This window comes from Lycium barbarum, chromosome 10, assembly GCF_019175385.1.
Source record: "Lycium barbarum isolate Lr01 chromosome 10, ASM1917538v2, whole genome shotgun sequence".
Classification (NCBI taxonomy): Eukaryota; Viridiplantae; Streptophyta; class Magnoliopsida; order Solanales; family Solanaceae; genus Lycium; species Lycium barbarum.
This window is the reverse complement of record NC_083346.1, coordinates 119288315-119358351: the sequence shown is the minus strand read 5'-3', so window position 1 is coordinate 119358351 and position 70037 is coordinate 119288315. Positions and strand designations below refer to the sequence as shown.

The window sequence follows — 70037 nt, the reverse complement described above, 5'->3', positions numbered from 1 at the left end:
TGTCACACTTTGTTGTTTTGCTGCATAAACAGGAAACACTTCCATTTACTGAAATAACTTCTTCTTCTTGTGTCTCTGCATATTCACCAACCCCATCTCAGGTGGCATTCAAGAAACAAGGAATTCTCATATTTGGTTGGAAATCAGTGGAAAATTTCTTGAGTTCTTTAACCTTCAATCCTATACACTCTAAAAGTAAGTTTGATATGTTTGAATACTCCAACTTATAAAATGATCATCTAAACTACTTCAAAATTTATGTGTCACGATGATGTGTCTAAACGTGCATTCTCAAAGTTAATGTATTTAGTTGTCAACTGAGGCTAAGTTAAGGTGTATCTATGTATTATGCCTTTCCCAAATGCTGATAGATATATTCTTGCAGATTATATGCTTGTTGGGACAATTTTTTTTTTTAAAAGGTATAAAGTAGTCTTGCAAGAACACATTTTTTTGTTACCCCACTAGCTAACTTAAGGTTTAGCTGCATTTAATTGAGTTTTGATATTTGAAGATTATCTAAGTTAGGTTAACTAGAATCAGATATTTAATGATAAGCTCTTGGAAATTAATTTTTCTGCATTTGAACATATTGAAGTAATTTGATTTGTCTCACTTATCAAGTTGTGATAATTATTTTCTAATTAAGGTTTAAGGCGTGGATCATGTTTCCTCCGTATTAGCCCTTTTGCATCATTTTAGCTTAGTAGTCTGAGGTTGAAGTGTGACTGTCTCATCTAAAATCTATACAGAAATTCTTTATGATAATGAGTGGCGGTGAGACTCGAACCTTGGATCTCTACCTGCTATAATTACCATGTTAGAATTGGTGATGAGTGGCGGTGAGACTCGAACCTTGACCTCTACATGCTCTAATTACCGTGTTGAAGTATGTGACAATCTCATGTAAAAGTTTAAGTTGTTAGAGAGAGAACACACTTTTATTTATTTAATTATGTCTTTCACCACTTTTTATAAGGTGATTTTAGTTTGTCATGAAGTTTCATTGGTAAGAAAACATCCCATTACAGACTAATTTGGCCTGCGTATTGAATAGTGCATCGAATTGCTATTTATAGAAGCTAAAATATTTTCGAGGTTTTGGAAAGGAAGTGTATCTTTGGGATGAAGAAACTTACTACCTCCCCATCCTAATCTTGACTTGTTTCTGTTTCAGGGTAACAAGATATTCTTGGACTGATACACATGAATGCATGCTTGATGGGATAATCTTTCTATGAGAAAGGGCAGTCTTGTAAATTTCTCAAATAAGCCTTGCTTCTCAGAATCCGCTAAACTATCAAGAAGTTTGAGCTATTTCACATTGATTTCTCACAAGCTCTGAAGTTGATGAGCATGTTCATTTGTTTCCTGTGAAGATAGAAACTGATGTAGTATCTATTCTTACTAATTATAGGATAGCACTAACTCTTTAGACACAGTCTTGTCCTTTCTCCTCAACCTCACAAAAATCACCATTGTCTTCCATAAAGTAAATTAACAGTTTACCGGAACAAGTGTAGATATAACAAAAGCAATGAGTCAATTTTCGTTTACCTCTTCTTCGAGCTCTAATTTCACTCTCTTCTATCATTCTCAGAACCACAATCCTTCAAAGTTTCATGTTTCCATCCCCTTTAGAACATCCCAACCATCGCCTTCACATCCTCTATTACCTCCCTTATGTTCCCGTGAGCCATCTTCCTCGTCACCACTTCTTGAAGAAAAGCCAGAAATATCACAATCTAAGCCAGAAACACCACAATCTTCTTCTAAGTTTAATCCCCAAGATAGTGATGGAGTTGCTGATGAGATCAGCACTACGAAGAAGTCTTTGGAAGAGTTACTTGTGGTTCGTAGGCCGGTGAAGGAGCCTTACAGGGAAGATGGTGATGTTAAAGGGGAAGAGATGAGTAAATTTGAGGATTCTCAAGAGAGAAATGATCTTTTGGAAGAGCAACCATCTTCCTCGTCATTTCCACTTGATGCTGGCCTTAAGAAATTTGCAAAAAAGATGCCAATTTTTGAGCCAAACAGGCTGGAATCTGGATCTGGAGAGAAGCCACTTAAAGTCAATTTAGACTTAGCTCTGTATAAGGCAAAGATTTTGGCTCGAAAGTTTCAGTACGCAGATGCAGAGAAAATTTTGCAACAGGTAGTCGTTCGTTGATCCAAGAAACATTACCATTATCCAGAGGAAACTCAATTATTTGTTAATAATGTTACTGATTTCTGGAGCTTTTTATGCATGGAGTGTATTGATGTCTGGCCTGAAGATGGGAGATCATACGTTGCTTTGGGAAAGATTTTGAGTAAGCAATCAAAACTAAACGAAGCCAGAACTGTTTATGAGAAAGGCTGCCAAGCAACACAAGGAGAAAATCCTTACATTTGGCAGGTTAGTGTTGTAACAATGTTTACGAGAACAATGTTTACGAGTGTATTTAGTCTTCTCGTATGCTTCCAAACTACACGCTAATCTTGAGCTTCCAAACTAGCATAGTGTAATGCATAATTTGGATTTCAAGTCTCTCGCATCTTTTGTTTAAGCACGCAGTATTTACTTGAGTTTGCTAGCAGATTTAGTACTAATAATGTGCGACCTAAAAAATGTCGTATTCTGAGATGGAGTAATGATCATTCATACGTTATGTTCAGTTTCATACTGATCTTTAACCTGAACATAAAAGAAATTTGGGCATGTGGAACAGCTGATTCATCTACAAGCATTACGATGTTTTGCAATTATTCACCTTGCTATTGGCAATAATCATGTCTAAGGTCATTGTATTGTACTTTCTCTGAATGAAGTTCAAATTCTCAGATATCCACTGATCGTCTCTTAACATGTACTAGTGGATTGGTCCTTGAGTCTTGTTGTAATGTGTGACCATCTCATTTAAAATCTTAAACTGTTAGAGAGAACAAACTTTTATTTAGTTAAATATATTCTCAACACGCTACTCACGTGTGGGCCTAATACTTTTTGATGGGCCAACCACGTGGTAATTCTTTTTTGAAAATGGTGGCGCTGAGACTCAATGTCAGGGCCTCTGCCTGCTCTAATACCATGTTGAAGTGTGTGGCCATCTCATCTAAAAGCTTTAACTGTTAGACAGACCACACTTTTATTTAGTTAATTATATTCTCAACAGGTCTGTTAGATATTTTTTAGTGGAAAGAAAGAATTAACTGTAAGGATTTCGGGTTCAAGGTCAGAATATGTGTTTAGATGACGTGCTGTCATTGAGAACACTATGACATACTACATGTCTTCTTGCAACTTATCTTTTTTGTATCAGAAGTTCATAAAACTTACTCCTTTGGACTAGTGCTGGGCTATTCTGGAAAATAGGATGGGTAATTTACGGAGAGCTAGAGAACTATTTGATGCTGCCACAGTTGCTGACAAGAAGCATATTGCAGCCTGGCACGGATGGGCAGTTTTAGAGCTAAAGCAAGGGAATATAAAGAAGGCAAGAAATCTTCTTGGCAAAGGCCTCAAGTTTTGTGGAGGTAATGAGTACGTATACCAAACTCTTGCACTCCTCGAAGCTAAAGCAAAACGATACGAAAGAGCACGTTTTTTGTTTAAGCAGGCGACAAGGTGTAACAGAAAAAGTTGTGCTAGTTGGCTGGTAAGAGTTATCCAAAACCTATAATCTGTCTCTGCTCTTTTCCATGCGCATGTCTTTGGTGAATTCCTTATAATGGTTTTGTGTTCTCTTGTGTAGGCATGGGCTCAACTAGAGGCTCAATTAGAGAATAACCGTGCTGCTAGGCAGCTGTTTGAGGTTTGTATTTTCTAAAGTTAGATATATTTCCTTTTTATTTCATGCCTTTGTTACATTAATTTCGATTTTACTTATATTTCTTGTATTTGATACTCCTGACAAAGCAGAAAGCAGTTCAGGCCAGTCCGAAAAATAGGTTTGCGTGGCATGTGTGGGGAGTTTTTGAAGGTAATCTCGGAAATATTGACCAAGGACGGAAACTTCTGACAATTGGCCACATGGTGAATCCTAGAGATCCTGTTCTCCTCCAATCACTTGCTTTGATAGAATACAAGAACTCCAGTGCAAACCTCGCACGAGTTTTATTCCGGAGGGCATCTCAACTGGATCCAAGACATCAACCAGTGTGGATTGTAAGACTTCTCTTTTAAATACCAAAATTTCTATAGTAGTTGGAAAAAAATCCTGCATTATTTTCCTACAGTATGTGCATGACCAAATGCTGACTAAACTTGGTACTGATAAGGCTTGGGGTTGGATGGAGTGGAAAGAAGGAAACATTTCCACTGCTCGGGAACTATACCAAAAAGCTCTGTCGATCAATTCAATAACTGAAAGTGCTGCACGCTGTCTTCAGGTAACGTGAATTTTTATTTGATAGAGTAACTTTCTAGTTTGCTTTTCTAAATATAAGTTTGATGCAAGTTGCGGAGGTTATAAAATTCTAGGTGACTGATGCACACTAATAAATCATTAGTCCAAGGTTAGTTAAAGATGACTTGGAACTCTTAAACGCATATTCCTAGCGCACATCTTATCTGCTGTTTTCTCCAATAAATAGTTAAATTTTATTTACATGTAATGTTTCCCGTGCGAAATGTACTGAAAAGTTGTTTACTATTTTAATTGTTTTTGTAGGCTTGGGGTGTTTTGGAGCAAAGAGCTGGAAATCTATCAGCTGCTCGAAGATTATTTAGATCGTCTCTGAACATAAACTCTCAGAGCTATATAACATGGATGACATGGGCAAATTTGGAGGAAGACCAAGGTAACTCCGTGCGTGCAGAGGAAATTCGTAACCTCTACTTTCAACAGGTAAATGAGAATTCTCCACGAATATAAGTGAGCGCATTTTTAGCAGTGTTTCAATATACATTACTACTGCTTAATTCAACCAATGCTCCATATAACTTCACTTCCCCTCTTTATAATCACTAGCTGTCCTTGTCCACACTTTGACACCGATTGTGGCATTGGTTACCTATCTTTGAAAGCAAAGGTGGATTTAGAATTTAATCTCTATGGGTTAAACCTTTATGGTTTTTAGCATTGAACCCATTATATTTTCAACTTGTGGGTTTATATGTTGCAATTTTAATTTTTACACAGATTCATGCTCCTTGTCGAAAGTACTGGGTTCAAACGAACCCCATAACTTAAAGCTGCATCCGCCTCTGCAGTAAATGGTTTTAGCTTCAGAATACTTGCACCTAGTCAATGTAATTTGTGAATAGGATCATAATAAATACTAATGAAGCAAGATAAATTTCAAATGATCAATTTTCCCCGTGTAACAGCGTACTGAAGTTGTCGATGATGAGTCGTGGATTATGGGTTTCTTAGACGTCATTGACCCGGCGATTGATAGCATAAAGAGGCTCTTGAATTTAGATCAAAACTCTTATTACAAGGTAAAGGAGTCTACTTCTAATACTATTGCTGGAGACGAGACCGATGGGAACACAGAAGAATCAGCTGGCTCCTCCTCGGGTAACATCAATGACAATAACATAGATACAGGAAGCGGCTTTGATTTAGATGATTTTATCCGCGTAATGTTGTCTTTGGACCCTTCAAAACTGGACGTTCAGCTTCAAACATCTCTAAAGGACCCTCCAAAGATTGCCAGAACTACTAGTGGGGTGTGGCGACCAGCGACGAAAACTAGTAGGACATCAACAAAACTTTGATTTTTATGAAGTGTTACTTTGTTCAATGTATCTTCTTTATCTCATAATTGGCATTGCAACATTCATTAATGTTGTCAAATGAAGAAGTCTTGAACCACATTTGTAAATTATTTAGGAAGATTGAGAAGAATTGTAATCAAATTACCTAGAAATACATCTACACATATTATGAGAAGCATTGTATAATATCATTGTGAAAAATGCAGTTCATCGTTTCTATCTATACATTTACACATTATCTTCTATGAGAATTTATATAATGCGTTTCTTGAAAATGCTAATCTGTTCAAATTTTACAAAGATAATTTCGAGTAATCAATTGAGGATTTATGTAGTGGATATTAATTAGTTTGGAATTGAGACGTAATTATTGTTTGTTGTACAAAAAGTCGAAGCCACGAGGGAAAGAGAGATCAGAGAGGATGAAAGAGATTATGGGAAGCTTCGTTGGTAATTTACGTCTCTTTAACTAGAGACACTTAATGTGGTTTATATTAGGTAATTAGTTATTTACCTTGTCTTCCAAGTAAATAATATATCAGATAATATCCTGGATTTATATATATCCGTAGTTTACTTGATGGAAGGAAAGTTTTATTAGAAGTCTGCAATATTATTTTATGCAGCAGTCCCTAGGTTAATTTTTCTTTTTCTTTTTTGGTCTAAGTGTCCCTAATCTAACCATATAAACGTCTTCAATTCCATCAGTCTAGCATGTTAGCCATAGGCGTAGGCTAGAAGGCTCTTAGCCGTTATGTTATAAGCTGAAGGTAGATCAAAGTCGATTTTCAAGTGTACTTGAACAATAATGGCTAAAGGTGAGTTTCAATTTAATTTTTTGCTGCGTGGCTCTGTGTATGTATTTGATTTCCTACATATGTCCATTGTTAATCTAGCCAATGTTTTGTTTGAATGTGCATTATTGCTACTGTTCCAGTAAAAACAGTGATTAGCTATTTGACTTGTTTAAAGTTTCAGCCATTCAAAATCTTAAGTTTTGTTGACATGTTTCCTAAGAATCAAATATTGTTATTTTCTCAAAGTTTCGTTAATTGTGGCGCTTTCTTTCGTGTACTTTTGCACAACATCTAATATTCTGGAGATTGATTTTTTTCTCTTTTTTAAAGTTAACTTTGGTTCGTGAGATTTAAGGGCTCGATTGGACATGATTTTTTCTTTTTCATTTTTTCGCAATGTAGATTTTGATCATACATTGGACTGATATTAATGAGTTTTCAGTTTGAAAAAGTAATTTTGACCAATTTTTCAAGTGTTTTTTTTTTAATCACAAAACTTCTAAATTTTTCAAGTTAAATGCATATCCAATTACAATCTCAACTTTCAAATACTCTTTATTAACTTTTTTTCAAATACTATTTTTTTCAAATATCATATTTTTTATGTCCAACGCCTACTTCGTTGCTGCTTTATAAAATAGAGATTGATACATATGTTTGCCAATATATTTGGGAAATTCTTATAATATATGCATTATGTTTGTATATATTTTGTGTGCCCATTTTAAAATTTGTTCAACATTTTATTTCAATTGACTATTTAGACAAATTACTGTAAGATGTCATTTTGAGTTTTTCTTTATATCATGTGTTTAGGATTAGCTATAACATCTTGAGTATTTGACAGAAAAGAAATTAATGTATTTGATTACATAAAGTTAAGTGATCGAATCTATATTGAGATTTATAAGTCCGATTATCTTATTTAAAAGAAATTAATGTATTTGATTACATAAAGTTAAGTGATCGAATCTATAGTGAGATTTATAAGTCCGATTATCTTATTTAAATGGTAACCCGATCCCATTAAAAGCTAATTATTTTGGTGAAATTAATTGAAGTCAACTTTGGATTCAAAAGTTTAAACTAAAAAATAAATTTTAGTTAAACTTTTAAATTGGAAGTTACCCGTAGTTTCTTAAGATAAAAGTAATTACAACTTCTCAATTTTATCCTTATCAATAAATATTAGTACCCGATGTAGGGTCAATATTAAAGAAAAAATCATAACAATTTTTTTTTATTTGCTCGAGCACATTAAATTGTCATTATTTAATCAACTATGAAAGTTAAATTATTTGATTCACGACTCTTGATAAGAAAGAAGGCCATCAGGGAAGGAAAAAAATCATTTCTTCCGTCTAAAATTGTCGTAAATCCTGTGATACGTACAATGAGATTCAGAGGTAGTTGAAGAATTCACAAAAAATTTCAAAAATTGTACACTGTGATTTTCTTTGAACCAACCACCAACCAATATTGGAGGAGAAGGAGTAGTCTATTTTAATGCCACCACAAAAGAAATATGGATCATTTGTCTCCTCCACACATGTCCTATGAGTAAACATTAGCTTCAATTTGTGTTTATTGGTCTTAAATTTCATGTTATTTGGTCCAACAACAAAATTCTCATGATATACAATCCAGTTTCTACATTTTCATTTTGAATTTATGAATAACAGATCGTTCAATAGTTGCATGAATTCGATCTCCCTATAAAGAAATAATTGATAATAATTTTTTTAGCTATTCACATATCATGGTTAATCATAACTACTCTAATAATTGACTAACTCAATTTTATATAGGGAGATCAGATTTATGCAACTAGTGGACGATTTGTTATTCATAAGTTCAAAATAAAAGTAAAAGAATTGAGATTGTATTTTATGAAGAACTTTGTTGTTGGATCAAACAACATGAAGTTTAAGACTAGTAAGTATAAATTGAAGTTGATGTTTATTCATAGGACGAGTATTAAGGAGACAAATGATTTATATTTGATTATGGTGGTATAACACTAGATTGTTCATTTTCCTCTACCTACGGAGAATACACCATATTGGTTGGTGATTGGTTCAAGCAAAATCACATTGTGATCAGTAGCTTATGAAATCAATTCTTGAGAAAATTTATGGATTCATCAACATTTTGCACGTATCACAGGATCTTACAACAATTTTAATTGTTAGATGGAGGAAATGATTTTTCCTTTATTGGCGATCTTCTTATCAACGATTGTGTATCAAATAGTTTAATTTTCCTAGTTGATCAAATAATAATAATCTAAGTTGGTCAAGCAAATAAGATAGTAATGTTTTCTCTTTATTTACATAGTATCAGAAAATAAATTAAAAAGCTATTTATTTTAAAAAAAATATATTTTCTAGAAATAAAAAACTCTTGTTGAAAATATTGTCCTTCATTCCAAAAAAAAAAGTCTATTGAAAAAGTTCAACTTTCCTTATTTCAGATCGGTTTTTGAGGTCGGGGAAATCTCTTTTTATTTTATTTTTTAGGAGTACTATGTATTCCAAATCCAAAGGATAAGGGTAGTAGATATCATGTAAAGGAATAAAAAATGTTGAAGCCACAAAATTTGCAATGGGGTTGATGTTTCTTTCAGTGTTAAAACAAGGTTGCTTTTGAAGTCCCCACAAAGATCAATTGGGTCCAAATGTGAAGAATAATATAAAGATGGATATGGACAAAGGATTTCTAGTCATTGGCTGTCCAATGGCAGGGAGTCTTAGTGACAAGGTGGCAATTTCTTATGGATAGCAATAACTGCCATTTGATCAATTTATAAAGACCTTTAATTACTAGAAGAAAAGAAAAATGAAATTGCTCATGAAATAACAAAAAGAACTCTTTGAAAAGAAATTAATAAGAATTTTGCTTTATTGAGATTACATTAAAATAGCGATGTGAAATTACTACCTTTTAACAACGTAGTCATCGCTTTGCCACAATGGTGAACTTACTACTGAATTTAAGGACGTATAGTTTGAACTTATTAAAGAAGTGTTAGTTTTGTAGTGAAATAAGTTTCCTTCGTACCAAACACACCCTTGGAGACCAAGTAAACTTCTTTTTTTTTTCTTTTGAAAGAATAATAAAAAATAAGAAAAAAAGTTTACTTGGTCTCCAAGGGTGTTTTTGGTACGAAGGAAAACATTTTTCTGAAAAATCAGTGATTTTCTTATGTTTAATAAATAAACAAAAAATATTATTTCAAGAATATTTATATAATTTAGGTAAATACTATGAGAATAGTGGTAGGGTGGGCGAGGAGGCTGGGGGAGACGATCAACATGAAAATTCATTTATGAAACTTATTTTCGCTACTTACGTCAGAACGTAACTTGACATGTTCTAACAAGTTATTTGCCTTGTTATATAAAATTACATATAGTTACATTTTATATGTCAGTACTGTAAAAGTTGTTTATGCTATTGGTGTTTAGCAGTTAAACTCACTATTTAAAAAAAGTAAAATGAACATATAATTGGATTCAAATTAATTGAACCAGTGAACTCTAGATGGAGTTACTTTCACTTGTTATATACAATTATGCGTAGTTATCTTTAACATAATAGTGTAAGTTGTTTACACACTATCGTTGTCTAGAAGTTAAAACTCATTAACTTAAAACAAAAAGAAGCGAATTCAGATTAGTCAAACCAATAAATTTCAAATAACAATTATTAAAAAAAAAAAGTTTTTTTTTTAAAAAAAGAGCAACATATGATGATAAAAAACAAAAAAATCTAGCAAACATATACACTGAATTAGGCAATCACAGCCATACAATGAGTGAGAGGCTATCTATCTAGTTATCATCCATAATCTCATCCATTTTCTTCCCTCCATTCATTCATAAACTTCCATACTAAAAACCACATTCTTCTTCATCACTACACATTACTGTTGCTGCATTTCTGAAAAAAAAAATGGCTTCGGCTTCGGCTGCTCTATCAGTAGCCAACTCTTCTCTCCAGGTCCCTCATTCATTAAAATTATCCTTTTCATTTCTTGTTATTAGCCTATCTCGACTTGTTTGGAACTGAGCCGTAGTTGTTGTTAAACAGTTTATTGAGTTGTTTGTATATTGTGTTAATGGGCAGGTCAGCAACAAAGGATTCTCTGAATTCTCTGGTCTGCGTACCTCATCAGCTGTTCCATTTGGAAGGAAAACTAATGATGACTTGCTCTCTCTTGTTGCCTTCCAGACCTCTGTTGTGAGTACTAATACTACTATTGCATTATAATCTCTTGAGTGATTGAGTCTAGTGAACAAGATTGTTAATTATGTGCACTGAGGATGTACGTAAAAAATAGATACACGATCAGATCACTTATAAGGTAAATATAGGTAATTCTCTGTTGTGAGTGCTACTATTGCATTCAAATCTCTTGAGTGATTGAGTACAAGATAGTTAAGTTCTGTGTACTGGTGGTGTAAACAATATATATACAATCAAATCACTTATAAGGTAAATTTAGGTAAATTTCTGTGATAGCCATTAATTAGTAACATGATCACGATCATTCATTAGTAACATGATCACAATGTTAGCTGACCTGTTCTAATAGGTCATATCATATTGATAGTGTAAGAAATCTACATACTGTTAGTATATATAACTTAAGTCCTTAAAAAATAAGAGAAAGAAGAATATGTATCCTTCACGTCTAGTTGTGACCAAGACTTGCTCTCTGTTGTTGCCTTCCAGTCCTCTGTTGTGAGTACTACTACTATTGCATTCAAGTCTATGAGCTTGATTGAGTCCAATGGATAAGATAGTTAAATTCTGTGTACTAACGGTGTAAGAAATATATACACGAGCAGGTCACTTAATCTCTCTGATAACCATTAATTAGTAACATAACAAGAATGTTAACTCCTATTATAATAGGTTAAATTATATTGATAGTGAAATCCAATGGCTAAAGTAAAGCTGATAGGTTTGAGGTTCTTCTAAATCTAGCTGATGTTCAAGTAAGTGCAATTGTTGTGCTTTAATATTACCACACAGAGTTAGAAAAAGATCTTTATATAAAAAAAAGAAAATGAAAAAGAAAAAGAAGTAGCCTCCAGACAAAGACATTGATGCAAAATTGGTAATTAAGTATGAAGGAAGATCAGATGCTCACTATTGCTTAAGCAGAATATAGACCACATTAAATAAATGGTAACATTGCATAACATCTAAGTTGTACTTTCAACAAGTATGGTCATTGTATAGCAAGATGTTTCTTGTGATAATTACATGGAATTGGATTTATAAAATGTAGATTGGAGGAGCGAAGAACAAGAGCGGGGTAGTGGAGGCAAAGTTGAAAGTGGCCATCAATGGATTTGGAAGAATTGGAAGGAACTTCTTGAGGTGCTGGCATGGTAGAAAAGACTCTCCCCTTGATGTCATTGCCATCAATGACACTGGTGGTGTCAAACAAGCCTCTCACCTTCTAAAATATGACTCCACCCTTGGCATCTTTGATGCTGACGTCAAGCCAGTTGGCACTGACGGCATCTCTGTCGACGGAAAAGTCATCCAAGTTGTCTCGGACCGCAATCCAAGCAACCTCCCCTGGGGGTAAGTTCTCTCATAGTAACATGTAACAAAAGGATTTAAGTTGTATACGTTCACATATAACGTAAAGAAATTTACATTATTAACTGCAGCTTAACCTATTATAGTAGGTTAGTTATCCTATTTTCTCAAGTTACAAATTCACCTTGCTATTTCTTGTTGTTTATACTCGGTTTTAAGGACGACTGGTGTAAAAATTCCTTTACACTTGCAAATTTTCAATGTATAAAAGCTTAGGTTATCACAAAATAGCTACCCACTTTAGTGCAATATGTGTGGTCCAAGCTCAACTTGGACCAGTAATTTTAGTTACTTGTAAGAAAAAGACTGATGGAAACTGTATTATGATACAGGAAACTCATATTATCAGTTGTCTAAACAGAAACAGTAGTTCTAAGTTTTAACATGTCTAGCCATGAATCATGGACAACATGCTTAATTTAGCTCATGTGGTGTCTAACATATAGTACTAGCTTGAGATACCTTATACGTTGTCAACGTCTAATTTCTACAATTGTTCCAACTTTTGTTTATAATTGTTCAGAGATCTTGGGATTGACTTGGTTATAGAAGGTACCGGAGTGTTTGTCGACAGAGACGGTGCTGGAAAACACATCCAGGCTGGAGCCAAGAAGGTGCTCATCACCGCTCCCGGAAAAGGTGACATCCCTACTTATGTTGTTGGTGTCAATGCTGACCTCTATAACCCTGATGAAACTATCATCAGCAATGCCTCTTGCACCACCAACTGCCTTGCTCCTTTTGTCAAGGTTCTTGACCAAAAATTTGGTAAGTCATCTTTATCTAGTAATGCACGAGCATAAGTATTCTTTACTGTCATTGTACATAACTTAAAGGGAAAAATTAATTACTGGCACTAGCCAAAATATACAAAAATTATACACTGATTATGTATATCCTATGTATATTGTATGTATATTGTATGTATATTGTATATATTGTACATATACTATATGTATATTTATATTTAATATACAAAACACACACACATTTACCGGCTATTACGTTTTAGAGCGGTCCAAAAATGTAACTCTCCCTTTCATGAATGAATATCTTTTTCAGAGCGGTCCAAAAATGTAACTCTCCCTTTCATGAATGAATATCTTTCCTTTAATAGGCATTATCAAGGGAACCATGACAACTACTCACTCTTACACCGGCGACCAAAGGCTTCTTGATGCAAGCCATAGGGACCTTAGACGCGCCCGAGCTGCAGCTCTCAACATAGTTCCAACCTCAACTGGTGCTGCTAAGGCTGTTTCCCTTGTCCTCCCGAACCTTAAGGGGAAGCTCAACGGCATAGCCCTCCGTGTGCCCACCCCTAACGTCTCGGTCGTGGACCTTGTTGTTCAAGTCTCCAAGAAGACATTTGCTGAGGAAGTGAATGCTGCATTCAGAGAGGCTGGTGACAATGAGCTCAAAGGCATTCTTGCTGTCTGCGACGAACCGCTCGTGTCGGTCGACTTCCGGTGCAGTGACGTGTCATCAACTGTTGATGCTTCACTCACTATGGTCATGGGAGATGACATGGTTAAGGTTATTGCTTGGTATGATAATGAATGGGGTTACTCACAGAGGGTGGTTGATCTTGCTGATATTGTTGCAAACCAGTGGAAATGAAATATGAAAAATAAAAGCAGTACTGCTAAATAGTGGCTTAATTTTTTTTGCCCCGTTTGTAGATTATTATTCCTTTTTGAAAATTGTAATGAGAGCCAAAACAATTTTCCACCTTGTGAAATCTCAGCTTCAATAAAAGTTCTCTTTCTTGTCTTTGTAGAGTCTGCCGTTGATATACAATTAAAAAAGTACTTTTTGAACGTTAAAGCTTATACTCCCTCCTTTTCAATCTAACTTGTCTTAGTTTGACTCGCACGAGGTTAAAGAAAATAAGAAAGACTTTTGAATCTTGTGGTCTCAAACTAAAAATGTGTGCAATTTACCAAAATGCTCTATGAGTTTTGTGGTCCTAAACAAACCATTTAGAATGTTGGAATTGGAGAGTTTCTTTTTGTAACAGAACTAAAAATGAAAGTATGACACTTAAATTGAAATGGAGGGAGTACTTATTACAAGATAGTCTGTAATTCTAACATCATGCAATCAGGTATTCAGGTGATGAATGACCTAAGTACTGAAGAAGAAACTTACTATACCCATCGGCAACTACAATGAAGACAGTTAAAGTATGACTAGAAAAGAAACGATATTTTCAACGTGTTCCTGAATTTTTTTCTGATTTCAGAAGAGCCTCTCTGATAGAGTACAATTCGGAAACAGTTTCAGTGATGTTCATTCTTTCAGCTCCAGAATATGCAGAGCAAGCAACCCCGACTCGAAGTACAGAAACCAGATACTCCATATTCTGGTAGATACTTGTGCTTTCACCATTATTGTCTTCTTTACTCCCATATATAAGGGACGGATTGATGACTTCCATAGCTCCATTAAGCAATGCATGCTTAGCCAAACTAGGAAGATCTAAACCATCCCTAAACATTCCATCTGTAGGCCTCTTTCCTGTGAACATTTCTAGCAAGAGGATCCCCGAGCTGTACACATCACCACAAGTTGATAGCTCGCTACCCATCCCATATTATACAATTCACAAACAAAAAAGACAAGGATCAATAATTTTCTTAATAGGAACATAACTTAGTAGGACTTGATTTTATAAAAGTAAATACTTGTCAGTATGTTGTTTGTTGTTAGAGTAAAACAACTCTATCAATGCAAATTATGGTTAATCAGTGTGGTTCAAGCATATGCGGAAATAAACATGATGAATAAGTTACTCTGGCAGGATGATTTCGCTATGATATCATTTTCAGAAAAAGATGGAAGAAATGAGGAAGAAAAACTGTTACCTGGAGCAGTGTAACCAATAGTTCCTCTAACAAGACTAGAGCTTCCTTCTGAAATAGAAGAATTTTGTGCAGTTGGTTGAAGGAACTTTGCCAAACCAAAATCACCAATGTGCCCGACCAATCTATTGTCTAGAAGAATGTTGCTTGGCTTGAGATCACAGTGAACGATTAGAGTCTCACAGTAATGATGAAGATAATCAATTGCAGAAGCAACATCGATAGCAATGTTGAGCTTTGAAGAATATTAAACTTGTTTTTTTCTTCACTTGGACTAGGATGCAACCAATCTTCGAGGCTTCCATTAACCATAAACTCGTAAACCAAAGTCTTGAACTCGTTCCCTTGATAGTCAATTCCTGAGCAAGCTGTGAGAACCTTGACCAAATTCCGATGTCTTGCGTTTCTCAAGACTTCACACTCAGCCATAAAGCTTTTGGAAGCTCCATGTCGCGAGAGGTTTAATACTTTCACCGCAACAATTATTCCTCCATCGAGAGTTCCTTTATAAATAGATCCATAGCTACCAGCACCGACCAAGTTGTCTTCAGAGAATCCATTAGTAGCTTGAAGCAAACTTTGATAAGTCTCATTTAAGAGAGACTCGCCAAATGAACTTGAAACAGGCAACCTTTTCGGTTTCTTTAACAAGAAACAAAATAGTAAAGTGACTAGCATACCAAGTCCTAGTATATCAAAAACAACGGAGATAACAATCTTGAGGATAAATCTCGAACCAATTCTTTTTCGTTCTTTTGATGTCACATCCTGGAAGATGTATGTTAGGCACACCACCACAAAGTTTTGGATTTCCAATTACTGATATTGCACTTGCATTCTTAAATACACCCTCATTTGGTAACACTCCTTCGAAGTCGTTGAACGATAAATTCAAGCGTTGAAACTTGAATCTCCAAGTATTTTGGTACTTGGCCAGATAAATTATTCCTAGAAAGGTCTAAAACATGGAGACCTCTCAAAGAACTGAAAGAAGGAGAATATTCCCTTGAAAGTAGTTCCCTTTCATGTCTAAAGCTTATGGTCTCACACAGCTTCTAGTCTCTCATGGTTCCAACTTCAAGAGGAATGAAACCATCTAGATGGTTCTCAGAAATGTCTACATCAACTATGGAAGAGAGAGCAAAAAGTTCCTTAGGTATCTGTCCTAACAGGTTATTTTCAGCAACTTATATTTCAACCATGTAATTGCAATTTCTTAGAGTTAATGGTATCTCACCTATAAGATTATTATCATGAAGTAGAATGGTTACTAGACTTATTAAGTGGAATGGTACTACACTTCCTGTAAGTTGATTACCTCCAGCAAGAAAATACATTAGCTTTAATGAATTTAACACAGTAGATGGGATTGATCCAGAAAAGTTGTTCCCAACCGATGATAAATAATTCAACATTCGGGAGGGTAATTCCCAAACGTGAAGGTAGAGTACCTTGGATTGGTTCATTCCAGTTAGGGTGTCAAATGAGCGGATTTGACTGAATTTGAATTGATCAAAATAGGTTGAGTTAATAATTGAGCGGGTTAATATACATTCCAACTAGGAATGTTAAATGGGCAGGTTGAGTTAAATTTGAACGGACTAAAAATATCCTTATTTTGTGTCAAGAATGACTTCTTATCCATAACATCTTTTTTTAAGAAAGCTAGTCAAATTTATACTTTTTAAACTAAAAAGTAAAGTATATGTTCCACGTGTCGGCTAAATAATAGCTAGATCTCATCTATCTCTATCTCTCTCACTCACACAATTCACATAGTTTCACCTTAGTTCATCTCATTTTCTTTTTTCTATCTACTTCATCCTCCTTCCATAAGACCCCAGCTCACGATATCTGCCACATGTGATATTTTTCAATTACTCATTTCTCTCTTTTTATTATTTATCTTTTGTTTATTTTGATATGTTACACGATTAATTGAAAAGCACATTAAACTCATAAAGTGGTAACAAAAAATGAAGTAAAATATTTATGTTTTAACTTTAAATGGTAACTTAAAACATCATGCATGTTCCAATTGATGCTAATGTGTATAATTAAAGGATGCGACATATTTTATGTGGTTAACTTAACTACCAGTTACCGCATAGACGTTTGAGAACACGTAAAAACTTTTCCAAAACTTGAAGTTGCAGTGTCTAATAGGAATAGATCGTAATTTGAGTATCTAGATGAAATTTATTACTAACAAATTTAAGAGGCTATCAATGTATTAAATCCTCAATTTATGCAATTTTATGATATAGCAGTTTGTGCTACTTGTTGGATTATAGATGTGCAATCAACAAGATTGCAACAATGCATTACGTATGTGGTACCTGAATAGCAGTGATCCTCTTACTATGATTTTGTAGTGGATTGTATATATCGAGAAAGAGAGTCATGATTGATGCCTTGGCTAGAATAACCAATAAAAATATTTCAACAAATTATTTTTAGTTAAAGGCATCGAGTGCATCATTTCTACTATAAATAAAAGTAATTGTACCTCAAAGGCTCAAATGGATTGTTCTCAAAAACAACTAAACCAGCTTTACTGAGCTCATTTAAAAATAATTAATGAATCATATTATACTAAAAGTGGAAAGTTCCAAATGAAAAGTTGAAATACTAAAATGCCTCTCAAAAGTTAAATGACATTTTCATCCTTTAAAAAAATTGCTTCTTCAATATTAATTACAAAATTAAGAGTTAAAGTATTTCATTTAAATTAACAGCTTTACTGAGCTCATTTAAAAAAAAAAAAAATAAGTAATGAATCATATTATACTAAAAGTGGGAAGTTCCAAAGTGCAAAGTTGAAATACTAAAATGCCCCTCAAAAGTTAAATGACATTTTCATCCTTTAAAAAAAATTGCTTCTTCAATATTAATTACAAAATTAAGAGTTAAAGTATTTCATTTAAATTTAAATTGTCTCTTCCACTACTCATGAAATTATGAATAAGGATGCACTGTGTATCTGTTTACTTTGGAATTTATGATATCTTTTTGTATTCCGAACCAAATTCACTGTTTCATTTTGCAAGGATGATTGTTCATAAATTCTTAATTAATTCATACATTAGTGACAACCTGTTGAGCTGCCAAGTGCCAAGTGATATTAATAGGCTTATAGCTCATCATTTTTTATCCAAGAAAATCAGCAAGGAAGCTTGTAACATTTTTTCTGTTGGCTGCAGATGCTTATGAAATCTTTTAGTATTCCCATCAAATTCATCTTAATTTTCATTTGGTTAGAAAAATTGTTAGTAACTTCTTGTACCAGTGTTCCACCAGAAAGGCCAAGTTGATGATGAGGTTCCTCCTTCTTTTCACTTTTTTTGACAAAATTATGGTCTCCATAACAAGATCGAGAATTCGGCATGTTCTTTTTGCTTATTAATTCACATATTTACCTAAAGATGCACTTATATAAAATTGTTATCTTTAATTTTGTTGTTATTCTTTCATATATACACTAGAACTGTATATACTAATACTTTGAACTGTGCAGGTTGAGAGAAAATAACAAATGAAATCACCTAATGGGTACAATTTAATTCTGTTAAAATTTTAGTATTTTATGTATTAATTCCTTTAGAAGTCAGATAATTTGATGCATATAGGTTCTTGACACAGGGTAATGATCAATGGCCCCTAAAAAAGAAGTAAAATCGTATTTTTATTTATTTTATGTGAATGAATTTCTTTTTTTGGTTATTTGATTTGGCTTTGGTTTTATTGAATTGAATATGTAGGAATACTACAATTTCTTCTTTCTTATATAAACAGGGACAAAGGCTTTGCTTTTGTTTTCCAAGGCTCATGGTTCAGCAGTTTCACTAAGTGCTTTAAGAAATACATATTCATTTTGATACTAAAATTAAACAAACGAAAAAGAGTAGAGTGCTTTGAACTTATTGGTTCTTTAGGTTGCATGAGAAATTAATTAGTTCTTGAAAAATATATATATATAATTAAGTAAATCAATATTCACCTACAACAATTTTTGAGTTTGGCAGTTTTTTCCCTTCTCATTCTATTGATTCAATCTACAAATCTTCTAACTTTCTAAAGTTATAATTCGAATACAGTATTGCAAAATATTCTTTATGTACCAAAGGGAGTATTGGATTCGAAATATGATAGTCAACCCTTTAGTTATGAAGTGAGAAACCTCATATTTATTTTTACCTGAATATGCATTTATCTGAAAAGACTGTATCAACAAAAGTTATTCATACACCGAGGAAATATAAGTAGTTCAGTTGAGTTTATGATGCTTTATTTATATTTTATTCTTATGCTAAACAGACTCTATAGAAAGAGTCAGAGTCAAAATGTAACTTCAACAACAGTTTAAAAGTATAATTGTTCATCTATCCAACAATTTTCAGTTTAGTTAACATATTTATATCAGTGTTTTAAAAGGCGGGGGCGTAAGGCGAGGCGTTTTATGTCTGCCTCAGCGAGGCGTAAGCCCCGAGGCACGAGGCGTAAGCCTCATGGGACTTTAATTTTTAGTATTTTATAAAATGATATAATTATAATAAATACTTTTAAATTGGTTAAATAACGTAAAAAATTGAAGAAAACAATAAATAAGTGATATATATATATATATATATATATATATATATATACACACACATATACATACTCCACCCCCACAAAAAAACTAATTAGAACAATCTATTATACGTACTTACAAGTATAATTGACTGCTCGTTACTTTTTTGAGATAGTAGAAGACAAGATAAATAATTGGAAAAGAACATATATTAGGCATTCTAGCCTTTTTATTTAATTGGAAAAGAAAAAAGGTCTTGACTTTTAAATTTAATGTTTCAGTTCCTTTTTAAAATATTTGAGTAATTACATGTTGACTTTTGAAAATTTGGGCATTATACTAAGGACTTATTTAACAAATTTCGTTTTAGTTTGAAGAAGTTTTCTGGACTTACGCCCCAACAAAAAAAAGCTCGCCCCAAACGCCTAGGCTTACGCCCCAACAAAAAAAAACTCGCCCCAAACGCCTGGGCGTACGCCCCAAATTGCTGGGCGTACGCCTTTGGGGACTTGCGCCCCGACCCATCGCCCCGAGGCATTTTTGGTACGCCCCGCCCCGGGGCTCGCCCCGAGGCTCGCCTCAAAAACGCCTTTTAAAACACTGATTTATATATAGGATTACATGTTATGATGTTGGGCTTGTATTTTTCTTTCCTTTCAACTTTATTTTGTAACTCATACATATATTTTAATATTATTGTTATATCATTTTAAAAAGTTTATATTGATTGCCACGGGATACACTTGCAACGCCCGTCTGCAGATACTAGTACACTGAAATTCAAGATGTTATAAAATCTCTACAGTGACTTCATTCTTCTCTTTCCTGTCAATTTCATTTACCCTCGTTTCTACCTTCATTGAAAAAAAAAAAAAAAAAAAGGTAGCCCGGTGCACGAAACTTTAGGTATGCGGGGGACTCAGAAAAGGGTCCGGTCCACAAGGATCTATTGTACGCAGCCTTACTATGAAATTTCAGGTTGTTTCCACGGATCTATTGTGTGATAGTCTATAAGTAGTAGCTTTTTTTCGGTCGTTCTTTCCCGTCTATTTGATTTTTCTTACCTCGTTTTCAATGGTATTAATTAATACAAAACTTGAAAGATTTTTGAGATAATGGTCAAAAACACACTTCAAGTATCACATTTTTGTGAGCTTCCTCCCTGAATTAGCAAGTGTTTGCGTATCCTACTTGAACTATCACCAACTATTTATCAAAACACACCTGAACTATCAAGTGTTTGCGTTTCATCAGATACGAATAGATGTATGTTTTGATAAATAGTTATTAATATTAGGTAGAAAACACAAACACCTGATAGCTCAGATGAAAAAATCACAAAAAAGTGATACTTGACGTGTGTTTTGACCATTATGTCAAGAGTTTTCCACTTGATTTTCCACCTTGTTTGACCCTTTATCATAGTTTTTCATTCAAGCCTTTTTTTTCCCCACCATAACCTTAGCACCAATGACCCTATTAATTAGCATAAGTTTATGCCATAAAATATCATTTCTTTCCTAATCCATAAGTAGTAGAGTAGTGTTTCTCTGTCGTTCTTTCCTGTAAATTCCACTTTACTTTCCCTAATTGTCTTCAATTGTTAATTAATACTTATAAAAGTTCAAATATCTTTCCACCTGATTTTTCTTTTCCCATTTTCCACCGCTTAACTTTATAACTTTACACCAAAAAATATCATTTTTTTCCTTGATCATTGTAGTTTTTCTTGGTTGGTCTTGTATCTTGATATTACAAATCCATTTCTACAATTGATTTGTATGCTCTTTAATTACTAGTTAATAAGTGGCTAAATATCCAAATATTAAACAGCAAGTTGGAAAGGTGTACTCCTTCCAAAACTATATAATTGTAGGAATCCCACTATGGAATATGATAGGATTAAAAATTTAACCTATCATTGCGGTACTTTTTTTATTTATTTATTATTAACACATAACATAACTATGTAACTAATATTTTTAAAAATTAATTGTGTGATTTTTTTTTATTGATATACATATAAGCTCAATATAAAAATGTGAATACACATATCACGATGATCAAACAAATTTATTAGGTGCTATAGTATATATAACATAATTGTTACTCCCTTCGTGCACTTTTTACTTGTCATGCTTTGATTTGACATACCTATTAAGAATTCAAAAATAAAATGACAATTTTACTATATCACTCCTAATTATTGTTAAGTAACCTAATGATTGAAATCAATCAAAATACTTTAAAAGTTGTGCGATCACTATTAATCTCTTGAAGTTTTCAACTCAATAACTAATAATAAGGGTAAATTAGGTATGATATGGTGAATTGTCTCTTGATTTTTCAAACCGAATAACTAAAAGCGAAGATCTATTTTTAATATACCGGGATAAGAAACTGGACGGAGAGAGTACTTTTGACTCTTTTCCACATAAGTAGAGCATATTTATTTCCACAAGTCCGATGATCATATGTCGGATTTTCTATGCTTTAATCACATAAATGGACCCCTCTTTACGCGTAATTACATGATAATCACTGACCAACTAGTGAGTTGTAAGCTTTAATAGCATAAATGGACCCCTCTTTAAGCACGCGTTTACACAATAATCACTATTCCTTCCGAATAAAAAAGACTGTCTACTTTTTTTTTTCTGATCAAAAAGAGTGTTTAATTAAAAGAATTAATCTTATTTTTTTAGATTTACTCCTATTAAGTGTCATGTGATCAAATTCCAATATCTATTTAATTAGGAGCAGTTTAGTCAAATTACCTACTTTTTGTAAGAGTTAAGTAGTATTTTTTTAAGGAGTGTGTAAATGACTAATTGAACACTTTTTTTGATACGGAGGGAGTATATTGTCACTATGGAATTGTCCTTGCCTATAGTAATATTCATATTAACATCTGCAATTCTGCAACCAAACTCACAATCAACAGCTAGATCCAGTTACTTCAACTGATTGATTTTTGTTCTCAATTTATCTCTACTGCTTTCTGTCTCTTTATCTTTTCCCATTTTCCTAGTTGCATTCCAATATCTTCTATACAGCCTTATTTTTCCTGCTCTAAGTGAAGTGAAAACTAAGCCTCCTAAAAATAATTGATGCTGTTGTATCATTTGCAGTTCAAAAACTGGAGACTTACAACTTCGTGGCAGGCGAAGGCGATGGCCATGGATTTGCTAGTCTTCTGAAGGCTTGTGCTTGCATATGTAGAAAGGATACCAAATTCTACAATGTAAGCAAGGAGATCCAATCACTCAAGCAGCGAGTCATGGATCTCTCTCACAAACGAGAGACTTATGGCATTAGAGATATCAATAATGCAGGAGATGGACCAACTAATATTCCAAACAATCGGTCCAACATGGTTAGAACATTGAGGAGAACGGCCTCCTATGTCGATGATCAGGATCAGATTTTCGTTGGCTTTCAGGATGCCATAGAAAGGTTGCTAGCTGAACTTCTCAAAGCAGAGCCTCGCCAAAGTGTCATCTCCATTTATGGTATGGGCGGGTTAAGCAAGACTACTCTTGCTAGAAACCCCTACAACACACCGAGTCTACTCACTAACTTCACAACACATACTTGGATTTGTGTTTCTCAAGAGTATAACACCCCAGATGTCCTAGCTAGGGATATGGTGGACAAGTGCGGAGGCTTACCTCTTGCAATTGTTGTATTAAGCGGACTACTTTCGCATAAAAGGGGGATAGAAGAATGGCAAAAGGTAAAGGCACACATATGGAGGCATATTAAAGATGACTCTATTGAAATGTCCTACATACTTTCCTTGAGCTACAATGGTTTGCCAATTGTGCTCAAGCAATGTTTTCTTTACTTCGCCATTTTTCCAGAAGATAATGAGACCGATGCTGAACAGCTAATGTTGTGTATGGCCGAGGGGTTCATATCAAGAGTAGAAGAAAGAAGGGAGGATGTTGCTAAGGACTTCTTGAATGAGCTCTGATAAGACGAAGCTTGATACAAGTGGTACGTACATCTTGGGGAAAAGTTTATAAATGTAGGATTCATGATCTACTTCGGAATCTTGCCCTACAAAAGGCATTGGAGGTACACTTCTTTGACATTTATGATCCAAGAAAGCACTCCATATCCTCCGTTTGTCTCAGACATGCCATTCATGATGAAGCACAAAGGTACCTCTTACTTGATCTAACTTGAAGTCACCGTCAATTACGTTCTTTGGTCAAATTTTTTGTAAGCTAGGTCTTATCAAGTTTGTGTGGGGTCCAAACCCACAATTTTTGACTTTGCCAACAGAAGAAAAATTTGGCACCGGCCAAATTGCAGATTTTGTCAAAAAGTGATACCAATTCGTGGGGTTCAGACCCACAATTTTTTACTTTGCCAAAGGAAGAAAAATTTGGCATTGGCCAAATTGCAGAGTTTGTCAAAAAGAATTGCAAAAAGGTTAAATTTGGCACCGGCAAAATTAAATGCAAGGTTGAAGAATTGGCACAGGCCAATTAATGCCAAGAGGAAAAATGGCACACTCCATCCCTATAAATAGGGAGCTCTCTTTCAGTTTAATGACACACACCAAAATCTCAGACAATACATCTGAGTGAGAGCAAAGTGAGGTATTCCATAGACTGTAAGAAAATAGTCTAAAATAGTCTGTGAAGAAAAATAGAGTGTGAGTGATATTGTAGTAAAGTGGGAAAAATTAAAAGAGTGTTTTTCTTTTTGAGTGTGTAGTGGTCTTTGGAGTATTTTTACTCGTGACTATACAGTGTAAAATTCCTTACTATAGTGATATTAGCTGCTTCTCTTGGCCGTGGTTTTTCCCTTATTCAGAAGGGTTTCCACGTAAAATCTTGGTGTCATTATTGCTGCATTTTATTCTTGCTGATTTAACCATAAGTTAGTGTTTCACGTTTATCGCTAATACCGTAAATATTATTTTTGTGGGTCTATTTTATTCCCAACAAGTGGTATCAGAGCCAGGTTCTGTCTGAGTATGCTCTGTGGTTGCAGCACAGTCTGAACTTCCACATCAGAAAAGAATTTCTTTGGTCTTCGAATAATAGTATTTGTATTTGTGATAAACGATGGAAGCCAACACTAGTAGAATGGTTACTTTGAGTGGCGTAAATTATGCCATTTAGAAGGGCAAAATGGAAGATTTGCTCTATGTCAAGAATTTTCATCAACCTGTCTTTGCAAATAAAAAGCCTGATAATAAATCAGATGAAGAGCGAAATTTGTTGCATCGGCAGGTTTGCGGCTTTATTAGACAGTGGGTTGACGATAATGTGTTGAACCATATTTCTGGGGAGACACATGCTCGGACCCTATGGGAGCATCTTGAAAGTTTGTATGCTCGGAAAACTGGTAACAACAAGATGTTTTTGATAAAGCAAATGTTGGGTTTAAAATACCACGATGGTTCCGCAGTGACAAATCATCTGAATATTTTTCAGGGGATCATGAACCAGTTATCTGCTATGAGAATTAATTTTGATGAAGAAATTCAAGGCTTGTTTCTACTTGGTTCCCTACCAGATTCTTGGGAAATTATTAGAATTTCATTATCAAATTCTGCTCCGGATGGTGTGATCTCTATGGATCTTGCCAAGAGCAGTCTTTTAAATGAAGAGATGAGAAGAAAATCTCAAGGTTCCTCCTCATCAGATGTCTTGGTGACTGACACTAGGGGGAGAGGCAAGAATCGTGGTTCTCAAAATAGAGAACATCGTAGAAGCAAATCCAGAAGCAGACTTAAAGATATTGAGTGCTATCATTGCGGGAAAAAAGGGCACACAAAGAAGTTCTGCCGGATTTTGAAAAAGGAGAATAGAGATAAGGAGGAAAAGAAAGAAGATCGCAATCGTGTTGCCGCTGTCATTATAGAAGATCTTGTTATTGTCCTTGATGCGAATCTGATAAATATTGCTTGTGATGAGTCAAGCTGGGTTGTGGATAGTGGTGCCGCATCTCATGTGACATCAAGGAAGGAATTTTTCTCATCCTATACTCCGGGTGACTTTGAAACTTTAAGTATGGGTAATGAGACTGTATCCAAGGTGGCTGGTGTTGGAACGATTTGTTTGAAAACTAGTATTGGAACTAAACTAGTTTTAAACAATGTAAAGCATGCACCTGATGTTCGTTTGCACTTGATCTCTGTTGGTGTTTTGGATGATGAGGGATATGTCAGTACCAATGGTGCTGGAAAGTGGAAGCTTATTAAAGGTTCCATGATTGTGGCTCGTGGCGAAAAGCGTCGTGGTTTATACTGGACTACGACCTCAACCTGTGTTGATATGGTGAATGCAGTTGAGAGCAATAACTCTTCAACATTATGGCATAAGAGGCTTAGCCACATTAGCGAGAAAGGACTAAATGTTCTGGCCAAAAAGAAATTATTGTCAAATTTCGAAAGTGCTAAATTAGAAAAGTGTGAGCAGTGCTTGGCTGGAAAACAAAATAGAGTTTCTTTCAAGTCTCATCTTCCTTCAAGAAAGACAGAGTTGCTTGAGTTGGTGCATTCAGATTTATGTGGTCCAATGAAGACAAGGACCTTGGGTGGTGCACTTTACTTCGCTACCTTTATTGATGATTGCTCAAGGAAACTTTGGGTCTACGTCTTGAAGACTAAAGACCAAGTATTGGGTGTCTTTAAGCAGTTTCAGGCTTCAGTTGTGAGAGAAACTGGAAAGAAGCTGAAGTGTATTCGTACTGATAACGGTGGTGAATATTGTGGACCGTTTGACGAATACTGCAAGCAACAGGGTATCAGACACCAGAAGACTCCTCCTAAGACTCCTCAGCTTAATGATTTAGCAGAGAGGATGAACAGGACTTTGATGGAAAGAGTTAGATGTTTGCTTTTTGAAGCAAAGTTGCCGAATTCCTTTTGGGGTGGGGCATTGTTGACCGCCGCAATGTTATTAATCTATCCCCTGCGGTTGCTTTGCAAAGTGATGTTCCAAACAGAGTTTAGTATGGCAAGGATGTTTCCTATGACCACTTAAATTGTTTGGTTGCAAAGCTTTTGTACATGTGCCTAAAGATGAGAGGTCGAAATTAACTTCCCAGACAAGGCAGTGCATCTTCATTGGTTATGGCCTTGATGAGTTTGGTTACAAGCTATACGATCCAATTGAGAAGAAGGTCGTGAGAAGTCGTGATGTTATCTTCGTGGAGGATCAAACCATTGAAGATATTAACAAAGCGGAGAAGATAAAATCTTCAAGTTCTGAAAGTTTAGTTAATCTTGATCAAATCCCTCATACAAATGTTGATGACGTTGGTGGGCTCGATGACGATGGTGATGCCCAAAATCATGTTCCAGATCAGCATGTTAATGATGATAACGATGCTGCTATTAATGAGGTAGATGCTCCTACTCATGAAGTCGTGGATGAGTCAGATATTCCACTTAGAAGGTCTACCAGACAACATGTTCCTCCTTCCCGTTATTCACCTAATGAGTATGTATTACTCACTGATGGGGGAGAACCTGAATGTTATGAGGAGGCCATGGAAGATGGGCACAAGGATCAATGGATTGAAGCCATGCAAGATGAAATGAAATCTCTGCATGAGAACCATACTTATGAGTTGGTGAAATTGCCTAAGGGCATGAGAGCTTTGAAGAACAAGTGGGTGTTCAAAGTTAAAGCCGAAGAACACAGCTTGAAGCCCAGATACAAAGCTAGATTGGTTGTTAAGGGATTTGGTCAAAGGAAAGGCATTGACTTTGACGAAATATTTTCTCCTATCGTGAAAATGTCCTCCATTCGGACAGTTCTTGGTTTGACTGCTAGTCTTGATTTGGAGATTGAGCAGATGGATGTGAAGACTGCTTTTCTTTACGATGACTTAGAAGAGGAGATTTATATGGAACAACCTGAGGGCTTCAAGATAAAAGGTAAAGAAAATCTTGTATGCAAACTTAAGAAGAGTCTATATGGATTGAAGCAAGCTCTCAGACAGTGGTACAAGAAGTTTGAGTCTGTTATGGGGGACCAAGGCTACAAGAAGACTTATTCAGATCATTGTGTGTTTGTACAAAGATTTTCTGATGATGACTTTATCATGCTCCTGCTATATGTGGATGATATGTTAATTGTAGGCAAGAATGCTTCCAAGATTGACGAGTTGAAGAAACAATTGAATAAGTCTCTTGCAACGAAAGACTTGGGTCATGCTAAGCAGATTTTGGAAATGAGAATTACTCGTTCAAGAGATGAAAGGAAGCTTTATTTGTCACAAGAAAGGTACATAGAACGTATACTAGAGCGCTTCAATATGAAGAGTGCTAAGTGGGTTAGCACACCTCTTCCTGGTCATCTGAAATTGAGCAAAAAGATGTGTCCTACAATAACGGAGGAAAAAGAGAGAATGGTCAAGATTCCTTGTTCCTCTGCCGTCGGAAGTTTGATGTATGCAATGGTATGTACTCGACCAGAGAGCTTCCTATTTATAGGGATGGAGTGTGCAATTTTTCCTCTTGGCATTAATTGGCCTGTGCCAATTCTTCAACCTTGCATTTAATTTGGTCGGTGCCAAATTCAACCTTTTTGACAAACTCTGCAATTTGGCCGGTGCCAAATTTTTCTTCCTTTGGCAAAGTCAAAAATTGTGGGTCTGGACCTCACGAATTGGTATCACTTTTTGACAAACTCTGCAATTTGGCCGGTGCCAAATTTTCCTTCTTTTGGCAAATTCAAAAATCTTGTCGAAGATTCTATCTTCTCCGACTGCAGTTCCAACATCTATACGAGTTATACTTGGAGAGTCGTTACCTGATGCCATAGGAAGCTCGTACCATCTAAAGTTATTAAGCTTGAGAGGTATCTGACATCTCCCCCTTCCACCATTGGCAACCTCAAGAATTCACAGACCCTCAGAGTTATTGACTCAGATCACCTACTCCAACTGCCTCCCGAGACAGCTAACCTAATAAATCTAAGAAATTTTACTTGCTTTTTGTTCAAAACCTTTACAGCTTAGCAAACTACAAATCTTCACGTTCTTAAATACGCTTTCTGTGATCAATGGAAAGATGTTGATCCTATTAATTTAGTCAATCTTCAAGAATTAGACATGAGTGAAATCAAGCAATCTTACTCCCTGAATAACATTGGCAGCTTGAAAAACCTTAGCACTCTCACTTTGTGTTGTGGAGAGGATGAATCATTTCCAACCCTTGAATATCTTTGTTCTTGTCAAAAGCTCTGTAAATTGCGGTTAGAGGGAATAATACAAAAACTGCCTCTCTCATACCAGTTTCCAAATTCCATCACAATGATGCTCCTTCGAAACTCATTACTCGAGGAAGATCCAATGCCTATTCTTGGAATGTTGCCAAACCTCAGGAATCTCGATTTACAAGCAGCTTGTGAAGGAACAGAAATTATCTGCAGTGATAATAGCTTCTGTCAACTGGAGTTCCTTCGTCTTTATCATCTTATTTACCTCTTTGTAAAATGATTTAATTTTACAATCAAAAGACTTTGCACATTATCAAATTGCTTAAAGATCAACTATAAGTAAGAAGAATCTATAAGAGCTTTCTTTCCCCGAATACTAATTATTAAATGGTTTCTCATAATTTAGGTGAAAGAGGAGGGGCAGTATATGGGAAATTAAAAGGCACATGAGGAACTTCTGTCAAGCACATCAAGACATTCGCATCGCAGAGACTTGAGAATTAGAAGGAATAAGCATGTTCTGCATCTTTACAGATTATCTCTACACTATCAATGAGATTTTATTTCAACCATCGACCATTATTGTTGCCTGATTGGTTAACAATAAGATATGGTTTTATTTTTGTTTTGTTTTCTTGTTCTTACTTCTAAAAATTTGGAGTGTTTGGAATTGGTTTGGAGAGAATTGTTTTTTGGATTGTTGCTGATTTAATATTTTGAGAGTTTTGCTTTGTTTCCGAAAGAGAATACCTGTTTCCAGAAAACAGACAAAAATAATTTGCCACAGCTGCTTGTTTGTCATAACTAAGTGAGTAATATTAAGTATGAGATTTTAGGTTCAAGTTCCTGACATGATTTTTTTGTGATTTTATGCGAGTATATTATCCTAGCGTACTGCAATTCATTCTTATCATTTAAGAAAGGAAAAAGGAAAAATTAGAATCTCCTGATGACTCTTGATCACAATTCTTATAATTAGTTATTAGCGAAATTGACAGCTGTAACTCTCTTTCGAAACGTTAAATGAAAGTAATTCCTTATATTCCACCCTGAAATAGTCCGTTCCCTTCATTCTTCTAGCAATGGCTGGATCAATCTCAACCATTGTTTTAAAAGGCATTGTCAGGACTCGCCTCGGGGCAGGGTAGTGGCAAAATGCCCTGGGGCTAACGTGTGGGGCTTAGTTCCTATGACGCCCTAAGCGCCCAATCGTACGCCCTAAACACGCCTAACTCCCAACGCCCAGGTTCGTCTAACAGTTCTTACACAAATTATATTTTAAATTCCTTAATTAAAATCATTCACCCTCATAATTGTTTAACAAAATAATGATACTTAATAGTTTTTCATCTATAGAAATAGAAGATTGGTGTAACTCATATAGCAAGTCGTAGTATTGGATATTTATTATTTGAGAACATCGTGAGGGTGAATATCACTTAATTTTTTAAAAAAAAAACACATAGCGAAATTGTACATTTTCACTTGTCATTGATCATAAGTCTTATGTATCAGAATTATCATATAAATTTTATTTTTTGTTCATGAAGAAGTTATGTTTTACTTGTAACATTGATAAATTTTATTGATTATTTGCTTATAGAGAGATAAAATGAATAGTATGATAGTAATAGTATTTTAAGAAACTGTGTTTTTTCCCGTATTTGAAAGTTAAAATGTTAGAATTATTTTGCATTTCATAATAGCTTTTATTTCATTGTATTGTTTATACTTGTAAAATTATGTTATATATAATTACAAGTTATAAGCGGTGTATAATGGATGCTTTGTAAAACGCCCCGCCTTACGCCCCCGCCTTTTAAAACACTGATCTCAACCACATTTGTGAAGTCTTTATTCACACAGATCTGTCTCATAATATATATATATATATATATATATATATATATATATATATATATATATATATATATATATATATATATATATATATATATATATATATATATATATATATATATAAGTTTGAACAGCCAAAAATTGGTTAGCAGCACCACAAAAAATCACTAGAAGCATCTCTAAACACCACGGCAACACCACTATTACCTGGATTACCTAGTAGTTTCAACCATAGAGTTGGATCCTTGACTCAGTAAAGGGCGTTATCTGATCTGCCCTTGTGCCTTTAGCTTTCTTCTGACGAGAATGCCAGAGAGCTCAGTATACTCTTAAAGCTTAGTCCAAGTCTTAATCGAAAGGTACAAGTGAAGAGGAAGAACAAAGGAGCTTGAGGTTTACGTATGTATTCTGGTATATGGAAGTGGCATAGTCTCGGAATGTAGTTGCTAGATGAAAGTAAAACTGTATTGACAATGAATTGCTCATACAGGAAGATGGACCTTGCACAAGAGATTAAACATCAAAAACATGAAGCACTTTTATGTAGAAGTGAACGAGCGCGTGAAATAATTTCTCGTTCGAGATTCTCGATAATTCTTATACATAAACAGAGAAGTAATTGGAAGCCATTTGATACAGACCCTAATTTGGTTTGATGTAACCATATCAAAAGGGTGGCGACATGATTGTGGATACTTCGTGCAGATTCTTCAAATTACACTAAACAACCGGAAAAAAAAAAACGTACACATCGGAGATACATACATGCACTTACATGTACGCGATTCCATGTGACATACATTGAAAGTAAACAGAACACATTTGTATTCGAGCTTCTTTAATATTTTGTCTTTGATCAGCAATTCCTCTTATCTGTTTCGGCTGCATTTTCTACAGCAGAAATTGAGTTCTCACCAATCATTTGAGGGCTACTCGAAGACCCATACATCTGTTCACCGATAAGTTGCAGGGTATGTTTTGAGATACAGATTGTTGAATAGGAAATTTGGAAGCATATGTCGAAACACCTACCATGGAAGGTGACTTCAAAGCCAAAGAATCAGGCATCACAGATGAGTTTGAAGGCCTGTGGAAAAGCAAATGAGCAATAGATCGATCTATAGAGTTTGTGTTCGTCTCCATGTCCAAATATCCTGTGCACCTGAAATACAAGCCATTAGATGTTAGCAACAGAGAAAGAAAGCAAACAGAATGTATCATATAAGATATTGCACATCTAATCTAATGGCTTAAAAAAAAAAAAAAAAAACGGAACTGTGATTAAATTATGTAAAGATGGATAGATAAACCAACCAACATTATTTGGCAGAAAGCATATGCTAGTTGTACCTTCTAGTCTATTAAGACACCTCTCTTACTGTATTGACCTAAAGTTATTTAAATACGAGCATTGAATTACAGGAGACGAAAAAAAAAAGTTGGAACTGCATTATGCAACAAAAAACACAGTCAGGTTACCTTGGTCAAGCGACTTTAAAGCAAATGGAAGATGATCAACTTGATTAAAAAAAAGCTCAATAATAACTGATTTATACATTGTGAACTCAAATCGATATCTGGTCGAGCACGTTCATCTGAAGAGAACATAATCTTTCACACAACCCAAGAAGTGCGTAAAAATTCAAGGCTAACATCTTCATCAAAATAACATTTGTTGCTCAAGCATTCAATTGAACAAAGTGAGTCAGTTCATCACTTTCCTGAGACTTTGAAAGAAATGGAAGACATTAAAAGTTTGAAGAGCTTACTAGTTGTAAGGCACCAAAGGATATGGGTTGCAGGAAGAATGATTAGAATAGAAGTATAGACTATTAAGAGAGCTCCCACGATGATTATTTATTTATTTTTTTTATAGCCGTGGTGTCTGGGACAGCTTGCGCGGACCTCAATTAATTTCACCGGGTATCTTCTAGACTGCTACGTCCCATCAGCACAGGTACTGGGCAACTTTGTCCACCAAGGCTTAGACAGATGAAAAGAAATCACCTAGTATTTTTTGCCTCTGCTAGAACTTGAGCCTAGACCACTAGGCTACACTTTATTTTTTAACATCACTTTTCTGCTGAAGCACCACTTCTCTTCTGGTAAAAGTATGATAACATTTATTAATTTGGTAGATACATATTCTACCCTACCGCCAATCCTCAAGAAATATTCCCTAGCACTATAGATCCTACTTCTCTTATTTAGAGAGGAGTGGAGAAGGGGAGTAAAGAAGCGGATTTGCTTGCTACGAAATGAGTGCTTTGTCCGAAAACCACAAGAAGTAATTCAAATTTTACCCTTTTGATAAGAAAATATCATAGCAAATAATTCAAACTTAACCCTTTTTGCTTACTTCCCATTCGGATGTATAATTTTATGCTTCATATTACTAACAAACATTGATCCCAAAGTTGTGTTCCAATAGTGCTTTATGTCAGGGAAGAAAGTGATACCAATGGAGCAATGTCTAATCTCAGGAAAACACCTAACTGAGACCTCTTCCTAGCAAAAAACGTACATGAGCATCTAGAACTCCAACAGACATAAATGCATCTTGAGTAAAGTCTAGATTTATTATGCCAAACAGGTGTATTTTAGAATGGGGATGTCATTCAAGCACTCACAAAAAATTCATCTGTCTCAACACTATGCTAAGCTCAAGAATGACGTCAGATTACCAGTCAAACACTGAAATATGCATGGTCATACCAGTTCGGTTACCCAAGAAAAATCTTGTGCTTGAAGTATGAAAACTATGATATGGCCTATATAGGAAGTATGCATGTAGTCCAAGACATCAAGAAATGATCCCAACCTGTATGCTCCATCGTCAACAAAAGCTCCGCTTGTGCTTCGATTATCACCAGATCCATTATTGAGATTAGCATATCTAAGCCTTTGTTCAGCACTTTGAGCCAACCGATACAAGCTATCCCTTATGCGTAGCTTTGTTCGTATATCCAACTAAACCAGAAAGTTCAACATAGTGAGCTTACAAACATTTATATACTGAGAAGTAAGTTAATTTTCAACTAAATGTTTAAACTTGAAGAACAACATACCATATCTGCTAACTGCCCCTTCCCAGCCCAAGTTAACAGGATTAACACAAAGATAGTTTCAAGACAACACTCAGGCTTTTGCACATCAGCCGACAAATAATTTAAATAAGCATGCAGCAAGATGGTGAGGAACAGCTTTTATATTAAGGCTGGTCTGCTGTACTAAATAAGCAAGCTCTCCATGTACCTGTATGCAACATAAACATGCACTAAGAAAGAAAGACAACTACTTTTTTCTATATCTATATAATATAGGTATAGGTTACTACAGCGGTACATGGATAAAGATTTTTCTGGAAAAGCCTTAGACCACATCACTAATATTAATTTATCTAACACAACAACTAATTTAGTATGTAATCTATATAAACATAAATAACAATAAATAGGAGGAATCAATGAGTTCTTTATTTAATATGTAATCTATATAAACATAAATAACAATAAATAGGAGGAATCAATGAGTTCTTTGTTACTCTGCATCTTCACATGACTCACTCCATAGGAGAGATTGACTTATTTCATACTTCTTCAAATAGCAAATATTCAGCTTATAAGTAACGGTTAAAATTATTTATATTTCTAACGTAGAATAAACTGGAAAAAGTCTGATGTATGTGTACTACTGCAATGTCACACCCCTCTGACAAATCGGAATAAATGCCTGTGGGAAGCTACAAGAGCATGTAGGTGCAGATCTTTAGCCTCACCAGAATTTAGGAATCTGTAAAATGCTTTAGTATTGTCCTCTACTAAGAAACTATCTTAATTCAGATGTGAACCATCTAAAGGTTTGCACATGCCATTTTGAGCTATTGACCTACCAAATAACGTATGGCAAATGACTTACTTAAAACAAACCTTGATGAAACTCATTACCAAAGAATATCAAAATGAATATTAATTTTCAATGAGATTGTGTACCCGTTCCATGACACGTTGAAGCTGATGAAAACTCTTTGCTTCCTCAGAAATTTCATTCAAACCAAAACTTATGCAGGAGCTCTCCTTTACAATTGAGGAACCTAATTCTGCTGGAATTCCCGTGCAGACACTTCCAAGATCCCTGTTATTTTCATGCTTAACTCCAGAATGGTGAAGTAGCTTCTCCGCCATATTTTCATTTGTTCCTATACCAGCCACCTGAAAAGAAGGATCAGGTAAGCTTTCCATCGACTGCGTCTGATTTGATGGATAGGAGTCCTTAGCGGAAAGAGGCATGAGACTGCTTTTTCCAGATTTAACTATGGATAACGTTGGACAAACCGTAGTCTGATCTGAATGACTGTAATCCGAAGATAAGTAAGAATTGCCACCCTGAAAACACCCAAAATCAGATCCATCAACTTGCATTTGCTGCTGAATACCTGTGGATGTGAGAGCCACCTGAGATGCAGTGATTGCAGTAGGATGTTTTTTCTCTTCTGGAAGGCTATTAATATAGTTGTATGTCTCTCCAGTTCCCAAGTAAACATCTTTTGTTTTCCCCTCAGATTGATTCCGGTGCTTAGAGTGCTTTTTATGCAGATTAATCTGTAATCCCATAAACAGAATTAGAAATAAAGCGGATCATTGGTGACACTATTTACATGCAATAAAATAAGGATGGATGCATTAATTAGAATGTGCACATCCAGAGACTTAGGAACTCTAGCATACTCTTATTGTACTTATCACCAGAGCCAGACCTAGAATTTTAAGGTGACGGGTGCACCACTGCCTTTAACTTACAATGGTGGTGAAATCTGTAGAGTCTAAAGAGGGAAATATGTTTGATCTGTTCGATCACTTTTAGACGAGGAGTGCCACTTCGTTCATATATTAGTTTGTTGAGAAGTTCTATGCATAAAGATAAAGTCACAACCGACAATCAACGGCTGCCGGTGCAGCCTAATCAATAAATGTACGTCCACCTTTGCTTAAGACAAGATTTTGGAAAAGAAAGATGCTTCTTAACTGTTAAAGATATAATTAAGTAATAAATGTCTGTTATATCTAACAGATTTAGCTTTTAGATGAGATGGTGTCATACTTCAACATGGTATCAAAGCAGGCAGATGTCTGCCATTATCAAGATAGAATATCCATGTGCTAGACCCATTGAAAAGAATCAAGCCCACGCGAGGGAGCGTGTTGAAGACATAATTAATTCAGTAAAGTGTGCTCTCTCTAACAACTTAAGCTTTTAGATGAGATGATCGCACACTTCAACCCATTAACTGAACTGAACAACGCTCTATCACTAGTTGTTTGAATATTAGACATAATCTCAACCTTGATTCTGCCATTGAATTCAACATTCTTCAAATAAACCACCATAAAAGTTAAGCTGAGGCAGAATAAAAGGTTAAATAGATAGTCCGATGTGCATCAAATTAATAACTCTTACCTTCTTTTTGGGCACTATCTTGCAATCTGAATCACTCGATCCATTTAGAAAATATAGATGATTCAGAAAGGCTGAATCATCCTCTGAGGGCATTGAACTGCCAGTATGACTAAACGGATCATCTTTAGTGCCCGAATCATTAATCGAACTGCATGTTTCCTTTCTCCTGGAAGCTTCCTGACTTCCAGAGATATTTTCAAGTGCGCTGGACGATGGGCAGGGAAACTCGAAATCTGATCTCAATCCACCTCCAGATCCTTCAATAACATCAGATGACGGAAACAAACCAAGGGCATCTTCAATACTAGCTCCAAGTCCAAAAGTTGAATCGCAACTCCTGGAAGACATAGTAAACAGTGAGTGCTCATAATTTAAGAAACAATTGAAAAACTCTGGATACAGCAATTACCTGAACATCCTGTCAACATCCTCAAAGTTTTCCATCTCAGGCCAGCTATAATATAAGAGATCGGTAGTGTTTTTATCCTCGTGATTACTATCAAAAAAACTGAGATCATTATCTGCCTGAGAAATGGGAACAAGCGAATAGCTATACAGGTTTTCCCCAACTGCAGCATTCTTGTCATCCAGAATGGGGCCATTAGAATGGAAGCCACCGCTAGTGGAGTCTCTATTGTTACTTCTGGAGCAATAATTTGATGTCCTAGTATTTTCAGATGCTAGACTTGAAACTTCTTCGACACAGTCAAGCATACCAGCTCTTGAGTCCTTCTCCAACATTGTGGCGATTATACTATTCAAAGGAGGAAATTCTTTGTCCTTTTGCTGATTATTATATCTAAGGGTAGATTGACCTCCTTTGGTTCTTAATAAACCAATTACTTCATACTGAGGTTTCTTACGGCTATCAGTCTAGGAGAGAAGTTCATTGGCATGTTTACAACTAGGATGTGGCATTATATGATCATTGCTGAGGCAAACTTCATCCAAAGCTATATCTTCAAGCTGTAGCACCGGTTACAAGAATATTAGCTGTAATAACTGCAGAGGTACTACCTTAAAATGAGTAAATCAAAGTTTATGCAGCAGTAAAACAGTGAAGAATAACAAGTATAACTGAATAAATCCGCATTACGAAGGCTCTGACTAATTAAAAATAGTAAATAGATCTCAGTAAAGTCATATAATCAGCTTGAAGTATTGCAACAAAAATAAACTATTTACAAAAATCAGCCTTCAAAAAGATTTTACTTTCTTTCATTTTCAACAAAAATGAAACAGTTCATAAGCTGAAAACGCTTCTCCTTGAATTCATGCAGCAACAAAACAATAACGAAGACGAATAATAAACGAATAAATTATTTACTAAAAATCAATTTCCAAGTTATTTGTTATCTTTCATTTTCAACAAACAAAATCAGTTCACAAGCTGAAAAAAGCCTCTCCTTCAATTCATACAGCAATAAAATAATAACGAAGACGAATAATAACTGTATATTATTTACTAAAAATCAATCTTCACGGGAATTTATTTTCTTTCATTTTCAACAAACAAAATCAGTTCATAAGCTGAAAATTCTTCTCCTTAATGAAATGAATTATAGCCCCAACAATCTATGACTAATTTTAGACCACAAGTTTCAAAAAAAAAAAAACTTAAATTCCGTGCCTAGTCAAACACCCTCACATAAATTGCGATGGAGGGAGTAACAATTTAACTTCAAACTTTTCATTTTTACCCTTAATGAAATGATTTATTGTCACACAAATATCTATAACTAATTTTAGACCACAAGTATCAAAAGTCTTAGAGCCCGTTTGGATTGGCTTATAAGTTTCATATAAGCTGTTTTCAGCTTTTTTGAGTGCTTGGCTGGCCAACTTAAAGCCATTTTGTGCTTAAAATAAGCCCAAAAAAATAATTGGGCCTGTTTGGCTTAGCTTATCTAAAGCAGCTTAAGCTGCTTTTTTTAAGTCCATCCAAATAGGCTCTTACTTTCTTCCTCAAATTTCGTGCATAATCAAACTATATCACATAAATTGAGATGGAACGAGTAACAATAACTTCAAACTTTCCATTTTTACCCTTGATGAAATGATTTATACTCACACAAATATCTATAACTAATTTTAGACCACAAGTCTCAAAAGTCTTACTTTCTTTCTTAAATTCCGTGTCTAATCAAACACCCTCAGATAATTGGGACAGAGGGAGTAACAATTTAACTTCAAACTTTTCATTTTACCTTTAATGAAATGATTATACCCACACAAATATCTATAACTAATTTTAGACAACAAGTTTCAAAAAATTTCCTTTCTTTCGTACTTAGCAAACACCTTCACATAAATTGGAATGGAGGGAGTAATAATTTAACTTCAAACTTTTCATTTTTACCCTTAATGAAATAATTTATACCCACACAACTATTTAAAACTAATTTTAGACCACAAATTTCAAAATTTCAATTTATGTGATATAGTTTTATTAGATACGGAATTTAAGAAACGAAGATTTTGAAACTTGTGGTGTATGGTTGTAAATTATTTCATTAAGGTTAAAAGGGGAAGTTTTAAGTTAAATTATTTATAAATCTAGAAATGTATTTTTTTTTCTACGGACTAAAAAGGAAAATGTAATAACATAAATTGGAACAAAGAGAATGCTTTTTTATTAGATTCGATGTCCAGTCAAATACGTTCACATAAATTAGAAATAGAGTAAATTAGTGTAACACAAACATGAGTTCTTACCGGATAATAAATAGTTCAACCTCCACAAAGTCAGCTATAAAACTGTAATTTGATGCAAAATCTTGAAGTTTTTAGATCAAGACAGAGAGATAATACTTTTTGTTTGCTTTTGAAAAAATTATTATTACTTGAATTGAATTAAGTTAATGATTTTTCTTTTTTAAATAAGGAAGTGTTTAGAGTGGATGACACGTGGCAATGTGATCTAATTTGTGGTGGGCACTGATTTACGGGGTGGGGAAGGAAGAATCAAATCTGTGGACAAGAAGAACGGTTAGAGACAGATCTGTTTCAATGATCTGATTGGTCCACGTAGGAAGAAACTGACACGTGTCAGTAAAATTATACAGTATTTTTTTTGTACCGGCTGCTCAGTGTTTGTCTTAGCTGTTCAATGGTGTTTTTTTTTTTTTTAACGTTTCCCAGATTGTATATCGTATTGGAGCCGACTAAATTCGAATGTGCATTGCAGGGCTCATTTTTTGAGGCGGAGCTCCTAACACAATTTTTTTCAGTCCCAAAAACTCAAACGAGAGACCTATGATTAAGAGGGTAGAGGAATCTTAACTATCTCATTACAACTTATGTTGGTGTTTAATAGGGACAAATCCACCTTTAGGAGTGTGAAGTTGTGAACTAAAATCTAAATAATGTAATTGAAGTGTTTAATGTATATTTATGCTAAACTTACGTATACTATTTTTGCCAAAAAAAAGTTTGAAGGTATATTACTACTTTACGCTTATTGATCAAAATATTGAAGCTACGAATGATCATGAATATGCATATCTTTTTCTTTCTTTTTATATATATAATTGTGCTGAAGAATCTAGAGAACCAGAATAATCAAGTTTCATCTGGCGAATTAGAAAAATCAAAAATTCGGAAGAAACTAAATAAGACTTCTAAATAATATGGTAGGCCACTTAAATTTGAATTGTTATGTGTTATCGTCAAAACTTAGATAATTTTCATAATTATAAAAATTAGTTATTAAGTAGTTCTTGCCTATTAAAGAAATACACGTATTCTTTGCTTCTTTACCATAGAGAAGGGAAATGGCCAAAAATATCACTAAACTATTCGAAATATACTGACTTATCGACTCTTACTTTTTTATAAACACTCCATTACTTCTTCTTTTTTTTTCCTTTCAAAAATGTCCTTGCCGTTAATCAACTAACTAAAAAATGCTCTTGAACTAGCCAAATAACTCAAAATTATCGAGCTTTAATGGTTGTAGTTCACTAATGGTTGTAGTAAAAGGAGTAGTTATGAACCCTGTAGACCATACTCATGGGATGATGAAGAGAGAGCCCCAACTGGTAGAAAAAAACTCACAACCCCTTGAGATGATCCTGCACTTGGAAGAAAAAGTAGAAAAAAGAATAAATATATTGATAATTTGATTCTTCATCACCGTAGTAAATAGGAGAAAAATACCAAAACAAGAACCAATTTTGCTCTTGAACTATTTGAAATTGGTCAGTTTTTTATATTAACTTTGTCTTTGGTTGCTCCTTAAGTGAGCGTTTCTTGACTAAATCTCACGCTTTAATGAGGGGCGGATCCACATTGAACGAAGCAATTTCGTTGAAATTTTTTAGTAAACATTAGTATATTACTACAACAACAACATGCCCAATGTAATCCCACAAGTGGAGTCTGGGAAGGGTAAGATGTACGCAGACCTTCCCTCTACACCCTCAACTAAAAAAAACAAAAAAAAAAAATTGGAGCCGATGCAAGAATGTAAGAATGAAAAGGAGACAAAAATAGCAAATGCACAAAATAAATATAGTAAGTGATATCAATACACAATAGCTAAAAAAGAAACCACGCAACTGCCTAAAACACACGACTGCAAGTATGACAACACTCTAGTATCTACTAACCCTCTACCTGAATCCTCAACCTCCATGCATTCCTATCCAAGGTCATGTCCTCAATCAACTAGAGTTATGTCATGTCCTGTCTAATCATCTTACCCCAATTCTTCTTCGGCCTACATCTACCTCTCCTAACTCCTGCTATAGCCAACCTCTCACACCTTCTCACTGATGCATCATCGTCCCTCCTCTTCACATGTCCGAACCATCTCAGCCTCACTTCTCTAATCTTGTATGCCACTGAGGCTACTCCAACCTTTTCCCGTATAACATCATTACTAATCATATCTCTCCTAATATGGCCACACATCCATCTGAACATCCTCATCTCTGCTAGTAAACATATATATTACTACTATATATATATATATATATATGACGCCACGAGCTTCTCTTGGCGCATTGATAACGTCTAAGTTTGTTCTTAATGGTTGGGAAGTTCGAAAAATAGTAGTAACACAGAGGGATATATTGATTGATTAGTCATAAATAGAAATGGAAAAACAAACTAGAAAATAATGTCACAGTTTGAGAGCTACTGGAACCTAGCAGCATTTTGTGCTTACAAGAACAAGAGACCTACGAGATTATCACAAGAAGATCCAAGACACAACTTTGTCTTCTCAACATGCTATGAATTCACTGTACACCTGCTTGTACGCAAACGAAAGTATACTATTGCAACTATGATGTTTACAGTGGGCACTGGGCAGAGCACAAACGCATTTCAAAATATGCCTGTTTCCAAAGGTTGAGATTCAATAAGTTTGACAAACGCAGCAAAGCGGACGGCCTATACGAGGTTTTCCAACAGGAAATATCTTCTTAACCTCTGTCAAAGAAAAACTATCACCAGGACCATCACTCCTGTATAAGAACCCGGCTCTTTCAACTTGCGGGTGTAGCCTGTGGCACCTCTTGGTATATGCCCGATTCATCATTATATGAGTACCTACATTTGATATATCAAAGCCAAAACAGTTAACAAAGATGCTAGCTTCGACAGGTTCCAACAGCAGGTCACACTGTACTATCGTGTCTTCACAAATTGTGAATGACCAATCAAAAATAAATAGGAAGATCGATATCCAGATTTTCTGTCAGCTACAACAATTGAGTAATTACCATTGTCCTGATGATGCATGGCAATACAGTCCAGATGATGGATCATAATAGTACCCCAAACTGCTGCTGTAGTAATAACTGGTCAACAAGAAACCAAAAAAGAGTAAAACGTTAAAGTTAGAGAGGGAGAAATACCAAAAAATGCGAGAACATTAAGGGCAGATTCCAACTGTGGAGACTTGGCAATTCCTTAAACAATGGAATTGAAGTTCCTAGACAGATAGAAGAGGATGAACCTTCCATAACTCTTAATATCTCCTATCTGCTCTTATTAAGACAATGAAGGAAAAATTAGACAAGCAGGTAACCTTACTTATTTTGGTAGTCCCTGCCACTGCTAAAACAAAGATGGATATCATATCAAGTATACTACAATGAAAGGTAGTATATTACCATGAACTTCCAAAATGGATACTACTCCCTCCGTCCCATAATAAGTGCACCTCAGTAAAAAAAGTTTGTCCCATAATAAGTGTCACCTTAGGAAACCAAGATGCAAATTGGCTAGTTTTTTTCATATTCTACCCTTAAACAAAAAGTGACCCGTTAAAGTAACATCTAAATGATGATTGGAGAAGCCACATAATAACTTGGTATAGTTGGATTCCCAATGTCAAAAGGTTTAGTACTTGTGCATGCTCTAATAAAGAGGAAAAAATAATTTGTTTTTATTATATGGGACAATTTGGTAAACTACACATTGCATTATTGGTTTCTTAATATGCGTGTTTTTGGCTAAGGTGACACTTATTATGGGACGGAGGGAGTATCATGTTTTGGAACAAGAGTTATCTTGCCACGAACTGAGAGACGGATGGCAACCTAAAGGGAACACTTCTGCCAATATTAACTTGAAAATAACGTTGACCCAGTATACAGGGGACTAAGGAAAATTATGCCATTATTGGAATGGAAAACTACAGAAAGAATTATGTTCAAATAGATTTCATGGGATGTTCTTCCTTTAGAACTACAACGTTGAAAAGTTCTATGATTGAACAAGGAAGAACCCTACAACAACCTGCTCCCGGTTGAATCAAGTGGCATTTCAAAATGATACAGTTTGATTTTCTACTTACTAGGATGTCCGCACACTAGAGCAGAAGGATAAAAGTAGTGAAATGAGCTATAAGGTAGAAAACATACCCAGAGGACTCATCAAAGACATAATCGCCATGCTGATCACCTACAGTTTACATTGAGTGGGAGTCACGTATGTGGAAAGAGGAAACATGCTAAAAAAACTCGTCATCTCATCTCACATGGAATAATGGACAAAATTTGTCAATAATGTCGATTCTGAATGTGTTTAGGGATCAAATTACCTCCATTAGAGGCAGGATTAGCTGGAATATTTTCGTCGTCTTCACCAAACATGTCAAATGCATCATCGCTCTTGGTACCTGTGTTAGATGAATTTGATGAAGCCACATCTGCATTGGCCATAGAATGTCCTCCTGCAGTAGCAGTTGATCCACTGGGAAGGAAATCTTCATCGAGGATATTATCGGGCTTAGGCTGCATTGATTCAATGGATTTACCCTGTCTTGCCTGAGCTAACTTCTCATATCCCTCTGGAGCAATGCAAAATGCAAAGTAAGAAAATGCAATACTCCCATTATATATTCCCATTTCCCAAGTCATGGTCATTTTGGGAACAAAGTTGAGAGAAAAAAGAGGGAACAAAACAATGGCAAATACCTGCTTCCCGTTGGAAACTCTCTTGCTTTTCCTCATACACATCTGTGAAACAAGAAGTAGACTAAAAGATAAGTTAAACCTGACCTTGGTACTCTATTCAAAAATTTCCTTGCAATACAGTTACTATGCAAACAGACTTAACTGTAATCTCCATTCTCCATCAGCTTCATAGCATCTTCTGTTAGCTGATCAAACAGCTGCTTAGTTTCTGGAGACATTTTTCCCTTTTTATCATTTGAGGTACCTTTCAATCTCCTTAAACCTCGCAAAACCTGTTGGAAGTATCAAGGTCTGCCCATGAGTCCCAAAGCAATAGAGAACAACAACATGTTGATAGCACAAAGATTCTTCACAGAAGTAAGTGAAACATAGCAAGTTGATATCATTATTGTACACAGCCTGCCACATTCATATGAGGCAATTAATACAGGAATCAAAATCGAATGACCAACTTGTATGGTCTAAAATAAATGCAGCATGATTTGTTTAATTGGAAACGGGAGGATCAAAAAGTCAACTTGCTTCTAGAATATCAAAAACAAGATTAATGATCACATCCCTGATGCCCCAGCAAACATGGTAAAAACACAAAAAGAGCGACGCATAGTGAAGGTAAAAGAGAAAGGTATTCTGGTGTTCTCAAACACCAGATGTTTTTACGATATTAACCTTCCAAGCAAATAAGCACAATCTTCTCTCGTACAAAATCTTCTATCATCTTTCCTTTAGTTGAATAACAACACGTATCTTCAAAGCAACCTATGAATTTAACAGGTTTTTTGTAGGGAATATGGCCTGCCAACACCATAATGGACTGGCATGCCAGATGACACACGTCTGCTTGCAGGCACCAAGAACTTTTGGGTAAAGGCCTCGTACCTGAATATCCTGGTTGACAAGGGTAGATGACCAAGTGGGAAGAACGGGGCAAAAAACTATATGGTAAGGCGCCAACTTTCCCAGCATGTTGGTTTCATGCATGGCATCTTGTTAACTTATTAATATTTGGAGAGAGGAAACAAGAAGGTAACTGACTGGCAGACAATAGGCTACATTTACTTGTTATTGCATGGACGGCTGTGTGTGCTCAGGAGTTAGTATTTGCAGAGGAAACAAGTGGAATCACCCAATTATCAGATGCAAAGTTGGTAGTACCAATGTCCTACCATGATGCAATTTAATGATGTAATTAGCTCCTGTAGGGTGCAAAGTTTTCGACAGGATGTGCTATCCTAACTGGTTCCAAAAGCTCTCCGTAAAAAAGCCAATGAGCCATTTACAGATGGTTCTAAAATTCTATCATACATAATTATGGAAATGATTCTAACATGGGCACGATTGTTAAATTCAATAACTTCGGAATAAGCTCCATAAAATCCACCTTGTTCTTTTTTAACTCATTTCTAATATGATTAGAACTTGCCTTGACTCATTCATTTGTGTTCAACAAAAAATCGCCAAAAAGTTCTAAAAACCAATGTAAATATAACAGATCAACCAGAGCCTCTCCTTCTCTCTTTTGAAGACAGCAGCAAAAAGCCACAAAGAACTTTGTTTGGACAATGAAGAAACTGTAATATGCAAGCAGCAACTGTTGCCAACGACAGAAGGTAATATCCAAGGAAACATATGAAAAAGGAAGATGCAATTCATATCGAAACCACCACCGAAGGAAGCAGAAAATGAGAGCATAAAAAATATTTTGAAAATTTCAAAAAATTAGCCACAAACAAATGCCATCAACGTACTTATCAAACAAACAGTAATGAAAAACAACAACAACAAACTAGAAAACATAAGGTGGGAATACTTACTGTTTCTCCTGGCTCAAGCACATCAGCAATTCGCCTCTTCATCTTTCCTAGTTGTTCTGATGTAAGGTCTTGAATCTCATCTTCATTTGATATCTTCACAGCATTCTTCCCAGAAAATCTTTTCTCAGTATCAACACTGTCAAGCCATGCATCCTGTGCACTTACTAAGATCAGAAAAAGATGCAAGGATTGGAGACTAAGGTAAGCAAATGTTTGATGCAAGACTCACACCTTTATCTCGTTTTCATTTAAATATTCAACATAGTTTCCTGATGCATCAAAATAACCTTCTTCTCTCTCTTTATCCAGATTAAAAGGCTCTATTGCAATCCCATCATCAATGAATGTTTCATTTTCCTGCAACCAGTGACATTCCATTATTACCATTATTTACACCAGAAAGAAATATGAAGTTTAGCCATAGAGCAATTATATTATGCAAAATCTGACATCAATGGTAATCAAAAGAGCTTTAGTCTGTTTTATGAGTTGAACCAAAGAACAAATAACAACATGAAATTATATAGGTATTCATTAGTGGTTTTTGAGATGTGCTTAAGATGGTCCCCATTTTGCTTATGTTACTACTTAGGATATATAATAAGTAATCAAGATTAATATGGTTTTCAACTGTACAAATGAGTACCCATACGTAAGCTCTTTTTTGAGAAAGGTACCAATATCTAAGCTGCTCTAGCTACAAAAGCAACACAAATCATGCCAAGCCCCAAAAATGTTTCTATTTATCCTAATATCACCTCCTTATCAAGAGATATAAACTAGAACGAGAGATCCACAAATAATCTAACCACAAGCAAACAATTATAAAAGATATTGTAAAGAACAAACCTCATATTCCACTTCTGCCCGCGATATGTCAGCTACTTCACCTTCATTTTCTTCATCAAGGAGCTCCGCTGTTATTTGATTCCGCCGTACCGAACGCTCTTTGGCTGCAAGGCGAGGATCTGTCCACCCACTAGGTTTATCTTCACGCCCATCAACCGTGTTATCGTCCTGCTTTACCTTCTTACCCTTTGGGAACCTTACCCGTTTCTGCCTGTGAGGTTGAGGAAGAAAGCAACATGTCAATGCAGACATCCTTAAAATCCAGCATCAAAATGAAACCATTGTGAACCCAGCAAATGAGGTTGTGATAGAGCAAGGCAGTCAATATCATATTGAAGAAAGCCATAGTTTGTAAGTTGCATTATTTTCTGGCCCCATGCAACACATGATCTTTACAAGGAAATTTACAATAAGTAAAACTAATTTGTTCTTATATTTCTCCTACTAAACTCATGACAGTCTCAACAACGAAATGCAACCTCTGACCTGAAACTGAAGCAATTCCAGCTTCTACTTCTAACTAGAACCGGAAACAAGCAAAGAGAATTAACCAGTCAAATTTGGGATCACATTTTATTCCTTCTTGACTAAGGCAGAAACATATACTTCAGCCTAATCATTTTATTAATTATCTTCATCCACGACCAGATAACAAATAGCTGGTGAAGAAAAAAAAAATATTAGAGAACCTTCTCATCTGCTTAGTACTTTTTATTCTAGTTATGGGTGATAGGGAAAATTAATAATAGGGCATTCAAGTAACTCGTTCATCGTCGCGTCTATAGATAGGATGGAGACACTTTTCCAATATCATAATTCCCACCATGTGTAATAAAATGACCACAATAAGAGCAAAACAGATATAGAGATTACATATAACTGATCCAATTAGTTTGGGCATGATTCATCTCGAATAAATAATGCATTCTCCTTACAGTATTAAATAGTTCTCTCAAGGCCAAAAGCTACCCTTCACTCCTCGACCTAATCTAAGCACTAACAAAACACAATCTATCCATTCCTATTAGACATTTTCTAAAGTTTCAAATCAATATGAAATCGACAGTAAGTAATTCGCACTAGAAAAGACCAAACTGATAGAAGTTGGGCACATTTGCAGAAATCATGTTGTAAACAAACACAGGTAGCTGAAACAAAGTAAATCCAAGTGCATACTCCTGCACTCCTCTAAGAAGCTCCTCAGATTGTTACAACAATGACATAAAACAAATCGCAGCGGAGGCAAAAAAAAACTAGGTGATTTCTTCTTGTCTGTCAAAGCCTTGGTGGACAGAGTTACCGAGTAACTATGCTTAAATAACTCCCAACAGTGCCAAAATACTACTCCCTCTGTCCCAATTTATGTGCCGCCCTTCCTTTTTAATCTAGCCCAAAAAGAATGTCACATTTATATAATTAGAAACAACTTAACTTTAAAATTTCCCTTTTACCCTTAAGCCACACAAATGTCTAAGGTTTGTTTTAGACCACACATTTCAAACGGTGCCACATAAATTGGGACGGAGGGCGTAGGATTTCTTCCCGTCTATCCAAGCCTTGGTGGACAGAGTTACCCAATACCTGTGCGTGTGAGAGGTAATAAGTACCCCGTGTAATTAGTTGAGGTGTGTGCAAGCTAGCCCGGACACCGGGGTTATTAAAAAAAAAGCAACTTACATAAATATACCCTTCAGCCATCTAGTTTACCAAACATGGCTGAAGTATACACTGCCTATACACTTCAGCTGTATAGGTATGTATATTATATGTCTAGGTATGTATATTTTAGTAAAAACTATGCATTACATATATATTGTGTACATATTTTGTAAACTAGATGGCCGAATGGTATTTGGCTGTAATTTTCCATAAAAAAGATGCACAAACAACAAAAAACTAGCTTCCTTATTTTATTATCTTCCCGTTGATACAAAATACTCACTTCCTGGTTCACTTTTTTATGACATTTGTTACATTCCGATAGTGAAATAAATTATTTTCCTTCACCAGGATGTTTTCAAGAATATACCAAGTATTATTTATTACTAAGAAATTACGAATTTATGGCTCAAATTTTATTTCCGAACTCATGAGAGCAAAATAATATGAGCTTTCATGTCTACAGAAACCGTAAGTATGTTCTGAATAAGTTGTACAAAGGTTGCGCACAAAAATCACATGGAAAATCAAATAAAATACTCTCGAAAAGCGAAAAGTATCACATAAATCGGGACAGTTTGAGTATTATTTATTACTAAGAAATTACAAATTCACAGCTCAAATTTTCACAATAATATGAGCATTCATGTGTGCAGAAACCCAAGTATGTACAAAGTTAGGGCACAAAATCACATGGAAAATTTTAAAAAAAAAAACTGAAATGCAGAAATAGGGTTAAGATGGAGCTTTATTATATATAGAGTAAAATAACTTGTTTTACCTTCACCACAATGTTTCCAAGCATATAATGAGTACTATTTACTAAGAAATGACGAATTTGTAGCTCAAATTTCAAAAATAATACGAGCTATCACGCGTGCAGAAACCTTAAGTATGTTCTGTACAAAGTTAGGGCACAAAAATCACATGAATAATCCAAACTGACTACGATTTTCTCAAATTAGGAATTTATAGCCTCAAAATTTTCGAATAATAATATGAGGTTTCATAGTTAGGGCACAAAAATATAAATAAAGAAAATAAAGAAGTAAGGGAAATAGAGTTTACGAGGGAGCTTTATTGGAGTCATCATCCTCAACGAAAGCGCGTTTGGAACGTCGCGACGAACCTTCTTCCATGGCAGTTGGTGTAGAGGAGAAAGAGCGAAAGTGGAGCGACACAAGTGGTCAGTTAGTAATAACCTGAATAGAGATCAACCGGGTCGGTGTAGAAACCGACTAATAATGTCGTTATATGATTTAATAAAATTAGTACGTCTAAATGTGAATGCACGTGTGAATGATAAACATATTACTTTTTTTTGGAAGATCCGATATAATAATGAAAAAGGCTGAAATGAATAGATCAGGAATTCGACTAAGAATCCGCCCGTTCCGATCCTTGCCTACTAAACAGTTGCACCCCCGGATATGTATGTTGGGAGAACCCCATGTCTGGAATCACAGGAGAACGTTCGTGTTATATCCCGTATTTTTGTACGTTGGATTATTCATAAGTTGAGGTGGAGTCCACATGTCGAGATTTTTTTAAAGACATATGACAAGTTATATGAATAATATATGTGAAGTTAAACACAACTCAAGAAGGACCCTTGAGCCAGATCAAAGTGGAAGTCCTCCAAAAAAATATTTTTAAGTTACGTTTTTGGGTGATCTGACTTCGGGAGGCCATAACCCCATCAGTATTTGGGAATTTGGGAAAACTCCCAAAATTAAAGTTGTAGATAATTGAAATACCTTTCCAACCATATGTCGTGGGCCTGCATGTGACATCGGGATAAGGAGATATGAACGTTTTAAGGCAGAAAGGTCGAGCTGGGCAGTGGGTTCGGCCCAACCCGATTCCAAGTCGGGTTAGGCCCATTACCCATGCCATTTAAGGGAATTTTTCAACTTTCTCTCCTCATTTTCAGACCAAAAACACCCAGAAAATTCTAGAGAGAGAGAGGGAGGAGAACCTTAGAGAGAAAAAGCCACTTTGACCAAAATCTAAGCCCCGAATCCCGAAGCTCATGAAGAGAAAAGTGTTGTACGTCGCGTTGCCTTCAATTTGAGCTAAAAATCAGCCAAGAAGGAGAGTGTTGATGTGGTTGCTGCATACTTGAGGTAATATTAAGGTCCTTTTTTCACTGTTAACAAGTTTATTTAGAGTTTTAACGGATTAGAACGAAAAAAATAGTGTTATAAACTTATTTGTTGCTTTGTTGAGATTTATGGATTAGGGGCTGTTTTAGTTGGATTAAATGGATGGAATTAGCTGAGTTATGATGTATAATAATTGTTGATATTGTTGTTGATGTTGTTGATAAGTTGTTGTTCTTGAATTTGGGAGAATAAAGTGTATGAAGATATTGTATACAAAGCGTATACCGGGCTGTTTTGTGACAATATTTGGGGCTGTTTTATATGATTTTCGTGGCTGTTTTGTGACAATATTTTGGGGCTGTTTTATACGATTTTCGTGGCTGTTTTGTGACAATATTTTGGGGTTGTTTTATATGATTTTCGTGGCTGTTTTGTGACGATATTTTGGGGTTGTTTGGTATGATATTTGTGGCTGTTTTGCGATGATATTTTGGGACTGTTTGGTGGTTGTTATGAACTGTTTTGTGGGCTGGAATATCGTGGGATTGGCTGTAGTTGTTGTTGCTGTTGTGTTTGTTGTTATACTATGGATATACGAAATAAAGAAGAGGATACAAGCATTGATATACGAATGTATATGAGGCTGTTTTGGAAGTGATTTAAGAATGGATTTAATTCTAGTTTGATATGAAATTGTTGGTGTTGTTGTTATTGGTATTTTGATTGATGTTTGGCTAAATTGGAATCTCGAGGATTGTTAAGTTTTCAGGGGAAATGCTGCCCGAATTTTATTAAGTTTCATTTGTACTTGGATTGGTTAATAAGTGGTGTGGATGATCTAACTGTGACTTATGTTATCTTAATTTTAGATCTACGAGCTCGAGAAGTAGAAGTTGGACATTTAGATAGAGTTCAAGGTATGTAAATCTAACCCTTCTTTCTTTTTGGCATGATCCATATGAAACAAACATACGACAAATGTATAACTCCAAAGAAGCTCCTATTCTTAGAGACATGAGGATGGCTAATGTTATTGATTTCCAGAAGCTATTTTATTATGTCTTGATACGTGTCTATAATTCCAGCCGTCCTATTTTGATATAATCCATAGTGACATTCAAAGGGTACTTGATATGACTATTGTCTTGATTTTCAAATGATGGTTCATTTTGATTATAGTGACATTCAAAGGGTACTTGATATGACTATTGTCTTGATTTTCAAATGATGGTTCATTTTGATTATTCTATCGAGTCTCAGATATGATTTAGTTTGCATATGGTTGCTCACTACTCTGCTCGTGCATGCCTCAATATATCTTTCACTGAGTCCTGGGCCAGGATACGTTTTCGTGCACAGTTTCACTGCATTGTTCACCGAGTCCCTCACTAGAGGGCCGGGATACGGTATATATATATATATATATATATATATATATATATATATATATATATATATGTGTGATATGATATGATGATGATGATGATGATGATGATGTGATGATGGCACCGAGCCCCATGAAGGGCCGAATATGATGAATTCACCGAGTCCCATAATAGGCCGGGTATGGTATATGATATTGATATGCATGATTTTTATTTCATAAGGCACCTGTAATTTTTATTCAGTCATGATCATCTTTATTGTACCTCATGCTTTATATACTCAGTACATATCTCGTACTGACCCCCCTTTCTTCGGGGTGGGGGGGGGGGGGTAGCGTTTCATGCCCGCAGGTACATATACTTGATTTGGTGACCCTCCAGCCTAAGGCTTCTGCTCAGTTGTTTGGAGAGCTCCATTTTTCCGGAGCCTAAGTCATTTTGATACAGATCTTTTGGTATGGGCTTATGTATATCCAAGGGTACGGCGGGGCCCTGTCCCGTCATATTTCACTATGATACTCTTAGAGGTCTGTAGACATATGTGGGTTGTATATGGGTTATGATCAGTTGTGTCAATACGGTTTGCTACGGATATTCCCGCCTGTTGTGGCAGCCTTGTCGGCTTGCGTATGGTATTGATATGTAGAGGCGGCCTTGTCGGCTTGCGTATTGTATTTATATGTAGTGGCAGCCTTGTCGGCTTGCATATCTTATTATGCTTTGATCAGCTGTGACTCCTCAGGAGGCATGTTTATGATATATGGTGGTATGAATCTTTCGGTTGCTTTTACAAGTCTCCATACTGTCCTTAGTTTCAGTCTGACTATACTTAGCAGAAATGTATACGGGTGTCCAGTTCGGGCACTAGTCATGGCCCATGGGATAGGGTCGTGACAGTTCGTTTGTTGATATTATTACCAGTATTTTATAAGGGATCATTCATAGCATTACTATACCTTCCCTATTCATTGCGATATCAAAAATAGATAGGTTGAAACTACTCTTTCGACGAATAAAGAATTGATAGTGGTCCTTCTCGCAGTCAGCTATATAACTCAGGCAGCAAAGGTTCGAGCAGGATGGCGGTTAGTCTTTCTCGTCTCACATACCCTGCAGACAACAACCGCAGCAGTCACCAGTCTGGTCCCCTACCCCACGAAGTAACTTGATGGCCGTGCTCGAAAATAATATTCCAAAGCTTTCGTATGGTCTCCATTACTTGTGTGGATAAGCCCTACGAGGAAGTGTTGCTCATTAAAGTTAGCTTCAAACTTCCGGTAACCGCTTATCCCAAGACTAGCCTTGTCTTTCTTTCAAAGAAAATACTATGTCGTCCAGGTTTGTGTTTAGATATGAACATTTGGATGTTCATAATGTATTTATTTAAGTATAATAAAAATATATAATTTAAATTAAAAAAATAATTAAATATGCTACCCTTATATCAAAAATAAATATAAATCTTATAAAATAAAATTATTACCTGACAAAAAAATGAATTTTTTTATGTTCGATAGTGATGATAGAGATAATATATAGTGTTGGTGATGGTGATAATTGTGATTGTGGAGGTGGTTGATGGTAGTAATTGGTCGTGCTGGTGGTGATGGTGGTTGAAGATTGTCCGGTGCTTGATGATGGTGTTGGTGGCAGTACTAGTTATAATGGTAAAAGTGGTTGGTAGTAAGGATTGACTGCAGTAGTGATAGTGGCTGATAATGGTAGCGGCGATTACAGTGGTGGAAATAATGATAGCAGTTGATATAATTATAATGATAGAGGTGATAGGTATTGTAGCAACTAACAGTATCGGTGTCAATGGTGGTGGTTTTCAATGGTGGTTGTGATAGAAAAAGTAGTGTTAGTGATGGTAAAAGTAGTGGTAGTGATGGTAGAACGGTTACTGGTGGTGGGGTGGGGTGGGGTAGGTGGGTAGTGGAGTGAGGCTGGATAGTGAGGCAGTGGGTATAAGTGGGTGGGTTGTTGGGGGTAGTGAGGTGGGTAGGTAGGAGTAGAGTGGGTGGTGATGGGTGTGGTATGGAGGTTAGAAGGGTGAGAGTGGTGGTTGTAATAACAAAAGGGGTTAATTGTGGTAGGGGTGAGTGGTGTGGGGCGGAGGGGGGGAGGGGGATAGGAGGATGGGTGGTGGTGGTTGCAATGGCAAAGGTTGTTAGTGGTGGTGGTTGCAATGGCAAAGGTGGTTAGTGGTGGTGGGGTCGGGGTGGTGGTGGAGTTGGTCGTTTGTGGACAGAGTGGTGGTAAATATTCATACAAAATGCACCTTAAGGATATTAAGATTTCGTTCAATATCTTAAAGTAAACAAATATACTTATGTAACAGCCCAGGCCACCGCATGTAGAAATTGTCCGCTTTGGAGCCTCAGCCCCTCACGGTTTTAAACCGCGTCTACAAGGGAGAGGTATCCAAGCACTTATAAAGCACTCTTCGTTCTCCTCTCCAAACGATGTGGGATTCGCCTAAACCGATGTGGGATTCGCCTAAGGCAAGCCTTACACTTTTGTAACGATCCCCTCTGGGTCCCACTACTCAGGTATTGTCTCTGCTGCAGCTCAACTGGTAAGAGGCGATTTCCTTTGGGAAATGTAAAAGAGCCAGAGGTTCCGGGTTCGACACCCCGTGGGCGCTGCAGCGCTGGGTAAACACGTGGATGATGTGTCGTGCTGGCAGTACCCTGGCAGAGACAATACCTGAGTAGTGGGACCCAGAGGGGATCGTCACAAAAGGCGCCCTCTGGCTCCTTTACATTCCCCAAAGGAAATCGCCTCTTACCAGTTGAGTGTAAGGCTTGCCTTAGGCGAATCCCACATCGGTTTAGGCGAATCCCACATCGGTTGAAGAGTAGTACGAAGAGTGCTTTATAAGTGCTTAGATATCTCTCCCCTGTAGACGCGTTTTAAAATCGTGAGGGGCTGAGGCTCCAAAGCGGACAATTTCTACATACGGTGGCCTGGGTTGTTACAGTTGGTATCAGAGTCAGTGCCGGGCCGGTGGTGGGGCAAACCTCAGCGAGGACGCTGAGTCCCAAGGGGAGGTGAGTGTAAGGCTTGCCTTAGGCGAATCCCACATCGGTTTAGGCGAATCCCACATCGGTTGGAGAGGAGAATGAAGAGTGCTTTATAAGTGCTTGGATACCTCTCCCTTGTAGACGCGTTTTAAAACCGTGAGGGGCGAAGGCCCCAAAGCGGACAATTTCTACAAGCGGTGGCCTGGGCTGTTACAGTAGTGTAAGGCTTGCCTTAGGCGAATCCCACATCGGTTTAGGCGAATCCCACATCGGTTGGAGAGGAGAACGAAGAGTGCTTTATAAGTGCTTGGATACCTCTCTCTTGTAGACGCGTTTTAAAACCGTGAGGGGCTGAGGCTCCAAAGCGGACAATTTCTACATGCGATGGCCTGGGCTGTTACAGTTGGTATCAGAGCCGGTGTCGAGCCGGTGGTGGGGCAAACCTCAGCGAGGACGCTGAGTCCCAAGGGGGGGGGGGGTGAGTGTAAGGCTTGCCTTAGTCGAATCCCACATCGGTTGGAGAGGAGAACGAAGAGTGCTTTACAAGTGCTTGGATACCTCTCCCTTGTAGACGCGTTTTAAAACCGTGAGGGGCTGAGGCTCCAAAGCGGACAATTTCTACATGCGGTGGTCTGGGATGTTACAACTTAATGGCCTAGCGTCTGAACCATTCAGATTCATACCTCCATTAAGTGCAATCAAATAAGGTCTTAATCCTCTGTACCAATTTTTGTGATATTTTTCGCTTTTGAAATTCAAACTGCATGAACTTTAACCAATATTTTAATATGTATGCTGTCACCAAATTGATAAGAGAAAAATTGCAACTTATAATAATTTTCATGTAGTTTTCAAATTTATAAATTTTAATCTTAAAATATTGAATTAGAGCATGTTTGGGTGGGACTTATTTTAGGTGTTTTTACTTTTTAAGAAACACTTTTGTAGTTTTTGGATAAGATTAAAAGAAAATGTGCTTTTAAAAAACTTGTTTTAAAAATAAAATAAAAAAACTCAAAGTTAAAATACCTAACTTATGACTTATAAAGCCATCCAAACAGACTCTTAATCTCAGTCCAATTTAGCTTCATACTTTGGTCAAATTGAATTTAGAAAAGCAAAAAGTATCCCTTAAATTGGGACCGAAGAAGTCGAAAAATATGTAAATTGTTACAGCCCGTATTTTCGTGCGTTGGAAAGCGTGCGAGTTAAATGACACTACTAACGGAAACGTGGTTATCCCCAAGCTTATAGGTGGTTAGAGTGAGTACAGATGTATCATAAGGATTAGAAGTTAAACAAATCGAAGGAAATAAGTTTCGTCGAGGTTTGAAATTTATTTGAATAAAATACGATCCAAGCTATAATATCTGCAATTTTGGACTAGGAAATTGAAACGTCCAACATGAGAAAATTTACACGAGCACGGAGGATTTGGTCATATTCAAGTATGCAAATTAAGAACTCAGTGTATAAGAGGATGAAGTCCCGAAATGATTTAAGACGGTAAAAAAGTGACATCGATGATTGGAAATAATATTTTATGTGTGGCAAAAGAGGCCATGAACTAGTGACATATCATAGGAGCATAAAATGAGTATATAAGGTGTGCTAAAAATGATTACTATTTAAGTGAACTGAGATCAAGAAACTAGTTATGTGGATAAAATTAAAAGTGGCCGAAGGTAGCGTGAAACAAAAATGATTAGTTAAAATATTTGGATGATGCTAAGAGGACAACATTTATATGCGGGTCCCACAAAGGATAATCATCATTATAGGTAATATTGGACAATGGCAAATGTTTGGTCCAAGGGCAGTACGTATTTCATTCTTATGCAATTAAAGGAAGTTGCATAATTCACCAAATGCTACGTAAGTGATGGTAGTGAGTGCCATGTGTCCTTGTCATGTGAATTAGACAAAAGTGGCATTAAGTGTTATGGGTGAGTCATAAAGCACATAAAGTGCATGGGGATACGTTTAAGGCCAAGGAAGTGAATGCCTTTTTGCATTTACAATTGGTGCACATTACTTTCTACTTGGAGAATTCCCATTTTTACATTACTTCCATTTTTGCTTCTTAAGAAACGTACCAGCACCCTTAAATTAAACCATTCTCTTTTAGCTAATCATTTTGTTTCTTAAGAAAATTAGCAATAACCATGGTTGCCAAGCTCACGGCCATGGCAGTCCACAATAAGGCTCAAGATTTTGATAGCAAAAAAAAAAAAAAATTAAATTCCAAGGGTGCTTTACGTGTGCAAGGGAGCAACAGAGTTAGAATTTAAATTGAAGAAGAAGTGGTGCAATTGGTGCAACTGATTGTAGGATCTGTCCTAATCAATTTAAGGTAAGATTTCTCCTTCTTGAAATGTAATTGGAGTTAATGATGTTGTAATGGAGAGATTAAATTGTATTAGACGAAATTGGAAGTAAGAAAATTGCATGAATTCGTTGGTATTGTGAGTTGGGCTGAATTGGAGTTGTATTAATTTAATCGAGTTTAACTGTTGTTGGTGTCGTTGATTGTGTGTTGAAAGTGAAGGAATCATGATAACTAAAGTTGTAGTTGTTTATATGAAATTGTTGAGACATGAATTGGATTAGATGTTCATGAAGTTGTGGGCAGTTCTTGTTGAGTTGAAAGATTAAAAGTGTGGTTTTATGTTTATGTGTTGTTGTTCTTGTTGTTGTCGTGTTGTTGTTGATATGGCTCCTAAATTTGGAGGAAAGAAGTGTATAACGTATCGTATACAAAGCGTATGTTGGTCTGTTTGGTGTATAATCCTAGATGTTAATGATTTGGATTGGAAAAGGATTAAGAGAGGTTATTGGGTGGTTTGAGTTGTTTATGGGATGGATTTTAAGGAATTGATATGAATGTTTCTATTATCGTTGTTATTGGTATTGTTGTTGTTGGTATCTTGATTGGTGTTTGGCTAAATTGGAATTTCGAGGATTATTAAGTTTGCAGGGGAAATGCTGCCCGAATTTTGTTAAGTTTCATTCGTACTTGGATTGGTTAGTAAGTGATGTGGATAATCTAACTGTGGCCTATGTTATCTTAATTTTAGACCTACGAGCTTGAGAAGTAGACGTTGGACATTTAGATAGAGTTCAAGGTATGTAAAGCTAACCCTTCTTTCTTTTTGGCATGATCTTTATGAAACAAACAGACGACGTGTATATGATTCCAAAGAAGTTCCTATTCTTAGAGCCACTAGGATGGCCAATGTTCTTGATTTCCAGAAGCTATTTCATTATGTCTTGATACGTGTATATGATTCCAGAATTTCTATTTTGATATAATCCATAGTGACATTCGAAAGGTACTTGATATGACTATTGTCTTGATTTTCGAGTGATAGCTCGTTTTGATTATTCTATCGAGTCTCAGATATGATTTAACTTGCATATGGTTGCTCACTACTCTGCTCGTGCATGCCTCAATATGTCTTTCACCGAGTCCCGGGCCGGGTATGTATTCATGCACAGTTTCACTGCATTGTTCATCGAGTCCCTCACTAGAGGGTCGGGTACGGTATATGTATATGATTATATGATGATATGATGATATGATGATGTGATGATATGATTGTGGCACCGAGTCCCATGATGGGTCGGGTATGGTATACGTGTACACGACTTTATTCACCGAGTCCCATAATGGGCCGGGTATGGTATATGATAATGATATGCATGATTTTGTTCGTAAGGCACAGGTACAGTGATCTCTTGATTATCATACTTGTCTCCTGGAATCTCTACTTCAGTTATGATATTCCTTAATGTATTTCATGCTTTATATACTCAGTACATATCTCGTACTGACCCCCCTTTCTTCGGGGGGCTGCGTTTCATGCCCGCAGGTGCAGATACTCGTTTTGGTGATCCTCCAGCTTAGGATTTCTACTTAGCTGTCTTGGAGTGCTCCATTGTTCCGGAGCCTAGACTTTTGGTACAGGTCCTTTTGATGTATATATATGTTATCCAGGGGTACGGCGGGGCCCTGTCCCGTCATATGTCACTGTTGATACTCTTAGAGGTCTGTAGACATATGGGTGGGTTGTGCATAAGTTTGTTCAGCTGTGTCTATACGATGTGCTATAGATATGCCCTTCTGTAATGGCAGCCTTATCGGCTTGCGTATGGTGACGATATGTATTGGCAGCCTTGTCGGCTTGCGTATCATGTTGATATATTATGGCAGCCTTGTCGGCTTGCTTATATGTTTGGGGATGTTCCCGTACGTTGTGGCAGCCTTGTCGGCTCGTGTATTATGATATCTTTGGATTGGTTGTGATTCCTCAGGAGACAGATTACCTTGGTATATGCATGTGACGTTCTGAGATAACGTTATGTTTTCACAAAGCTTCCATATTATGTTTAGTTTCAGTTTGACGATGGCTAACAGATATGTATACGAGTGTCCAGCTTGGGCACTAGTCACGATCTACGGGGTTGGGTCGTGACATAAATATTTTTAAAAACTTGAGCTGTGAAATGTAAAATTAACTTTTTTTTTTAAATCCATATGCATCACTTGTCAATTGTAACGAAAACTAAGAAAAAAAATGACATATTACACTTAAAATTTATTGTTTTTGTCCTAGAACATATTAATTTTCACGTGATATTATTAATTATAACCATTTCTTGCTATTCGAAGAGTGATATAATATCTTCTTTAACTGTGTGTAGACAATAAAATTCGCGTCGAGAAAATAATAATCAAGACAAGAAAATATCGCAACAATCTTTGTATTTGATTTCAGAATATGAGTGTTACAATCTCTATGATTCCTCTGATTCGTCTTTTCAACAATAATTTCAAGGGCTTTTGAGCTTATTCTTGAACTTGGTGGATTTGATCTTGACTTGTACTTGAATTCAAGGGCTTTTGAGCTTGATCTTGAATCTGGTGGTCTTGATCTTGAACTTGTACTTGGATTCAAGGGCTTGAAGCTTGATCTTGAATCTTCGTCTGGATCTCTAGAACTTCTAGAGAAATACTTGAATGCTTGAATGCTTTTAGCTTGTAGAGAAATCCGCAGCGTTTGATCCACGAGCTCTCTCTTGCTTCTTGTTAGAATTTCTGTCCCTTTTTCTGAATTATGAGACCCCTATTTATAGTTGTAGAAGGGAGGAGTTGTGATGATGACGGGCTTCTTTCGACCAATCAGATTTAAGCTGACATGTCGATATTTGATTGGCTGGAACATGTCACTTGTACACGTGGCGCATCTTCATTGGCCTTTGATTTGAATAGGCATGCTGCATTATTTTGACACGTGGCATGACCCTATAGGATCCTTTATTTGACTTGGCGTGCCACGTCATTTGACATGTGGCACCACTTTGGACCTCTTGAATAAGATGACATCTTGGGCTTGACAAAGTGGGTTCATCATATGTAGCCCAATTAAATGGACTAGCCCAATGAAATTGGATCATTACTTAAATCCATATTTATTGACTTAAATAATTATCCCAATTATATTAGCTCACAATTTATTTATTCGGACTAATATATTTTGAATTTAATATAATCTGAATTTCTTGCGGATTTAAATTTAATAAAATATCATTGTTCACAAATGCCCCCTACTACAATACTTGTCGTGTCCTATTAGAGGCAAGGCTTGAAGTAAATGTAATGCCTTTTTCGAAATTGGAAATTTAGTTACTACAACTTGGGTAGGACCAAATATATTTGCTAACAAAGGACCTTGATTGTCTTAGATAGCAATATGAAAGAGAACAGTTAATTAATTGTTGCTTCTTGAATCTTGATCCTTAGGGGAGAACCGGTACATCAAGTAAGCTTTTGTCCCCTCTTTTATTTGATTTAATTCCATCCGTACTAATTAAATTGCTTCCACGTAGACCGACACAATGATGACCCAGGTAAATTGAAACTATACCTCGAGTTGGAGAAGTAGCCGACTTCTTCGCTCAACGTGAACGTTGGCCCTTCCTTGTTCTATTAAAACTCATCTGGATATCCTTCGAATTTAACTGAGATTGGGGAACATGTAGCCGCCTCTGTGAGCTCTATAAATACTTGCGTGCTCCTCGTTATTTTAGCATATAAAAAAAATTCGTGAGCACTCCTGCAAGAAGTTTGGATCCCGACTTTGCAAGCTTCAACGTTCCAGGTAACTTTGTTCGTCTTGCGTTTTTTTTTCTTTTGTCATTCTTTCCCCTTTTTTTTTTTTGTCCAAACGACAATGATGAGTTCTTGTTCAAGAGAATGACCCATGCATGAAGAAGGTAATATTGAGGCGCAAAGGGATGGTTACTCGTCCCCGCCCTAAGAACGGTAAGGTAATCTTACGGCGCAAAGGGATGGATACTCGTCCCCGCCCTAAGAACGGTAAGGTAATCTTACGGCGCAAAGGGATGGATACTCGTCCCCGCCCTAAGAACGGTAAGGTAATCTTACGGCGCATAGGGATGGTTACTCGTCCCCGCCCTAAGAACGGTAAGGTAATCTTACGGCGCACAGGGATGGATACTCGTCCCCGCCCTAAGAACGGTAAGGTAATCTTACGGCGCAAAGGGATGGACACTCGTCCCCGCCCTAAGAACGGTAAGGTAATCTTACGGCGCAAAGGGATGGTTACTCGTCCCCGCCCTAAGAACGGTAAGATAATCTTACGGCGCAAAGGGATGGACACTCGTCCCCGCCTTAAGAATTTAGGGAGTTCATTTGTCAAGGTCTTTGTACCTATGGATATATGTCCAAGTCTGCTACTAATAACTTCTCTTGTCCTTTGCAGCTTAAAGAGATGGTTTACTTCAGACACTACACTTCCCCATCCACCAAACTAAGGTATCTCGTAGTTGAGACTGAAGATGGCACAGACCAAACTAGATTCTTGACTCATACCATACTAACTGGGCGATATGCTAGTCCGTGGCCTTCTTTGAGGAATCTGCTTCATATGGCAAACTGGACGTCGGAGAAAACCCAAAATTCTAATCGATCATCCAAGATGTGGTCACTCCAAGCACCAAACCATCATCATGCCAACATTGCGTCCGCGCTACCATGCTTAGCTCGTCGTATAATTCAAGGAGAGGTATGTTGGGGAGGCACCGTAACGATTGAGGGAGAGTATCATCACATTCCAGGGTATTGGGAATGGGCTGAAGATATACTTGGGAGGAGTCAAGAAATCTTGGGCATGGCTCAGATTTATGACGCGGTTTACTCTTCACTTTTCACTTACGATCGCAATTCAGATATTCTGCAAGCATTTTGTGAAGCGTGGTGCCCCAAGACGAATACACTCCTTACATCTGTTGGTGAATTATCCATTTCCCTTTGGGACTTACATGTTCTTGGAGGCTTACCTATTTGGGGTTCTCTTTATGAAGAAGTGGTTCCTGAGGCCAAGGAACTTACAGGATTAGACCAAAGAAGAACAAGATATGTTTCTCGAGCTTGTGAATATTTATTCGCAGCCTTCCATCATCTCCGGGGTGTCGACCAAGAATTCTCATTGAGCAAGTGGATAAAATTTTGGTGCAAGAAACCTTTAAGGTATGAACCTGCTCCACCAAGGAAGGAAAAGAAATCTGCTCGTCTCAAATCGACACATAATCCTTCTGGGACTTTACCCGATACGACAGCATGGTCAAACACAGAAGACGCGGTATTCTCCAAGCTTGGGGTGACTTATGACAAAAGAGACGATACATATTTGGCAGCTTTCTTGTCCTGTTGGTTATGCGCTTTCGTCTTCCCAAATAAGAAAGGTGATTTCATTCGTCCAGGGACTTTCAAGATGGCAAGCATGATGGTGAGTGGACGGAAGGTCGGCCTTGCTATTCCAGTTTTGGCAAGTATCTACAATGGCTTGAATAAGATTTCATCTTCCTCACAACTTGATCAAATTAAAGTTTGCTTTCCTATACATTATGTTTATGGCTGGCTTGCCCATTATTTTAAAACTCATTATCCACTTACCCATGGACCATCTATTCCCAAGATGGTGGCCTACTCAGGAGAAGGTGGTGCAAAGTATTTTGACAAAAGTGACGCGAGAAGACGCATTCATATTGGGGAAAGCGCAATTTGGACACCAACCATGCTAAATAATTCTCACCCTTACTATTATGTAGATGGTGGTAGAGTGCCAGAGCTGGAGTCAAGTTATTTTATGAATATCCGTTTTAACTATCTCCCTCTGAGGTGCGATAATTCATTCATCATTGAGCCATATAGTCCACATCGCTTCAGTCGTCAATTTGGGTTTTATCAAAACAAGCCTGGTATTTTGAGGAATGATGTCCGCGATGTATCTTTAGACGAAGGGCTCATGTTTTGGAGGATTTACACGATGGATCGATCTATGTCACGAGCAGTTTTTCCTTCAATCACTTCCAATGTAAAGAAACTCTCTTCAGCTGACTACCAGACCTGGTGGAAGAAGACGCACGGGGATTTCCTTGACAAACACCTGCAGACTTTAATGAATTGTCACGACCCATCCCCGTGGGCCGCGACTGGCACCCTACCTGGGTACCCAGACCAACTCGCATATTCATTTACCGAATCCAAGGTTATTTCCAAATTTCATAAAAGTCATATCAAACATAATTTATGTCAAAATATGTCTTAAGCGGTCGCACATATCAAAATATCATATCGAATCCGAAAGGAGCGGCGAAATGGACATCGCCGGTCATAAGTGCAAATATAAACATAAGGGTCATTTAGGGCCATCATAACAAACGGACCGCATTAAGACCAAATATCAAAACCAAATAAACACATATAGGACCCTCACCCCACAAACATGACTACAGGCCTCTACGAATCCAAAACAAAACATATGGCAAGACAGGGCCCCGCCGTACCCAAATAGTCAAATGTACAAAGTATATACATAGCAAAAGATGTCTGTACCAGAAGTGGACTCCGGATCAAAGAGGAGTACTCCGAAATAGCAGTAAAGTGAAGCCTACAGTGGAGGATCACCAATATCTGTACCTGCGGGCATGAAACGCAGCCCCCGAAAAAAGGGGGTCAGTACGAAATATGTACTGAGTTTGTAAGGCACGGAGTACAGAAATATGGGCCAAAACTGAAAGCAAACCGGTCAACCAAGGGAAGTACAAATCAGTATGTCAAAATCCGTATCAAAATCATATACATATACATAATGCAAACGAAATCATGCAACGCTCAAGAACGTGGTCACCACTCCGACGCTAGTGCCACACACAGCATAACACCAGAAGGTTTCAAATCTCCGTACATCCCCGAACACATACATATGGGAGCGTATCGCATCACCAGCCATATCACAGCATAACTCCAAACGGAACCCGGCCCTATGGCAAGGCCTCGGGGAACCGTAACACAGCATACGGCCGAATTATCATAGGGCGCACGAATCATAACCGGCCCGGGAACCGGTGAACGAAGTTATAATAAGGCACGAGCGGAGTCGTGAGAAAACAAATGCAAATTGTATTTCAAAATAACCTTTCAAAGTTTGAGGATTTCATAAGTCTTTTCATAAACCAAAATAGCCGAATAATCAGTTGGTACGAAAGTTTATTTCCCAAAATATTTCCAAAGTGGTACGTATGGTTCCAAAACATAGTTTATCATATCATAGTGATCAAAACATGTTTCATAGAGGAACGTTTCAAAATCGAAGATTTCATATCAAACTTTATCCAAAAAGAGAGCCCGATAAGACAAATAAGGCATCTCGGGGTTAGCGGGCCCACCTCGGATCAAATCGAGGTGGCGAACATAATTTACGAACATTTAGGGTCTATAAGTTCATACATAAGGATTTCAAAGTGACCCGATCACATTTCCATAGGTTTCGGACATTTGGTTGCATTCTAGCCAAAATAGAGCCTTTAGGCTTCAATTGAATTGAATGAATAGTAACCATTTTATAGATCGGGTTTCGAGGAGCAGAATTGCTCCGGGGGTTCCGATATCCGCCTAACATACTAAGACATGCCAAACGAAGAAGTGGGGAGCTTTTACATACCTTATAGACGTCTTATGCTCACCCCAAAATCAAATCCCGTTTCGTCCGGAATCTGCAAATGGTCAAAGTTACCAATTAGAGATTCTTAGGGTTAAAAATTCCCTTAACTTCATTTTTTTTGTCTACCGAAATTTCGGCAGCATTTCCCCTATATATCTAACACCCCCGAGACTTAGCTCGGCTCAATAAACACCAACAACAACAACCCAAACGTCACAAACAACATAAACCACAACTAAATCATTCTAATTTCAATATTCTTCTTTACTACATAAGTTAGCAACTTTCATTCAAACTTCACAATTCCAAACTTATGTCCACATTATTGTATTCATTCACTCATTCAAGATTATTCAATCATATCCCAATTATGTTCCAAACACTATACAAAATTTCAAGAAGTTCCTTACTTTCCATATTTCGCCCGAAACATCAAAAATTACGACGAACATTCTAACTCACATTGTTTCATTCCAAATTCATTAACAACAACCATAAGTCACATTTGAAGTCTCAATATCATAATTATACAATGATATACACAAATATACCAAGGATATATACTTTCCCATAATGGTCCGCAACCACTTTTTAATGCCAATTCAATTCGTTAATCACTCCTTTACGTCATAAATGTCACAACGACGCAACAAACAACTAAACAAGATCAAATTCACATGGCTTTGCACTACATATAGGTCACGGCTACAACACCAAACACACACACACCCACGGTTTTGCACACACATCAAAACTACGGAATTTTCGTCTATTCTCAATCCTTAACATATTCATACCAATTCCATAACATTAAAGTAGAAAAATTCATACCTTTTCTTAAATTTCCGACTTGTCGCAAACGTACACCTTTCGCCAAACTAATTGTACCCCGTTGAAGAGCGTCTTGAGTACTTTACAAATATGGGAAAACCAAGATTCTTGGATCAAACACAAAGGCTTGGGAATTTTTTTTTTAAAGGAAAAGGGGTTCGGCCGAGACCCTCTTTAAGGGTGTTCTTCAATTTTGTTTTGTTTTGTTTTGGTTTCTTGATAATTCCAAAGGAAGACTTGATATATATCTAGATAAGGGTCATGTGCATAACACATGATTTTTAAAAATGGGTTTGGGCCAAGCCTAGTGGCCGGCCACCGCACAACTTTGGGCCTAAATTTTTGTTGTTCAATTTCTTGGCCCAATTCATTAAAAGTCCCGTTTTGTAATTCCCGAAACTAATTTCCGAAATTCCAAATTTACCCTCGGTCTTCCCCAATGTCTTAGCACCAATGATTTCATAACCAACATAGTCATCTCAACTAGAATCAAAATATTTCCTTATAACCTACAAGTCTTAATTATTTCTCAATTTCCAATTATGCGAAACACGGGACATAACATGAATATTGTTGGGCCAATTGCTACCACACTCTTGGAAGAATCAGATGAAGTATGTGCAAATGAAGTCCCCAATACTAACATCCCTTGTGCTTCAAATGCTAAGTTGTCTGGGCAGCACCAAGGAAAGGAAGCTCAATTGCCTTCAAATGTTTTAGGAGAAGAGTGCCCTGCTCAAGTCGTCTATTCTTCCAAAAGACTATCCCAAGAAAGGAGCGAGAGTAGCAATGGAGATCGTAACTTTAAGAGAGTGAAAACACGTCCAAGCAGCTTAGAAGATACTAAAACTCCTGTGGTTGAAATCTCTGACGGCATTGGTGGCCCTTCGAAGACTATAACGGCTCCTATTAAAGAGGTATGATAAAATAAACTTTTAGTTTACCAGGTATACCTCAGTGACCTTTACTAATTATTCGTCTTTCTTGTGCAGCCAAGTGGTCTCAGAGTATTGCAACGAGAAGGGTCACAAGATAGTACTGAGTCTGTATCTGGTCCGGACTTAATGCAACTACCTTTTACAGCCAGAGTAGGAAATGATCCAACTTCCCTTCCTCGTGATGAAGTTAGAGAAAGATTGAGTTCTGATATACACAAGCGCCCAGCAGCTTCGGTGTCCGTGTTCGATGGAAAGAAGGTTGTCCTAAACCATCGAAAGAAGTTTATCTCTACTCTTTGGGATGTGATTCAAGGTAAGCTCTCGAGAAGTGATGTAGACTGCGCTTCGTCCCTTGAAGATGAGATCCGAGTAATCCTCAAAGAGATGGATGGCAAGGATGTGGACGTTTCACCTTTGACAAAATTATTGAAATCCTTCTTTGAGTTTGCTGCTTCATATGACCAGCCACGATCGACTCTACATGATAAGGATGTGGAAGCTGCAAGAAAAGAGTCGTTTATAGAAGCTGGAGAGCGTCTTTCAAATGCCATGCTCGAAGAATACGAGAAGGTTGCAGAAGTATCCTCTATCCATCAATCCCTAGATAAGGTGAAGGAGAAGATAGAGAAGCTGCGAAAAAAAAGAGAGATTTAGAAGCCCCCTTAGAAGTCACCGAGAAAGAGGTTGAAGAAGCCAAATTAGTAGCCTCGACTGCTAGCAATGAGTTCGATGCATGCTTTGACGTAGACTTATCGAATGCTGACGACTTGATTGATTTGGAGCAGAAGAAGGAGCGTCTAGAAGCGATGCGCCAAGACTTAATCAATTATAAATTGTGTTTAGATTAGTCTATAGGAACATTTTTTTTCTTGCTCTCTTTTTATTTTCCTGCCTTTGATTAGTTAATGTTCTCGATAGTAATAAAAGCTTCTTGCGTTTCGGTTTATACTGCAGTTCTCATTGATATCTCTTTTGTGCTTAAACATCAAGGACCATTTACTTGTTTCAATACACATTGCTATTGTATTGGGCTTTTCTTTACCTTAAATGTTGTTGTTCATGTCTCGAAACTCTTGCGGGCGGCTTTACATGCTGAAACGCTGATATTTCTCAGATTCGAGCAGTCTCGCCAAAAAATTCATACCTCGACGTAGGGGCGTTGAAATCACAAGCCGCAAAATTCCTAAGAAACTAGACTCATAAATCTAGCATGTATCCAAAAATCAATGTCAACAAGCATATATATCATCCCAGATAAATCCAAGAATTTGGCTCTACATGCCGAAACGCCAATATTTCTCAGATTCAAGCAGTCTCGCCAAAAAATTCATATCTCGACGTAGGGGCATTGAAATCACAAGCCGCAAAATTTATAAGAAACTAGACTCATAAATCTAGCATGTATCCAAAAATAAATGTCAACAAGCATATAGATCATCCCAGATATATCCAAGAATTTGGTTCTACATGCTGAAACACCAATATTTCTCAGATTCGAGCAGTCTCGCCAAAAAATTCATATCTCGACGTAGGGGCGTTGAAATTACGAGTCGCAAAATTCTCAAGAAACTAGACTCATAAATATAGAATGTATCCAAAAATATAAGCCATAAACAATCTGAATAGTTCCGGATAAATTCAAGAAGTTGACAATACATGCTAAAACGTCAATAGTTTCAGATTTGCGCCGTTTCGTCGAGAAAATTCATATCTCAATGTAGGAACATCAAAATCACGAGCCGCTAAATTCTCAGGAAACTAGACTTATGTATCCAAAAATCAAAGTTGGAAACCCTCTAGATCATCTCAGATAAATTCGGGAAATCCACCTTAGATTTTTTTATTCCAACTTGAAGACTTGACGGATTTGAAGGATTGAATTTGAAGGCTTGCTGGATTCTAAGACTTCAACTTGCAGATATGATGAATTTAAAACTTTAGCTTGAAGACTAACATATTTGAAGGCTTCGCCTTGCAGTTGCGATGGCTTTGGACTTCAACTCAAAGAGTTGCCAGATTTGAGGCCTTCAATTTGGAGATCAATGATTTTGCAGACTTTAACTCTTTGATTTAACCACTTGCTATGAGATTACAGTCATTCCATTGGAGAAACCCATTTGTCATGGAGATTGACCTTCATTGGACTACTGATATTTAGTGAAAGTCCAAATTGAAGCAAAAGGATACTTGTCTGTACGATCTCCATGCGCCTGGTCAGGTGAACTTCATTTGAACAACGCATAGGGGGATGCGTTTTTTTTTTACTCATGCGACTGAACTTAGAATAAAACTCTAAGCGCCTACGTACCTCGGTGAAGAGGATCAAGTCATACCGTAGTTCAGAAATTGTGAGTTTTTTTTTTGTGTCCTAACTTTTTCCTAGGCTGCCCTTTGCGGGGTTTTCAACCTAGAGGACTTTTTTTTGTGTCCTAACTTTTGCTTAGGCCGCCTCTTGCGAGATTTTCAACCTAGCGGACATTTTCTTGGGCCGTGCACAGTTTATACTCTTGCGGGCCAGGAGTTACATGCAGTTTATGCTCGTGCCTTAAGGAGCATCATCTTTCTTCAAGGATAGTACTTTTTCAAGAACTTTGCGTTGATAGGACCGACCCTCAAGCCATCCGCATCAACAAGTTTGTAAGCGCCACTTGAATATGCTTCTTGTACGACATATGGTCCATCCCATTTTGAGGTGAATTTGCCCCCAGACTTATGGGAAACGATGATGGGTTTTCTTACTGCAAGGACTTGATCTCCCACTTGGAAGGACCTCAAGCGAACCTTTTTGTTGAAGGCACGAGATAGACGGGCTTGATAACATTCAAGATTTTGTTGAGCCTCCAACCTTTTCTCATCAAGTGCTTCTAACTCTGCAAGACGCAACCGAGCATTTTCCTCTTCGGTGAGCCCTTCTTGAATAGCAAGTCGTAAAGAAGGTATTTGGCGCTCATGTGGTAGGACTGCTTCAACTCCATAAGCAAGCGAATATGGGGTTGCTTGCGTTGGTGTGCGGTAACTCGTCCTATATGCCCACAAAGCTTCTTCCATTCGTTCATGCCAATCTTGTTTGGACTTGGAAATAACCTTCTTCAACAAGTTACACAAAGTCTTATTGAACGCTTCAGCTAGACCGTAGGCGGCAGCATGATACATAGAAGATTTACGCTGCTTGAAGCCGAAGAGATCACAAATCTTGTTCATCAATTTGTTATCAAATGGCTTTCCATTATCCGTTATTATATAACGAGGAATGCTGAAGCGGTAGATGATGTTTACTCGGATGAAGTTCGCAACATTCTCCTTCTTCACTTCTTTAAGAGCGACAACTTCGGCCCATTTTGAGAAGTAATCAGTTGCAGCCAAGATGTACAAGTGTCCACCAGAAGATTTTGGCAACAGACCAACGATATCCAACCCCCAAGCGTCAAATGGCCAAGATGCGATGGTTGGGTGTAATGCTTCGGGCGGCTGATGTATAAAATTCGCATGAAACTGACAAGCCTTGCATCTTCGAGCATAGTCCAAGCAATCTTTCACCATCGTTGGCCAATAATATCCCATCCTTTTTATGTGAAAGTGGAGCTTTGTTCCCGATTGATGTGATCCACATACTCCTGAATGTGCTTCTTGCAAAGCTTGGACTGCTTCATCCTCCCCCAAACATCGCAAGAGTATCCCCTCAAAAGATCTTCTATATAAAGTATCGTTGTAGTAAAGGAATCGAGGTGCACGACGACGAATCTCAGTTCTTCTTTTTGAGTCTTATAGCAGTATCCCATAACTTAGGTAATCAATGATGGGTTGTCGCCAGTCTTCCTTTGCAGCTTCAGAAACAGCTACGAGATGCTCAAGCTCACTTTCCGCGCCTTCATCCTCATTTGGTGGAGGTACTACCCATTTTTGGCAG

General features: G+C 36.7%; 6 protein-coding genes, 1 long non-coding RNA gene and 2 pseudogenes across 13 annotated transcripts in view; 5 read left to right on the top strand and 4 right to left on the bottom strand.

The window, feature by feature from the left end:
- The window catches only part of LOC132613734 (protein high chlorophyll fluorescent 107), a 5957-nt gene extending 30 nt beyond the window's left edge, over positions 1-5927 (top strand). The window contains exons 1-9 of the mRNA XM_060327938.1: positions 1-195; positions 1178-2155; positions 2255-2398; positions 3333-3638; positions 3735-3794; positions 3902-4147; positions 4261-4371; positions 4653-4829; positions 5312-5927. The exon at positions 1-195 is cut by the window's left edge and continues 30 nt beyond it. Coding sequence (XP_060183921.1) covers positions 1538-2155; positions 2255-2398; positions 3333-3638; positions 3735-3794; positions 3902-4147; positions 4261-4371; positions 4653-4829; positions 5312-5704 — 2055 coding nt within the window. The 5' untranslated portion in view covers positions 1-195; positions 1178-1537 and the 3' untranslated portion in view covers positions 5705-5927. The remainder of the gene's footprint in view (positions 196-1177; positions 2156-2254; positions 2399-3332; positions 3639-3734; positions 3795-3901; positions 4148-4260; positions 4372-4652; positions 4830-5311) is intronic.
- A 4407-nt stretch (positions 5928-10334) lies between these two features.
- LOC132613886 (glyceraldehyde-3-phosphate dehydrogenase A, chloroplastic) lies at positions 10335-13893 on the top strand. The gene is made up of 5 exons (XM_060328175.1): positions 10335-10503; positions 10630-10743; positions 11801-12102; positions 12644-12888; positions 13238-13893. Exons 1-5 carry the CDS (start codon positions 10456-10458, stop codon positions 13738-13740), a joined length of 1212 nt encoding a protein of 403 aa, XP_060184158.1. The 5' UTR covers positions 10335-10455; the 3' UTR covers positions 13741-13893.
- Positions 13656-16205, bottom strand: LOC132613887 (probable LRR receptor-like serine/threonine-protein kinase At3g47570; annotated as a pseudogene).
- A 6223-nt stretch (positions 16206-22428) lies between these two features.
- On the top strand, positions 22429-23668 carry LOC132613400 (putative disease resistance RPP13-like protein 3). Its single transcript, XM_060327405.1, has 2 exons — positions 22429-22510; positions 22689-23668. The coding sequence occupies exons 1-2, from the start codon at positions 22429-22431 to the stop codon at positions 23531-23533; spliced, it is 927 nt and encodes a 308-aa protein (XP_060183388.1). The 3' UTR covers positions 23534-23668.
- Positions 23669-28234: 4566 nt separating this feature from the next.
- Positions 28235-29139, top strand: LOC132613399 (probable disease resistance RPP8-like protein 2; annotated as a pseudogene).
- A 1982-nt stretch (positions 29140-31121) lies between these two features.
- Positions 31122-38934, bottom strand: LOC132613904 (protein LNK1-like). Of its 7 annotated transcripts, XM_060328200.1 has the most exons (8): positions 38781-38934; positions 36475-37031; positions 36066-36402; positions 35063-35209; positions 34943-34993; positions 34601-34819; positions 33430-33578; positions 31122-31770 (listed from the first exon to the last, which is right to left on the bottom strand). In XM_060328200.1, the coding sequence occupies exons 2-8, from the start codon at positions 36804-36806 to the stop codon at positions 31527-31529; spliced, it is 1479 nt and encodes a 492-aa protein (XP_060184183.1). In that variant the 5' UTR covers positions 36807-37031; positions 38781-38934; the 3' UTR covers positions 31122-31526. The 7 variants fall into 7 exon arrangements, 6 of the variants coding, with proteins under 6 accessions (XP_060184183.1, XP_060184180.1, XP_060184182.1 ...); XM_060328197.1 differs by having other exon boundaries at positions 31122-31557; positions 31641-31770; positions 34601-35209; XM_060328199.1 differs by having other exon boundaries at positions 34943-35209.
- Positions 38935-41117: 2183 nt separating this feature from the next.
- Positions 41118-49048, bottom strand: LOC132613425 (protein LIN1). Its single transcript, XM_060327447.1, has 10 exons — positions 48886-49048; positions 46159-46369; positions 45541-45666; positions 45310-45462; positions 43638-43767; positions 43496-43537; positions 43120-43368; positions 42941-42980; positions 41795-41872; positions 41118-41621 (listed from the first exon to the last, which is right to left on the bottom strand). Exons 1-10 carry the CDS (start codon positions 48954-48956, stop codon positions 41558-41560), a joined length of 1164 nt encoding a protein of 387 aa, XP_060183430.1. The 5' UTR covers positions 48957-49048; the 3' UTR covers positions 41118-41557.
- Positions 49049-56195: 7147 nt separating this feature from the next.
- On the top strand, positions 56196-58632 carry LOC132615374 (uncharacterized). Its single transcript, XR_009572668.1, has 3 exons — positions 56196-56686; positions 57411-57458; positions 58206-58632. It is a non-coding gene; the product is annotated as an uncharacterized LOC132615374 (long non-coding RNA).
- An 11260-nt stretch (positions 58633-69892) lies between these two features.
- The window catches only part of LOC132613398 (uncharacterized), a 1955-nt gene continuing 1810 nt past the window's right edge, over positions 69893-70037 (bottom strand). Inside the window, exon 2 of the mRNA XM_060327404.1 lies at positions 69893-70037. This exon is cut by the window's right edge and continues 694 nt beyond it. Within this exon, the coding sequence (XP_060183387.1) occupies positions 69893-70037 (145 nt within the window).

Excerpts from the sequence above, each read along its gene's own strand:
- LOC132613886 (XM_060328175.1), top strand. The coding sequence starts at position 10,456 with ATGGCTTCGGCTTCGGCTGCTCTATCAGTAGCCAACTCTTCTCTCCAG. Across the intron at positions 10,744-11,800 it reads TTGCCTTCCAGACCTCTGTT|ATTGGAGGAGCGAAGAACAA; the intron begins GTGAGTACTAAT and ends TATAAAATGTAG. Across the intron at positions 12,103-12,643 it reads CCAAGCAACCTCCCCTGGGG|AGATCTTGGGATTGACTTGG; the intron begins GTAAGTTCTCTC and ends ATAATTGTTCAG.
- LOC132613400 (XM_060327405.1), top strand. The coding sequence starts at position 22,429 with ATGGAATTGTCCTTGCCTATAGTAATATTCATATTAACATCTGCAATT. Across the intron at positions 22,511-22,688 it reads ACAATCAACAGCTAGATCCA|TTCAAAAACTGGAGACTTAC; the intron begins GTTACTTCAACT and ends TATCATTTGCAG.
- LOC132613904 (XM_060328195.1), bottom strand. The coding sequence starts at position 36,806 with ATGTTGGAGAAGGACTCAAGAGCTGGTATGCTTGACTGTGTCGAAGAA. Across the intron at positions 35,210-36,065 it reads AGATAGTGCCCAAAAAGAAG|ATTAATCTGCATAAAAAGCA; the intron begins GTAAGAGTTATT and ends ATGGGATTACAG. Across the intron at positions 33,579-34,600 it reads TTCAACGTGTCATGGAACGG|TTGGATATACGAACAAAGCT; the intron begins GTACACAATCTC and ends TTTCTGGTTTAG.
- LOC132613425 (XM_060327447.1), bottom strand. The coding sequence starts at position 48,956 with ATGGAAGAAGGTTCGTCGCGACGTTCCAAACGCGCTTTCGTTGAGGAT. Across the intron at positions 46,370-48,885 it reads GACTCCAATAAAGCTCCCTC|GCAGAAACGGGTAAGGTTCC; the intron begins GTAAACTCTATT and ends TCAACCTCACAG. Across the intron at positions 43,369-43,495 it reads GAGTTTCCAACGGGAAGCAG|AGGGATATGAGAAGTTAGCT; the intron begins GTATTTGCCATT and ends GCATTGCTCCAG.